The sequence below is a fragment of the Gastrolobium bilobum genome, unplaced genomic scaffold, assembly GCF_033153095.1.
Source record: "Gastrolobium bilobum isolate Gb01-03AN ecotype WA unplaced genomic scaffold, APGP_CSIRO_Gbil_v1 utg21167, whole genome shotgun sequence".
Taxonomy (NCBI): domain Eukaryota; kingdom Viridiplantae; phylum Streptophyta; class Magnoliopsida; order Fabales; family Fabaceae; genus Gastrolobium; species Gastrolobium bilobum.
This window is the reverse complement of record NW_026898371.1, coordinates 76,598-129,198: the sequence shown is the minus strand read 5'-3', so window position 1 is coordinate 129,198 and position 52,601 is coordinate 76,598. Positions and strand designations below refer to the sequence as shown.

The 52,601-nt window shown below is 34.7% G+C and overlaps 2 protein-coding genes and 1 long non-coding RNA gene across 6 annotated transcripts in view; all 3 read right to left on the bottom strand.

Moving 5' to 3' along the window:
- Positions 1 to 633: 633 nt before the first annotated feature.
- LOC133315429 (uncharacterized) lies at positions 634 to 20,401 on the bottom strand. Of its 4 annotated transcripts, XR_009752068.1 has the most exons (5): positions 20,371 to 20,401; positions 19,853 to 20,096; positions 19,733 to 19,773; positions 19,262 to 19,371; positions 4,279 to 4,616 (listed from the first exon to the last, which is right to left on the bottom strand). It is a non-coding gene; the product is annotated as an uncharacterized LOC133315429 (long non-coding RNA). The 4 variants fall into 4 exon arrangements; XR_009752069.1 differs by lacking the exons at positions 4,279 to 4,616; positions 20,371 to 20,401 and adding an exon at positions 634 to 837 and having other exon boundaries at positions 19,853 to 20,364; XR_009752067.1 differs by lacking the exon at positions 20,371 to 20,401 and having other exon boundaries at positions 19,853 to 20,364.
- Positions 20,402 to 28,891: 8,490 nt separating this feature from the next.
- LOC133315420 (cation/H(+) antiporter 4-like) lies at positions 28,892 to 32,203 on the bottom strand. The gene is made up of 3 exons (XM_061517049.1): positions 31,949 to 32,203; positions 30,240 to 31,244; positions 28,892 to 29,965 (listed from the first exon to the last, which is right to left on the bottom strand). Exons 1-3 carry the CDS (start codon positions 32,201 to 32,203, stop codon positions 28,892 to 28,894), a joined length of 2,334 nt encoding a protein of 777 aa, XP_061373033.1.
- A 4,502-nt stretch (positions 32,204 to 36,705) lies between these two features.
- Positions 36,706 to 52,601, bottom strand: part of LOC133315419 (protein NO VEIN) — a 21,798-nt gene continuing 5,902 nt past the window's right edge. The window contains exons 5-13 of the mRNA XM_061517048.1: positions 52,578 to 52,601; positions 50,672 to 52,425; positions 49,772 to 49,984; positions 45,993 to 48,251; positions 45,386 to 45,501; positions 41,650 to 42,043; positions 41,260 to 41,577; positions 38,874 to 39,131; positions 36,706 to 38,314 (exon numbers count right to left, since the gene is read on the bottom strand). The exon at positions 52,578 to 52,601 is cut by the window's right edge and continues 151 nt beyond it. Of these exons, the coding sequence (XP_061373032.1) occupies positions 37,187 to 38,314; positions 38,874 to 39,131; positions 41,260 to 41,577; positions 41,650 to 42,043; positions 45,386 to 45,501; positions 45,993 to 48,251; positions 49,772 to 49,984; positions 50,672 to 52,425; positions 52,578 to 52,601 (6,464 nt within the window). The 3' untranslated portion in view covers positions 36,706 to 37,186. The remainder of the gene's footprint in view (positions 38,315 to 38,873; positions 39,132 to 41,259; positions 41,578 to 41,649; positions 42,044 to 45,385; positions 45,502 to 45,992; positions 48,252 to 49,771; positions 49,985 to 50,671; positions 52,426 to 52,577) is intronic.

Genomic DNA, 52,601 nt, shown 5'->3' with positions numbered 1-52,601 from the left:
ATAATAATATGTCTCATTAAGTAATTGATAATTTCGTAAACAAATTAACATTTTAAAAAAAATTAAAAAATGAATGAATTGAGATAATCGAGGAGAAAAGAATGGTACTAAGGAAATTAATACTTACAACGTGAGGAGAAAAAAATAATGCTAGTTTGGTTAATAATAAATGGAGGAAAAAAATACTAAAAATAAAAAACAGAAAGTATTCAATATATTCCCGGTTGGGTCGGATTCAATAAACTATAATGAAATGATCCCGGTAGAAAATCTTATCATAACATGTAAAATAATATTATTTAATATAAATAGTAATTTATTGAAAACTTTGATTAACTTAAACTTTTAAAGACCATTATCTTTTTTATTTATTTATATATCCTAATCTAATGAAAAATTCTAAGGAACTATTTGGTGGACGATATAAGGTGAATATATATGATAGATTATTATATCATGAAGCCATCGAGATATGATGAGGTGTGGGCTTATATTATCCTATCAACATTCTCATAAATTATCCTAAAGGGTACTTGTACTATAATTGGACGAGGGATAATATTTTTTTGGGTTTTATTAATGTTATGTGACATAATTTAAGTGTTGTTTCCAACACACACAATAAAAGGGGGAGAGAAAGTGGAATGATGAAAGAGAAAGAAAAACATGTGGACCCCACCTCTTTAATGTGTGTAGAAAAATGATGTTATATTATGTTACATGATAAACATAGAACCTTATTTTTTTATTCCTAATTTTTTTGTAAAAGTGAGACCATGCCCTCGCCACAGACTACCGCCGCCGTTAGCAGCTACTAGCCACCAGTTGCCACCACAGCTACCATCACAAGACAAATGTGGTCACTATTACCACCAATTAATAAAAAAATTTAAATTTTATTTTTATTTTTGAAGATATAATTTTTTATTTTGAAAATTTTTGTAAGTTATTTATATTTTATATTTAAAATTAAGACTTTTGGAATATTTTTAGTAATTTTAAATATGAATAAATGTATAAATAAGTAAAAAAAATCAGTTTACAAGTCAATTAAAAAAATTATATAAATTATGTTCTAAAAGATGTTTTGGTCTATTTATATTGTATCACATTTCCTGATTAACCTCAAACACATTATATGTTAACTTTGTACTATTAAATTACTTATGTATGTTTATCAAACACGAAATTAAGTTATGAGTTTATCATTTTCACATTATTTCCTACAATTATCCCGTTTTCCTATTCTATTTGTTCTTATCTTGGCCCACCAAATGAATCTTAATTCCCAAACAACCAAACTAGCTATTAGTAATTACTTTCTTATAATAAGTAATCACCTAATCCATACAAAGATGATATGTATTAATAATCATAATATTCCTCATTTGTATGATTATTCCCTACGTAGCACCGATACTGACACGTGACACGATACAACAAGACACCCCGACACGTTAATTCTAAAAAATGTTAGATTTTGACACGCTAGGACACGTTTTGATATTAAATAATATTTTTAATTTATGTAGTGTATATTATATTTAATATTCAATAATTTAACAAAAAAATGAAACTAAACTTATAATATTCATCAATTTTGCAAAGAAACATAAGATATCTCAAATATTTATATTAAACTCAATAAAATGGTAATTGAAATTCAACGAATCTAATAGTTGAAACTAAAAACTCAACGCAACACAACCTTTGAACTTTTTTTTGAATTTCTATAACACGTGTTAAGAGTGTCGGGTAGTGTCGGAGAGTGTCGGGAAGTGTCAGACACGACACGTCAGGATTTTTGAAGTGTCGATGCATCATAGGTTATTCCTATTTCGTACTCCACCAACAATGAAGCAGAAAATTTTGAATCATCATCGATCGTATAATAATACACCCATGCATGCCACAATAATATCATCATTTTTTGTACAACTTACATCATAATATAATCTTCCCTAATTTATATTAGCGAATCATTAACTCGTTTCATATATATTTTTTTGCTCAATTATTACAAATTTGAATAATAAACACGTGATATGGGGTTCGACTACATTATTTATCAGTACTATAATTAAAGTTTGCAATAAAGGTTTCAATGTTTCAAGAGAAAAGATTGCAACACACCTAACGCTTCAACCCACTTATAAACATGATCCCTTCTGGCGCTTTACGTATCCATTTTATACAAGTTGTGTGGCATCCCTAAGGCTTCAATTATTGAAACCCTCATCGCAAGCTTTCTTTACAGAAATTATAGATAAAGTTTGGTTGATGAGTTCGTCAAAGTATTTGAAGGGTTGGTGGCATAGATTCTACCGCTTTCAAAGAAGTATTGGAGTAATTTTTGGGAAGGTTGGATTCAGAGATTCGCAATCGGGTTTATCTTGAGGACCAACTAATAATATTAAGGCTATGACACTTGCAGCAACATGGGGGATTACAACTCCCAATACCTATATAGTGGTGCAGCGTAAGGTCGTGTCTAGATCAACGAAAAAGGGTCGATTAATTCATGTATGCTCACTATTGTAGAAGGTATGCGATTATACAAGTCGAGAAGTGGTTCGTTCAATAATAGGCGTGTGGTAAGGGATTCAACATCACTATTTACTAGTACTATAAATAAAGCTTGCAATAAGGGTTTGAATGTTTGAAGAAAAAAGGTTGCAACACTACTATTGCCTCAACCCCACTGAAAAAAAAACATGATCCCTTCAGGTGCTTTACGTATTCATTTCATCCAAGTTATGTTGCATCCCTATTGCATCAATTTTCAAAATCTTCATTGCCATATTTCTTCACATAATCAGTAGATAGTGTTTGGTTGATGACTTCGTCAGAGTATTTGAAGAGTTGGTGGCAAAGATTCCACCGCTTTCAAACGAACAAGTATTGTAGTAATTTTTGGAAAGGTTAGGGTTAGGGATTCACAATCGGGTTTAACTCGTGGACCGACGAATAATATTTGAGCTATAACACTTGCAGTAACAGAGGGGGAATTACAAATTTCGAATACCAATATAGTAGTGCAGCGTGAGGCAGTGTCTCGATCGATGGAAAATGGGTCGATTAATTCATGTATGTTCACTATTGTAGGAGGTATGCGATTATACAAGTCGAGAAGTTGTTCGATGAATAATAGATGTGTGGTATGGGGTTTGACGACATTATTTACTAGTACTGTGAATAAAGCATGCAATAAGGGTTTCAATGTTTCATGAAAAGGGGTTGCAACACTCCTATTGCCTCAACCCACTGAAAAAACATGATCTCATCAGATGCTTTACATATTCATTGCATCTGAGTTGTGTTGCACCCCTATTGCTTCAATTCTTGAAACCCTATTTGTCAGCTTTCTTCACAGAATTAGTAAATAGTGTTTGGTTGATAAGTTCATCGAAGTGTTTGAAGGGTTGTTGGCAAAGATTCCACCGCTTTCAAATGAACAAGTATTGTAGTAATTTTTGGGAAAGCTGGGGTTAGAGATTCATAATTTAACTCATGGACCGACTAAAAATATTCGGGCTATGACACTTGCAGTAATGGAGTGGGGATTGCAAACTCCCAATACCTATATAGTGATGCAATGTAAGGAGGTTTCTCCATCGATAGGAAATGGGTCGATTAATTCATGTATGTTCACTATTGTAGGAGGTATGCGATTATACAAGTCGAGAAGTGGTTCGATGAATAATAGGAGCATGGAATGGGGTTTGACGACATTATTTACCAGTACTGTGAATAAAGCTTGCAATAAGGATTTCAATGTTTGAAGGAAAAAGGATGCAACACTCCAATTGCCTCAACGCACTAAAAAAACAATCTCTTCAGGTGCTTTACGTATTCATTGCATCAATTCTTGAAACCCTAATTGCCAGTTTTCTCACAGAATCAATAGATAATTTGTGGTTGATGAGTTTATCGGAGTATTTGAAGGGTTGGTGGCATAGATTCCACCGCTTTCAAATGTGTTGGGCAAGTGGCTTCTTTACTAGGATGCAGAAGAACACCTAGAGGGGGTGAATAGGTGTTCTCAAATTTTTCAAAAACTTTTTCTTAATAAATTTTTAAATCTGTAAAGTCTTGACACAGTTGAACTAACAAGTTCAATCACCACATCAACTCAACAAGATTGACAGTTATCAATTTATTTTGCAAGTTCAGTTCAGATAACAGTCACACGACTATAACAACTTTACTAATTTTACCTTAGGCCCCTATATGCCAAAAATAATTTCTATACGAAGTATATCAACAAAAAATGTCACTGACCTTTTATTTTATAGAACAAAAGCAACAATAAGCTTTCTTACAAAAACCAGAAAATGACTAACTTCCAAATATTAGAAAACAGTTTAAGTGCTACAGTAATTATATCAGTACCAGTAAGGTGCTATAGCATTCTAAAAATATAACAGAAAACTGCTACAGCAGAAACAATAATGAACCAGAAACAATGTTACTTTTAGTCTCAAAACAGAATATTCAAAAATTAAATCAGAGAGACAAAAGACACACGATATATTCTGGTTCACACCACTAAGCCTAAATTGGGTGCTACATCCAAACTGAAGTCGCCGCATATATTTTATTTATCACAAGTGTACCTGTTTTAGAAACACGCGTCACACAAGCAATCAAACAAAATACGAAAAATCTTCCTAGTAACTACACTACTCCAAGCTCTAAGAATACTCACAAGCTGAACTTACGGAGTTCACTAACTCCTCTCACACCAGACCTCCACTCTTCCTAGTGGATTCTTGAGGCTCTAGGCCTTAAGACACACTCTCAAGCCAAGCACAAGGTCATCAACTCACACGATTGCACTCACACACCTAAGACAGATTTTTCACACACGCATTTCACTTTAAACACAATACAGAATTTTTTCAGATTTGTAACAAGTGAAATTAATCAAAAAATACAGTGTCTTATCACATCAAATATATCACAGTAATATCAAACTAAGCTCCAAGAAATTTATGCAATATGACGAAAATCACAGCAAGGATATATCAATCAAAATCCCTAAAATTTCAGCAACTTTGAACTTGGATATATCAAGATTAAATTTCTAATTAATGGACACAAGGAAATATGATTTAAATAGAATTTATCACAATATAAACAGAAAAATCAGATTTGAAATTCTTTCGAAATATCTAAAATGATGAACAAATGAAGATACTTAATTTTCATATTACACCACTCAAAATCCCTAAAGCATATAAACAAATAGATATGAAAATTTCAGATTAAATGCTTCAAATCAGCTATTCACAAAGGAATTTAGTTGGACAGAAAATACCATAATGAAGCCCTAAATTCTTTGTGAAAGAACCTCGAATTTTTTTTCCAAGAAAATGATGCAGAGATTATGAAGGAGAGATTGCCTTTCTTTTGCTTTTCAACCGGTAAAAACAATGAGCACAATGATCGTAAGAAAAATGTGAGAAGATTTTCTTGAAAATGCTCGCCAATCACTACTATAGCTAGCTCACATGATTTTTTTCTTGAACTTTCTTAAAGAGAATGTTGCAAACGGTTATATGAAGAAGAAAGAAAAATGAGCACTACAAAAATGTGTATCTGGCGAAGAAAAGGATTGGTGAAAAGTGATGCTTTCTTCTTTTCTTTTATTGGTAAAGTAACCTTTTTAATATTTGTTTATTGTTTATTGTTTATTGTTTATTATTATTATTATATTTAATTTTTGCTACGTGATATTTTAGAATTCATATGCTGATGTTGAAACCAATTTGTAAATGACTTACTAATGTTTTAAAACATATAAAACGCTGTTTATTTTTGATTTTAACTAAACTAATTTTTTTAATTGACTTATTTATTTATTTAAACTTAACCCATAACAACATCAAATTAATTATTACTATTAATATGAAATGGATGGAGTTAAATGCATATAAGGCAATGATATGAATTGGAGCTTAAGGAGATATTATATGATATAATATAGTGTGTAACAAAATTCTAAAAATCTAACCACTTGTGTCTTCAAATTCTATCTTCAATTTGAGACTTCTTCTAAACCCTTTGTCATTATCAAAATATGTATTCCATAATGATTAGGAGGTCTTCAAAGTCAACAAGTATTTCAATAATTTTTTGGAAGGTTGGGGTTAGATATTAGCAATTTAACGCGTGTACCGACTAATAGTATTTGGGCTATGACACTTGTAGTAATATAGGAGGAAGTGCAAACTCCCAATACCTATATAGCGGTTCAGCGTAAGACAGTGTCTCGATTGATGGGAAATGAGTCGATTAATTCATGTATGTTCACTATTGTATGAGGTATGCGATTATACATGTCAAGAAATGGTTTGACCAATAATAGGTGCGTGGTATGGGGGTTTGACAACATTATTTACCAGTACTGTGAATAAAGCTTGCAATACGGGTTTTAAAGTTTGAAGAAAAACGATTGCAACACTCTTATTGCCTCAACCCACTGAAAAAACATGATCCCTTCTTCAGGTGCTTTACGTATTCATTACATCCAAGTTGTGTTGCACCCTTATTGTTTCAATTCTTGAAATCCTAAATGCCAACTTTCTTCACAGAATCAGTAGATAATGTTTGGTATATGAGTTCGTAGGAGTATTTGAAGGGTTGGTGGAACAGATTCCACCGCTGTCAAATGAACAAGCATTGGAGAAATTTTTCGGAAGATTGGGGTTAGGGATTCCTAATTTAACTCATGGACCGACTAATAATATTTGGGCAATGACACTTGCAGTAACAGAGGGAATTGCAAACTTCCAATACCTATATAGCGGTGCAGCGTAAAGCGAAGTCTTGATCGATGGGAAATGGGTTGATTAATTCATTTTTGTTCACTATTGTAGGAGGTATGTGATTATACAAGTTGAGAAGTGGTTCGATGAATAATAGGCACGTGGTACGGGATTTGACGACATTATTTACAAGTACTGTGGATAAAGCTTGCAATGAGGGTTTCAACGTTTGAAGAAAAGGGGTTGCAACACTCGTATTGCCACAACCCACTGAAAAAAATATCCCTTCAGGTGCTTTACGTATTCATTGCATCCAACTAGTGTTGCACCCCTATTACTTCAATTCTTAAAACCCTAATTGCCAGCTTTCATCAGAGAACCAGTGGATAATGTTTGGTAGAAGAGTTCGTGGGAGTATTTGAAGGGTTCGTGGCACGGATTCAATCGCTTTCAAATGAACAAGTATTGGAGAAATTTTTCGAAAGATTGTGGTCAGGGATTTTCAATTTAAGTCATGAACCGACTAATAATATTTAGGCTATGACACTTGCAGTAACAAAGGGGGAATTGCAAACTTCCAATACATATATAACAGTGCAGCATAAGGCAGTGTGTCGATAGAATGAAAATGGGACGAATAATTCATCTATGCTCACTATTGAAGGAGGTATTCGATTACACAAGTCCAGAAGTGGTTCGATGAATAATAACTGCGTGGTATATGGGGTTTGACGACATTATCTACCAGTACTGTGAATAAAGCTTGCAATAAAGGTTTCAATTTTTGAAGAAAAAAGAATGCAACACTCATATTGCCTCAACCCATTGAAAAAAAATGATCCCTTCAAGAGCTTTACGTATTCATTGCATCAAATTTTGTTGCACCCCTATCGCATCAATTCATGAAATCTTAATTGCCAACTATCTTCACAAAATCAGTAGATAATATTTGGTAGATGAGTTCGTAGGAGTATTAAAAAGTTTGGTGGCACATATTCGACCGCTTTCAAATTAACAAGGATTGGAGAAATTTTTCGGAAGGTTGGGGATAGGGATTCCAAATCTAACTCGTGGACTGACTAAAAATATTCGGGCTATGACACTTGCAGTAACAGAGGGGGAATTGCAAACTTCCAATACATATATAGCAGTGCGTGGCAATATGGGTTGAGCCCGGCGAGTCAACCCGCCAACCAGCCAAAACGGGGCGGGTTGGGTTGAGGTTTTCAACCCACAAACCCACTTCAACCCGCCCTGCCCGGAAGTGGGTCAAAACGGGTTCAACCCGCCGCGGGGCGGGTTGACCCGCCGGGTTATCATATTTTTTGTTTACCAGTACTATGAATAAAGCTTGCAATAAGGGTTTCAATGTTTGAAAAAAAGAGTTGCAACACACTTATTGCCTCAAACCACTGAAAAAACATGATCGCTTCATGTGCTTTAAGTATTCATTGCATCCAACTGGTGTTGCGCCCCTATTACTTCAATTCTTGAAACCCTAATTTCCAGATTTCTTCACAGAATCAGCAGATAATTTTTGGTAGATAAGTTCGTAGGAGTATTTGAAAGGGTTGGTGGCATAGATTCCACCGCTTTCAAATGAAAAAGTATTGGAGAATTTTTTTGGAAGATTAGGGTTAGGGATACCTAATTTAACTCGTGAACCGACTAATAATATTGGGCTATAACATTTTCACTAACTGAGAGGGAATTGCAAACTTCCAATACATATATAGAAATACAAGATAAGGCGGTGTGTCGATAGATGGGAAATGGGTCAAACAATTCATTTATGTTCACTGCTGAAGGAGGTATTCGATTATACAAGTCGAGAAATGGTTCGATGAATAAGAGACGCTTGGTATGGGGTTTGACGACATTATTTACCAGTACTATGAATAAAGCTTGCAATAAGGGTTTCAAAGTTTGAAGAAAAAGGGATGTAACACTTACATTGCCTCAACCCACTATAAAAATGATCCCTTCAGGTGCTTTACGTATTCATTGCAACCAAGTAGTGTTGCACCCCTATTGCTTCAATTCTTGAAATCTTCATTGCCAGCTTTCTTCATAGAATCAATAGATAATGTTTGTTCGATGAGTTCGTAGTAGTAATTAAAGGGTTGGTGACACAGATTCGACCGCTTTAAAATGAAAAAGTATTGGAGAAATTTTTCGAAAGGTTGGGGATAACGATTCCCAATTTAACTCGTGGACTGACTAATAATATTCGGCCTATAACACTTGCAGTAACAGAGGGAGAATTGCAAACTTCCAAGACATACATAGCAGTGCAAGATAAGGCAATGTGTCGATAGATGGGAAATGGGTCAAATAATTCATGTAAGTTCACTATTGAAGAAGGTATTCGATTATACAAGTCGAGAAGTGGTTCGATGAATAAAAGGCGCGTGCTGTAGGGTTTGACGACATTATTTACCAGTACTGTAAATAAAGCTTGCAATAAGGGTTTCAAAGTTTGAAGAAAAAAGGATGCAACACTTATATTGCCTCAACCCACTAAAAAACCATGATCCTTTCAGATGCTTTACGTATTCATTGCATCCAAGTAGTGTTGCACACCTATTGCTTCAATTCTTGAAATCTTAATTGCCAGCTTTCTTCATAGAACAAGTAGATAATGTTTGGTTGATGAGCTCGTCCTAGTATTTGAAAGGTTGGCGGCAGAGATTCGACCACTTTCAATTGAACAAGTATTGCAGTAATTTTTGGGAAGATTGGGGTTAGAGATTCGCAATTTAACTCATTGGCCGACTAATAATATTCTGGCTATGACAATTGTAGTAACGGAGGGGGGATTGCAAACTCTCAATACATATATAGCAGTGCAACATAAGGCGGTGTGTCAATAGATGGAAAATTGGTCGAATAATTCATGTATTTCACTATTGAATGAGGTATTCGATTATATATGTCCAGAAGTGGTTCAATGCATAATAGGCGCGTGGTATGGGGTTTGACGACATTATTTACCAGTACTGCGAATAAAGCTTGCAATAAGGGTTTGAAGGTTTAAAGAAAAAGGGATGCAACACTCATATTGCCTCAACCCACTGAAAAAACATGATCCCTTCAGGTGTTTTATGTATCCATTGAATCCATGTTGTGTTGCAACCATATTGCATCAATTCTTGAAACCTTAATTGCCAGCTTTCTTCACAGAATCAGTAGATAGTTTTTAGTTGATGAGTTCGTAAGAGTATATGAAGGGTTGATGGAACAGATTCCACCGCTTTCAAAAGAACAAGTATTGGAGTAATATTTCGAAAGGTTGGGGTTAGAGATTTTGAATTAAACTTGTGGACCGACTAATAATATTAGGGCTACGACACTTGCAGTAACAAAGGGGGATTGCAAACTCTCAATACCTATATAGTGGTGCAGTGTAAGGCAATGTCTCGACTGATGGGAAATGGGTCAACTATTTCATGTATGTTCACTATTGTATGAGGTATGCGATTATACAAGTCGAGAAGTGGTTCGATGAATAAAGCTTGCAATAAGGGTTTCAATGTTTGAAAAAAAATGAATGCAACACTTATATTGCCTCAACCCACTATAAAAATGATCCCTTCAGGTGCTTTACGTATTCATTGCATCCAAGTAGTGTTGCACCCCTATTGCTTCAATTCTTGAAATCTTAATTGCCAGCGTTCTTCATAGAATCAATAGATAATGTTTGTTAGATGAGTTCGTAGGAGTAACTAAAGGGTTGGTGCCACAGATTCGACCGCTTTAAAATGAAAAAGTATTATAGAAATTTTTCGGAAGGCTGGGGATAGCGATTCCCAATTTAACTCGTGGACTGACTAATAATATTCGGCCTATAACACTTGCAGTAACAGAGGGACAATTGCAAACTTCCAATACATACGTAGCAGTGTAGGATAATGCAATGTGTTGATAGATGGGAAAAGGGTCAAATAATTCATGTATGTTCACTATTGAAAAAGGTATTCGATTATACAAGTCGAGAAGTGGTTCGATGAATAACAGGCGTGTGGTATAGGGTTTGACGACATTATTTACCATTACTGTAAATAAAGCTTGCAATAAGGGTTTCAAAGTTTGAAGAAAAAAGGATGCAAAACTTATATTGCCTCAACCCACTAAAACACCATGATCCTTTCAGGTGCTTTACGTATTCATTGCATTCAAGTAGTGTTGCACCCCTATTGCTTCAATTCTTGAAATCCTAATTGCTAGCTTTCTTCATAGAATCAATAGATAATGTTTGGTTGATGAGCTCGTCCTAGTATATGAAAGGTTGTGGTGACAGAGATTTGACCACTTTCAATTGAAATAGTATTGCAATAATTTTTGGGAAGACTGGGGTTAGAGATTCGCAATTTACCTCATTGGCCGACTAATAATATTCGGGCTATGACAATTGTAGTAACGGAGGGGGGATTGCAAACTCTTAATACATATATAGCAATGCAACATAAGGCAGTGTGTCAATAGATGGAAAATGGGTCGAATAATTCATGTATGCTCACTATTGAATGAGGTATTCGATTATATATGTCAAGAAGTGGTTCAATGCATAATAGGCGCGTGGTATGGGGTTTGACGACATTATTTACCAGTACAGTGAATAAAGCTTGCAATATAGGTTTCAAGGTTTAAAGAAAAAGGGATGCAACACTCATATTGCCTCAACCCACTATAAAAATGATCCCTTCGGGTGCTTTATGTATTCATTGCATCCAAGTAGTGTTGCACCCCTATTGCTTCAATTCTTGAAATCTTCATTGCCAGCTTTCTTCATAGAATCAATAGATAATGTTTGTTAGATGAGTTCGTAACAGTAATTAAAGGGTTGGTGGCACAGATTCAACCACTTTAAAATGAAAAAGTATTGGAGAAATTTTTCGGAAGGTTGGGGATAGTGATTCCCAATTTAACTCGTGGACTGACTAATAATCTTCGGCCTATAACACTTGCAGTAACAGAGGGAGAATTGCAAACTTCCAAGACATACATAGCAGTGCAAGATAAGGCAATGTGTCGATAGATGGGAAATGGGTCAAATAATTCATGTATGTTCACTATTGAAGAAGGTATTCGATTATACAAGTCGAGAAGTGGTTCGATGAATAACAGGCGCGTTGTGTAGGGTTTGACGACATTATTTACCATTACTGTAAATAAAGCTTGCAATAAGGGTTTCAAAGTTTGAAGAAAAAAAGGATGCAACACTTATATTGCCTCAACCCACTAAAAAACCATGATCCTTTCAGGTGCTTTACGTTCTCATTGCATCCAAGTAGTGTTGCACCCCTATTGCTTTAATTCTTGAAATCCTAATTGCCAGCTTTGTGGAACCAATGCACTCCATGAAAAGAATATAAAGGTTCAACGATTTCGATGATAACAAACAAGCATGGAAAGAAAGCTTCAAGGAGCAACCATCAAAAAGAAGTCTAAACAAGATCAAGACTCAAGCTTCAAGAGACGTCACTAAGTCCAAACTCAGAGTAATATACTGTAGGACTTAGGATTATTTGTAAATTGATTCTTTACAAGAATGAAGCTCAAAGTTTTTTTTTCAAATACATGCATTAAATCATCGTTTGACATTCAAATACATTTTTAACATGAAAACATACTTTTCAATGTTCATAAAATGTTCAAACAATATTTGAAAATGATGTGAATCAAGAGAAAACCATTTTAGGGCGAAATCCAACCTTTCAACAGGTTGGTAATCGATTACCAAACTATGGTAATCGATTACCCTTCATGGTAATCGATTACCCACTCAATGGTAATCGATTACCTACTGTACAGAGACAAAAATAACGGCTATAAAACGGCTAGTTTGCGAAAATAAGTAGGAAAAAGGCCATGGGGGCCCTCTATAAATAGAGACTACTGTTCCCATTGATGGGACACAACAATTGATCATCATTACTCATTAATTCTCATCCTATTTGCCTTATTATTGTCTTCTTGATCATAAATCCTATTTGAGTCTTATTCTTGTAAGAGTGTCATATACCCTTGTTCTTCAACTTGTGTTATTTGTACTTTGAGAGTACTTAGCCATTATTAAACACCTTCGTTGATTACTTGAGTAGCTAGGGGAGTGAACCCTACACACTTGAAAGGTCACCAAATTCCTAAGAAAATTTGGAGTGAAAAAGTGTAAGGCATCAAGAGCCCGAAGTCTTGAAAAGTTGTAGTGGTTTGTCAAGCACCCTTAAGCTTGATAGTCAGTGAAAAGAATTGATCGAGCGGCTTCAGTCTGGACGTAGGTCACGGTGGTGGTGACCGAACCAGGATACATCTAGTTTGCAATCTCTCTAACCTTAATCTCTTTATTTGAGTATTAAAATTGCATCTTAGATTGTCTTTATATATTCACTTGCTTACTTTGTTGATCACTACACTTGCTTTTACTATTAGACATTTCTTTATTAAATCACTTTATTGAAGAAATAATCGGTAAAACATCAAAGGAGGTACTTTGCGAAAAGATTTTGTAAAACTCAATTCACCCCCCCTCTTGAGTATTGAAGCCACCTGTCTAACAAGCTTTCTTCACAGAACAAGTAGATAATGTTTGGTTCATGAGCTCGTCCTAGTATTTGAAAGGTTGGTGGCAGAGATTCGACCACTTTCAATTGAACAAGTATTGCAGTAATTTTTGGGAAGATTGGGGTTAGAGATTCGCAATTTAACTCATTGGCCGACTAATAATATTCGGGCTATGACAATTGTAGTAACGGAGGGGGGATTGTAAACTCTCAATACATATATAGTAACACAATATAAGGCGGTGTGTCGATAGATGAGAAATGGGTCAAATAATTCATTTATGTTCACTGCTGAAGGATGTATTCGATTATACAAGTCGAGAAGTGGTTCGATGAATAATAGGCGCTTGGTATGGGGTTGAACGACATTATTTACCAGTACTGTGAATAAAGCTTGCAATAAGGGTTTCAAAGTTTGAAGAAAAAGGGATGCAACACTTATATTCCCTCAACCCACTGAAAAAACAAGATCCCTTCAGTTGTTTTACGTATCCATTGCATCCATGTTGTGCTGCAACCATATTGCATCAATTATTGAAACCTTAATTGCCGCTTTCTTCACAGAATCAGTAGATAGTTTTTAGTTGATGAGTTCGTAAGAGTTATGACGGGTTGATGGAACAGATTACACCGCTTTCAAAAGAGCAAGTATTTGAGTAATATTTCGAAAGGTTGGGGTTAGAGATTTTGAATTAAACTCGTGGACCGACTAATAATATTCGGGCTATGACACTTGCAGTAACAAAGGGGGATTGCAGACTCTCAATACCTATATAACGGTGCAGTGTAAGGCAATGTCTCGATTGATGGGAAATAGGTCAATTATTTCATGTATGTTCACTATTGTATGAGGTATGCGATTATACAAGTCGAGAAGTGGTTCGATGAATAAAAGGTGCGTGCTGTAGAGTTTGACGACATTATTTACCAGTACTGTAAATAAAGCTTGCAATAAGGGTTTCAAAGTTTGAAGAAAAAAGGATGCAACACTTATATTGCCTCAACCCACTATAAAAATGATCCCTTCAGGTGCTTTACGTATTCATTGCATCCAAGTAGTGTTGCACCCCTATTACTTCAATTCTTGAAATCTTCATTGCCAGCTTTCTTCATAGAATCAATAGATAATGTTTGTTAGATGAGTTCGTAGGAGTAACTAAAGGGTTGGTGGCACAAATTCGACCGCTTTAAAATGAAAAAGTATTGGAGAAATTTTTCGAAAGGTTGGGGATAGCGATTCCCAATTTAACTCGTGGACTGACTAATAATATTCGGCCTATAACACTTGCAGTAACAGAGGGAGAATTGCAAACTTCCAAGACATACATAGCAGTGCAAGATAAGGCAATGTGTCGATAGATGGGAAATGGGTCAAATAATTCATGTAAGTTCACTATTGAAGAAGGTATTCGATTATACAAGTCGAGAAGTGGTTCGATGAATAAAAGGTGCGTGCTGTAGAGTTTGACGACATTATTTACCAGTACTGTAAATAAAGCTTGCAATAAGGGTTTCAAAGTTTGAAGAAAAAAGGATGCAACACTTATATTGTCTAAACCCACTAAAAAACCAAGATCCTTTTAGGTGCTTTACGTATTCATTGCATCCAAGTAGTGCTGCACCCCTATTGCTTCAATTCTTGAAATCCTAATTGCCAGCTTTCTTCACAGAACAAGTAGATAATCTTTGGTTGATGACCTCATCCTAGTATTTGAAAGGTTGGTGGCAGAGATTCGGCCACTTTCAATTGAACAAGTATTGCAATAATTTTTGGGAAGATTGGAGTTAGAGATTCGCAATTTAACTCATTGGCCGACTAATAATATTCGGGCTATGACAATTGTAGTAACGGAGTGGGTATTGCAAACTCTCAATACATATATAGCAGTGCAACATAAGGCGGTGTGTCAATAGATGGAAAATGGGTCGAATAATTCATGTATGTTCACTGTTGAAGGAGGTATTCGATTATACAAGTTGAGAAGTGGTTCGATGAATAATAGGCGCTTCGTATGGGGTCTGACGACATTATTTACCAGTACTGCGATTAAAGCTTGCAATAAGTGTTTCAAGGTTTAAAGAAAAAGGGATGCAACACTCATATTGCCTCAACCCACTGAAAAAACATGATCCCTTCAGGTGTTTTACGTATCCATTCCATCCATGTTGTGTTGCAACCATATTGCATCAGTTTTTGAAACCTTAATTGCCAACTTTCTTCACAGAATCAGTAGATAGTTTTTAGTTGATGAGTTCGTAAGAGTATATAAATGGTTGATGGAATAGATTCCACCGCTTTCAAAAGAACAAGTATTGGTGTAATATTTCGAAAGGTTGGGGTTAGAGATTTTGAATTAAACTCTTGGACCGACTAATAATATTAGGGCTATGACACTTGCAGTAACAAAGGGGGATTGCAAACTCTCAATACCTATATAGCGGTGCAGTGTAAGGCAATGTCTCGATTGATGGGAAATGGGTCAATTATTTCATGTATGTTCACTATTGTATGAGGTATGCGATTATACAAGTCGCGAAGTGGTTCGATGAATAATAGGCGCATGGTATGGGGTTTGACGACATTGTTTACCAGTACTGTGAATAAAGCTTGCAATAAGGGTTTCAATGTTTGAAAAAAGAGAGTTGCAACACACTTATTGCCTCAAACAACTGAAAAAAAAGATCGCTTCATGTGCTTTACGTATTCATTGCATCCAACTGGTGTTGCGCCCTTATTACTTCAATTCTTGAAACCCTAATTGCCAGCTTTCTTCACAGAATCAGCAGATTATTTTTGGTAGATAATTTCGTAGGAATATTTGAAAGGGTTGGTGGCATAGATTCCACCGCTTTCAAATGAACAAGTATTGGAGAATTTTTTTGAAAGGTTAGGGTTAAGGATACCCAATTTAACTTGTGAACCGACTAATAATATAGGGCTATAACATTTTCACTAACTGAGAGGGAATCGCAAACTTCCAATACATATTGGGCAATGCAAAATAAGGCGGTGTGTCGATAGATGGGAAATGGGTCAAATAATTCATTTATGTTCACTGCTGAAGGAGGTATTCGATTATACCAGTCGAGAAGTGGTTCGATGAATAATAGGCGCTTGGTATGGGGTTTGACGACATTATTTACCAGTATTATGAATAAAGCTTGCAATAAGGGTTTCAAAGTTTGAAGAAAAAAGGATGCAACACTTATATTGCCTCAACCCACTATAAAAATGATCCCTTCATGTGCTTTACGTATTCATTGCATCCAAGTAGTGTTGCACCCCTATTACTTCAATTCTTGAAATCTTCATTGCCAGCTTTCTTCATAGAATCAATAGATAATGTTTGTTAGATGAGTTCGTAGGAGTAACTAAAGGGTTGGTGGCACAGATTCGACCGCTTTAAAATGAAAAAGTATTGGAGAAATTTTTCGGAAGGTTGGGGATAGCGATTCCCAATTTAACTCGTGGACTGACTAATAATATTCGGCCTATAACACTTGCAGTAACATAGGGAGAATTGCAAACTTCCAATAGCATACGTAGCAGTGCAGGATATGGCAATGTGTCGATAGATGGGAAATGGGTCAAATAATTCATGTATGTTCACTATTGAAGAAGGTATTCGATTATACAAGTCGAGAAGTGGTTCGATGAATAACAGGCGCATGGGATAGGGTTTGACAACATTATTTACCAGTACTGTAAATAAAGCTTGCAATAAGGGTTTCAAAGTTTGAAGAAAAAAGGATGCAACACTTATATTGTCTCAACCCACTAAAAAACCAAGATCCTTTCAGGTGCTTTACGTATTCATTGCATCCAAGTAGTGTTGCACCCCTATTGCTTCAATTCTTGAAATCCTAATTGCCAGCTTTCTTCACAGAACAAGTAGATAATGTTTGGTTGATAAGCTCGTCCTAGTATTTGAAAGGTTGGTGGCAGAGATTCGACCACTTTCAATTCAACAAGTATTGCAGTAATTTTTGGGAAGATTGGGGTTAGAGATTCGCAATTTAACTCATTGGCCGACTAATAATATTCGGGCTATGACAATTGTAGTAATGGATGGGGGATTGCAAACTCTCAATACATATATAGCAGTGCAACATAAGGCGGTGTGTCAATAGATGGAAGGTCGAATAATTCATGTATGTTCACTATTGAATGAGGTATTCGATTATATATGTCAAGAAGTGGTTCAATGAATAATAGGCGCGTGGTATGGGGTTTGACGACATTATTTACCAGTACTATGAATAAAGCTTGCAATAAGGGTTTCAAGGTTTAAAGAAAAAGGGATGCAACACTCATATTGCCTCAACCCACTGAAAAAACATGATCCCTTCAGGTGCTTTACGTATTGATTGCATCCAACTAGGTTTGCGACCCTATTACTTCAATTCTTGAAACCCTAATTGCCAGGTTTCTTCACAGAATCAGCAGATAATTTTTGGTAGATAAGTTTGTAGGAGTATTTAAAAGGGTTGGTGGCATAGATTCGAACTCTGATACTGCAAGTGTCAAAGCCCGAATATTATTAGTCGGTCCATGAGTTAAATTGTGAATCTCTAACCCAATACATATATAGCAATGGAACATAAGGCGGTGTGTTGATAGATGGGAAGTGGGTCAAATAATTCATGTATGTTCACTATTCAAGGAGGTATTCGATTATACAAGTCGAGAAGTGGTTCGTTGAATAATAAGCGCATGGTGGGGTTTGACGACACTATTTACCAGTACTGTGAATAAAGCTTGCAATAATGGTTTCAATGTTTGAAGAAAAAGAAATGCAACACTCATATTGCCTCAACCCATTGAAAAAACATGATCCCTTCAGGTGCTTTACGTATTCATTGCATCGTTTTGTTGCACCCCTATTGCTTCAATTCTTGAAATCTTAATTGCCAGCTTTCTTCACAAAATCAGTAGATAAAATTTGGTAGATGAGTTCGTAGGAGTACATACTGCATCTTTTGAAGAAAGGATGATATAAGCAGGTGACGAGTTTCAAATTTCAAGGAATCGTGCAAGACAACAAACTACCTAGCTATTGCTGCCACATGTAGACAGACATGCCAAAAATAGTGCTCAAGACATGTTACACTTATCCCTTTATTCAAAAGCAACTTAAAAAAGAAAATATAATAATAGTTAAATTAAAATGGAGTTGTTTATAGTTTTCTGCAAGTTGAACTTGTATATAATAGGTTTGAGTCCTATCTCCTCCTTAAAAGAACATATTTTATAAAATTTGAGTATATATATATATATATATAAAGGTCCAGCTGCAAGTGATCTAAGATAATAATAATTAATCAGGTAAATCAAACACTCTTTCAACTAGTTGCCATAATTATATTTTAACACGAACAAACAAGTAAACATATCCTTCTGTTGACAAGCTAAATGGAAATCATATACTTTTAATTTACACTTATTTGTTAATCCGTGATAATGTTTGATTTGTTCGTATAATATTTAAAAAAAGTTTGAAATTTTTTATTCAGTTAATTTTTTTTTTTGATACTTTCTATTTTTTTAAAATAAGGAAATTAGTATTTTAAAGGTTTTTTATATTAATTAGTCACACGTAACATGAAATAAACATGAATTTATGGATCACATGTATGTCCACAAATGTATTTATAGACAATATTTATTTTAATCATTCAAATTAATTTATAAAATAAAAAAAATAACTCAATAGCGAACAAATTTAAACATTTAGTAAATAGTATATTATTTTAATTTCCAATAGCGATGTATAGATTGCATCAGGTATTCTCTCTTTAAGGACATTTCAGATAAGCAAGCAAGCACACAACATCCCCAAAAGCAACCCAGAAGAGAAAAGAAATATCAAAAACTCACAAGAACCAAAAGAAGCAAATATGGGAGATTCCTATTTCAGTGAGAATCACCTGTTTAAAAGAGACGACAATGTCTGCCTTTCTGCAATCTTACTCACAACTGATCTGGTGTATTGACGTATCCTCAATGTTGCTATTAGCTGATGTGTTCATGTCACCGTCTGAAATTTTATACAAATCAGTTCAATTAATGCAACTTTATAAATTATCCGTGTAGCAGGATAGACACCTTGATCTCGCAAGAAATACGAACAATCAAACTAAAATAGGAACTACTTATATGAAAATTTTCTATATTATGTGCATAATATTTTAACAAGCAAATGTCCTGGACCTGCACAGCGAAACAGATGACTAAAATATGGAGAATATAATCCAATTTCTTATCCAACAACAAATCGGTAAATATCAGTACACAACAACATATAGAAAATTGATTAACAATCTAAGTCTATATGAATACAAGCGACAACATAGAGAAAATAAACAAGAGAGAGAGGAAGAGACAGTATTGTTGATTACCTCTTGACAACAAAGAGAGATCCTTCAACATCCTTGCGACACTATAAAACAATTCAGAAAATGAGATATGAATGTGAAACGAAGTAAAAAGAAGAGTAGAATGAGAAAGAACGAACGAACCCATTGGTTGCTTTCGATGTTGAAGTCGTAGAAAGAGACAAGCGCGGCGGTGAAGAGAATCTCGTCGATGAATGGATCCATTCGCTGAAGCATTGTGAGATTGAGCACCTTCGTGGTCTGCTGATCCAGATTCGGCATCAATTTCGTAGTCTGAGACATTTCAAACAATTTTAGAGCCTCAAACCCTTGAAATCAAGATTTCGTTTTCATCGATTGAAATTTCTGCTCTTGGCTTCTCCATCTTCTGGTATCGATCCATCAACACGAACAAAAAAAAGAAAACACAATACCGAATAAATTCTAGAAAGAAAATTTCACCAATCGAAAACAAACAGAAAAACTAAAAGACCAAAAGACAGAGAGAAGAAAATGAAAAGAGAGGTTTAATGAATGGAACTAGGGAAAAATTAGATTTGAGAATGGGGATCAAGTGTGTGTGAGAAGGAGAAAATCAGATAGAAAAGAACAAAAAATTGAAATCAGAGAGATAAAGAGTGGTTAGGGTTTTAGTATCGCACACTGCGTTGTAAGTAAGCTAGCTGGCTGGTCTAATCAAGAGAGGAAGAAATGTGGAAAACTAGAAAATATTTATGAAGTTAAATATTTTTTTAATAAGGTATGAAGTTAATATAATTATTAAGAAAAGCACATGTTAAATTTTAAATTATAGATTCATGTCAAATATTAATTTTTGATGACAAAAAAGAATAAAGCTTATGAAATGTTGACCAATGACACTTAAAATTTTCAAATATATATATATATATATATATATATATATTGTAATAAAACTATTTATTAGAAAAATATAATTTGTTAAATAAATGATTTTTTTTATACTAGTAGAAATGAAACATATAATTTAATACAATCTACTCAAATTTTTCACCACTAAATCAATATTAGAGACTAAATATATATGAATATTTTGATTATATATATAAAATAGCACTGGTGTGGCCAAGCCTCTTTTTAAGTCCATTATGGGCTAAGTGTTTAGTACATGGTTATATTTAAAATGCCCGAAAGTGAATGTGGGAATTTTTTATCTACATATTTGGTACAAGGAAAATAGAAAATTTGGTTGGAAATATTTGTTACCTGTGTTTCATATTACACTACCAATTATCAATTCTAAATATCACGTTCTACATGGTAATTTAGAATTCCCACTTCTTGGCAAATCATTTACAAATTTCTCAGACTAAATTACACTCACGAGCTTACCTTATCATTTGTTGGAAAAGTTTTGTGTGGTTCACAAAATCAATGACCACTTCTTGGCCTGTTGTTTTTATTAATTTTTTTATCCAAATCGTGTTTAAAGTTATGTTTTATGAGGATAGTTTCTTCAAATTTCATCATATTTTCAGTAATATTTTGTCATCAACCATACAGTTCTTCAGAAAATTTAACCAATATTTTCAATAATATTTTTGCCTATCAAACACTATTTTCGTAACATTTTTGGATACTTTTTATACCTATTATATTCTCGATAATCGCGATTTTTGGTAACTTAAAAATCTCCAGTACCAAACGTTCCTTAGGGGGTGTTTGGTTGAGGAGAAAATTTTAGAATACTAGGGAAATGTAATTGTTAGGAAAATGATTGGAAAGTGAGTTTGATAGGAAAATGTAAAAAAAGTTGTTTGGTTGAAAAAAAGTTTACTAAGAAAATTAGGTAAATTTTATAAAATCTTTGTTTAGTTTGACGTAAAATATTGATTGGAAAATGAGCGAAGATTACCAAAATACTCCTTATATTTAAAAAAAAATGAATCACATGTGATACCCTTTACCTTTACCAGTAAGCAGATGAGTGATTGTGGGTTGGACATTTGGCAACGTACATATCAAAGAACGCTTGCTCTGTCTTTGGACACCGTCGGTGGCTAATCCGGTCGGCCACCATCACAAGGGCCACCGCGAGACCGTGTTGTGTAGGGTCATTGAATCAGAGCTTCTTTGTTAGATGGGTTGAGTCCCACAGTCATGAAGCATGTTCCACTTGTAAGAAATACTACCTACACTCGAGGAGGAGAAAGCAAAACCCAGATTATTCAGCACTCAAGGAGTGGATAATATCAAAGCGTACTACTTTTGAAATAAGAGGTATGCCTTCTTCCTCATTACTGCATAATGATATTTTTACTAATGTTTATTGTTTAGTCATAAAATATCATAATCTTTATCTAACTAAAAATATTTTCTCGAGTAGTCTAACCAATGTAATGTTCTATACTAATATTATGTTCTCATGATAGGTACTCGGCTTCCCGTGCTTTGAAACTCAAGATTCTGCATGTTTCCTTCAAAATGGGATCATTGTTTCTTTTTACTTCAGATTTGGCACCTTAATCCCAAAATTAAGAGAACATCTGGAATTGCCTTTATTTGACAAAGGCATATGAAAGTTACAGTTTGTGATGTACAATGTATGCAACAAGTTATAACAATTATGGGTTGAGTCAAAGCAACAATGTTACCTCAAAATGGTACTGTTTTAACAGCGTAAAAGAGAAAACTGCAATTTCCTACTAATGGCATGAAACTAAAATTGTTACGAAACAAGAATAGAACAATCAGATGGAATGCATAAACAATTATACCAAGTCCAAAACATGATTTTGGAATCCTCCGATACACATACAGTGTGTGTGTTTGTGCTCTGGTCCTCCATCTTCACAAGAGCTGCTCTGTTAGATGGGTTGAGTCCCACAGTTTTTGTAATGTATAGGCAAGCCATAGCCACTTTGGCATTGGCACCTATCTTTTTATCCTATTGTCGATAATAAGGAATGACCTCTCCTTTTCTTAAGCTTAATTTCACTACCTACAACAGCTATTGCAATGAGTAATCTGATACCATTTGAAACTGCAGTAATTGCATCAATTGTTGGGTACTTGCTCTTAACCCCACTAAGTAATTAAGTATGCAGTTTGCAAGTATGAAAAAAGAAGTTTTAAATCATGAATCACTTCAACCAAATGGCATGGAATATATACTTAACAGTCATGTGAATGTTAGTCTAGTGATCATTTAATCAAATCAGAGGTAAATTTGACTAATGTTCAAATAACATCAAGACAATATACGCAACCTGCAAAATTCTAACAAGGGACTATTGGTGAAGGTAACAACCAAATATTCAAATAATCATCTTGTAATCAACATAGGGTTGTAGACAAAAGTTCTGCCATAGCATTACAGGTTTTACATATGGATTTAAGTGTATAAAATATATTTGAAACGAAATGAGTAAATACAGGAGCACACATATACAAAAGAAATTGCATCAGAAAGAAAGTCATAAACATTGAAGTAACCTCTACTCTCATTCTGCATCAATAAGCTAATATACCCAAACATTTAACAATCAGAACTTACAGATGGACAGAACATAGAACTTACAATTCCATCATCAATATTATGACAACTTACATCGTTCACAGATAAGACATTCTGTTGTCTATTTCCAAAAAGATATATCATAAACAATGGAGGTACATACAAAAAATCAGTTGTGAATGTTAGATTCTATTTGACTCACCAACAGCCATGTGTGTACTATTCACAACATGGTATTTACAAGACTATTTTTTGAAACCAAACTACACCAAAAAAACAATATACACAGTCTACCAACATATCCCTTTTTCCAAAAAGCCACTTGAAGATAGTATCACAAAGACCTAGACAAGAACCCAGCCACTAGCAGTTAATGAATGAAAAGACTGAAAATATTTCCTTCCACTGTGTGACATCAATCGTGCACCCATAGCCTAGTTCCTTCACAATATCTCCAATGTTCATTTCCTTTTTGTATGTCTGCCAAAATAGCAAAAAAATCATGCTCTTCACACTAGTGGAACATCTCCATATTCCTGTAAATGACAGGGAAAACTAATAAGCAGAGATGTCATTATTACACCAATAGCACATATAGCAACCTAATACTTGAAGTAATAATATAAAAACATACATTATATTTAAAAGTAGTAATGATACCAGGTTTTATCTTAATTGTTGCCCAAATTTGAAATAATTATTTATTTCATGTTGATTGTTATTTCAGTGGATAAATCAAATATAAAGTGTTTAATGTTATTGAGTGACATTGTCTTCAACCTAATAAATGGCCATGCAGTTAGTTTACTGTGATTAACATGACTTTTAAGCACAATTGTCTTATACAATCAATCACCCATATGATAACCAGTAGATATATTAAATTACATACTTAAAAATTCAGCCTCGTGCATCTCAGCAGGTTGCAATGGAATCAAAATATAGGGTGGTTTGTCCTTGAACTCCACCAGTGACAGAAACTGCATGAAGGAATCCACATGCTTGGAAGGAGCTTCAGACATGCTTAAGGAACATAATAAAGATGTCAATTTGCTCATAGAATACATAAACAAGCATGAGTGGCACGCAATTCCTCATTCTGAGCTATGCATAAATTATTGCCTACAAAGAATTGATATGTTAGGTCAAATTAGTAATAAAAACAATACACACGGAATATTTTGACATAATTCATAATATGGGAATGGCCATTACACATGCCCATAGCGAATGATAAAAACTTATTTGACAAGCAGGTTCTACATAGGAAAACTATGAAGCAAGAACTGCCATCATGGGTATAAAAATTTCAAACTTACCACATAGCCTGGCATCAGGATTTTCAGAATCATTATAATGCAAGACTGACTGCAATTGTAGTTAGTAAAGACAACATACTATGCAGTACAAAAAATGGCCATGACCAAGTGGGAAACAACGAGGCCTACCACATAACTGCCATCCTCATCATCATTCATCATACCTTGCAAATATTCCTGCATTCAGTCACACTCTGACAGCCATTCAAAACCTTCGTTCATTACCATTACCTGACCTCCCATCTTTGCGCATGTGGCTGTCTTCGCTCTGTCTTCTTCGGTCGGATGTGGGTTTTGGGTTTCTTCAGCTTTCAGAACATATGCAAGAGGGGCGTTTGTTTGGAGAGTTTGATCAAGTTTGACGGGGAAGTGATTCTTGGATTCTCAGAAGTCGACGTTTGGTTCGCTGGATTAATGAAATTTTTCCACCCTTCGTTGTTCCCCAGCTTTCGACCTTTGCATGTGATTATTGTGAAAAATCACTGTTGCGGAATGCATATGAGAGGGTCGCATTGTGGCTGAAATCCGGAGAGGTGAAAAAGTGGTAAATTTGGGTGACGAATTTACCCCTCACACGTGACCAACTTTTGCCCAAACTGATACGATCACTCATCTTAGGGTAATTAAAGAAATGACAGATGGCAAAAATATCCATCTTTTGAGATTCTTGGTGAGTGTCGAATTCCTGGCAGAAATGAAGACTCAGTTGAAAATTTCCCTGGGCCAATTTGAGACGGGCCTAATAATCACGGGCAATTCTACTTCTTTTGATGTTGTCTCCCTCTCTTTTTCTACACCTTTTATTACACTCTGTAACGGTGACGCCAATTTTTGTCGAGAATGCTGTTCGGTAACTATCGAGCAAATGTTGGAGATTATTAGTTATTTGGGGGCGTTTGATACAGGGTAAAAAAAAATTTATTCGGGGAATAATTATTACTAAAATGTAGTTGAAAATATATTTTATTAAAATATTACGACTTTTTGATTCTATTCTTTCTTATTAATTAAAAATAACCATTTTATCCCTGTTATAAAATTATACCCAAATTTGTCCTTTTTAATCGATTACAAAAAAAATTTAATCGATTAAATGTCGAAATTTTTTTAATCGATCACTCAGGTTTTTTTTTAAAGGTTTAGCTTTTCTTATATTGTAGGATTGTAGGAGAAAAAAAAAGTAGAGAGAAGTTAAATGTGGGTCCCATATTTTATATTAAAAAAGAAAAGAAAAATTATTTGACATGAAAAACAAATTTGTGTAGGAAAATGAAAATATCACATGTGGCGTGAGAGTATTATTTCCTTTTTTTTTTTTTCTTTGTCGATTAACTTTGTTAATTGGAAGCTTAGGAAGGCTTCAAAGGAAGCAGAAGAATGACAAGCCTCTCTTCACCTCTTATCAGATCAAACCATCTTTTTTGAGCCTCTATATGTTGAGAATTTTTATTCTTTGTCCAAACCTTCAAAAGTCGGAAATTTTAGACCTTTTACTCAGATCTATAGGTACCCAAATTTTATGGTTATTTTGCTTGTGGAAAGTGGGTAGTTGTTGAAAGATCGAGATTTGTGAAGAATCTGATGTAGCTGCTTCGATTGGAAGATGCTCGAGCGGTGCACCAACTGAACACCACCGGAGAACCTGCTCCTCCATCTCCTCTACCGTTGTTGTTGCGACTTCGTGGTTTGGATGAATGAGATTAGATCATAGAGGCTAGAGTTTGAGATGAAGATGGTGAATGAGAAAGCACTGGTTGCGACAATTGCAAAACCTTCAACCCCATTATGACGATGATGATGATGTTTCAAGTCAGAATCAAAATTGGAGTTGTAAGAGAATGAGAAAAATGTATCTGATTTGAGATTTGGAATAAGAAGAATAAGGGTAACCCAAAAGATGAAAGTTTTGAAAGATTTGAAAAATAGGGATCGTGGGAAACCCCTTTTGCACAAAACTACGAAAAGTCTTCGCCTTTTCTTCCTTTTGCACAAAACCCAAATGTATGTTGTTTTTTAAAAATTTATCACCGTGGGTTCTTTATATTTTTACAAGTTTTTAGCATATGTATAAGCAAAAAATATGACTCATACGTGACCATTTGGTTAATTTGCTTTGAAACTCCTTTCCGACAACGTTTTTTGGGTTTTAAAAAAAACATAACCCATTTTTTTTTCGTGAGATCATTACTTCTGGGTGTTAACATATTAGCGTAATTTATTTAATAAACATTTGCATTTTGTATCGTAGGCATAAATATGATGGTAGAAGGGGATGTCTCTGGTAATGCATAAACATATGAAATCACATGTTTGGTATGTGTTGAACTCATCCTTCCAATGATTGCTGTAAAATGACACTGAATTAATAGCGTTTTTTTATTATAGGTACAAGCTAATCTTTTAATTCCATATTTGCTTGGTCTGTTTGTTATCTTGATTTTATTAGTGGCTGTTTGTTACCTTGATTTTATTAGTGGCTGTTATAGTTAGCAATAAGTTCTATGGATTTTTCTTTTTTTAGCCATCGTCATTTTAACCTAGTCTACTATGGCGTATTTATTTTTTACATAACTCATCGAGTAGATAATTATATTTAATTTGCATAATATTAATTACTCTGTATAGTAGATTTTTGTTTTGTTTATGGTTGACATTTGCAAAGTTCCGTGTCTAATTTTTTTCACCTGAAATATAAAACAAGATAAAAATAATTTCACTAGTTTGTATTGAAATCTAATATGCAAGATATCAGCAGGTAATAGAATTACAGAGGAAGCAACTTGCAGAATTGAATGGAAGGATAAAATAACAAAGAAAACAGCAAAATAACCTATAGGGGTGTCGATAAGCTCTATTCCTCTCCCAATTCTCTATTTATCCTCCTTTTTCTAACAAACTCCCACTAACCCTAACCCTAACAAACAATATTCCCTTTTTGTACAATAAAAGAAGCTCTGTCTTGAGGACTAAGAGTTACTTAGAGATCCAAGTGGTTATCATAAAGATGATATCCTGAATGAGATTCATCTAACATGTATTATTGATACAACAGAGGACAAGATAGCTAATGCTTTGAAGCAACTTTCTAGGTTTGGGGGCATGCTAGGCGTGCTACACTGCACGGTACAGATTCTTTTTTCTTTTTTCATGGTTTGAAAAATAAATATAATTATTTGATTCCATTAATATTAAGCTTAGAATCTGACCAAGATATCCTGTCTGTCTCACATGATTTTGTTAGAAATTATATAAAATTTGAAGGAGTTGCTGTTTTAGTTCCGGATAAAAGGTGTTGTTCAAAGTTAATGTAATTCATATGGTTTTTAATAAAATAAATTTTTCAATTTTTAAAATATTTTATTAATGAGGGTGGATTCACAACATGGGAGAAATAGAGTTCCTCTTTTAACTCAAAGTACTGGTTCAGTTGGTGAGTAATATGAAACCTCAGTCTTCATCTTACATTAATTTATAGCATTGAGACTTATTATAAGGTTAGGTAAAAGTTGTAGTGTAATGAAAGAAACTCTTTCTATAAAAACAAAAACAAAAAAACAAAAAAAACTCTGATGAACACAAGAGTCATATGTAGATGTACAATTGTCTCAAGAATTTTTTGTTTATGTATGTTAATTGAAATTAAAGCTTATAAGCAGTGAACTCGAGTACCTTAGCCACATTTTTCACAACTAAGTGGTAGCTCGCCAAAAGTTCTATCTTACACTCACCCTAATCTTGGACTTCAATTTAGAAAAGGGTTGGTTATCTTAGTTCCACACAACATAAACTTTCATTAGTTCGGTCTCTCTCTTTATCTCTCTCCCTTGTAAAAAGAAGGGAAACTTGGCGTTATAAATCTTTTCCTACATGCAGGTTCAATGGAAGAATTAGACTCATTGTATGGGTTCAAAGTAGGGAGTCTTATATTTTGATTACATGATTTGAACATGTGATTTTGAGATAGATATCACCAACTGTTGTAATAAGTTTTTATTTAAAGAAAATAAGGGGAAAAATTGCTTGCTTTAAAGCTTGATGTCCATGAAACTAACATTTTTTTAAAACAGTAGATTTAACATTTAAATCTTCTTATTTTTCTTAAAAGAATAGTTATCTAGAAAAAATTTCATGTGCAGGACATACTATTTTCCTAAGAATAAAAATATGTAGCTCTTAACTCTATAAAAAAAATAGCTAATTTGTACAAAAAAAGTAAATAAATGTAGCTAATAATATGACAAAGGAAAAACAGCGTCTATGATTTTTCATTTTATTTTCCTTTTTAGGTGAAAAAAGAGTAGATACCATTGTTTGTACATTTTCTGTTTGTTTTTTCCTTCTTCTTTTGGCTACAAGAATTTCTACCCACTAGTCTTTGCCTTGATGCTGAACTACTAAAACACATGCACGACTCTGAAAATCTGTTGAAGCAAGCACATCACCAATGACACCTAACTCTGGAAATTCACTCCAATCTGAAAGTCCTTTTATCTGCGTCAAGCCTGATTGATGTCTTCTCCCAACTATGAAAAAGTCATGTTCATTTGCTATATCACGTAGAGCAGCAGAAGTCTCTGGTCCATTATTTACCATCACTTTTATATAACTTACTCTTTCCAAGCCAGAAATCCCTTCTAGCGCATGTGTATCTTTTATGTAATCCAAGTCTATTAAGAAATCTTCAATAGCAAGGTGGTACACAACTAAGTTTATCCTTGTGTTCCTTATTGCTCGTTTGGCTAAGCACAAAGCCTCTCTGTCATCTTTTCCACCCAAGAATATCATGGCTAACCGAATATATGAGTCACTGTTAAAGGAAGAACGGCTCACAAGGATTCCAACTGAGCATGGAGCCATTTCTATGACCTTACAATTTAAGGACCTTATGTTCTTGTCATCAGATTCAATACCACCATCTTTAGACCATCTTTGATGGAATGGAAGAATTATAAGGGATGCAACTTTGTCCAATGCAAGCTGACAAACATCTTCAGACATCAAGGTTGGTGGAGATATGGCTGTGTAAGTGTGTGCAGTTACTGCACCTATATTGTCATGTTCGTAGAGGTTAAAAGCAAGAATGAGATCATCTGAGTAAGACCTTTGGGAATCTGAAATATTTTTTTGATTACGATGGGAAATGAAAATGGGAGAAGTCCTTCCAATTAGCTCTATCAGATGCAATGCATCCACAATTATAGGGTATTCTGTTGTTGGACAACAAATGTCAAGAGCATCTCTTATAGCATTTATATGAAAGTTTTTATGAACACAAGCAAGTATTCTCAGCTCTGAGTCCGGTTTTAAACTCGTGATATTCCTTTTTCGGTAGCCAGCATATTTTCTTGATGGATCGTACAAACATTTCACAGACCATTTCACTATGATGCCTATGATCATTATGATGATTATCATCATTCCATAAGTTTGGCCATTAATAACCTGCAAGCATATATATATATATGTATAAATGGAATTTTATTTTGCATATATATCATAAGGGTTTAATGTTTTTCATGTTGTAGAAGATAAAATTATTTTCTATACACACATAAAAGTATGTGGAGCTCATTGGGGTCATGTGAAGAGAAGAGAGATAAAAAGAAAATATGAGTATCACAAACTTTTATGTGTTTTATCTCCTACAACATGAGAGACATTAAACCTATATTATAATGATTATAAGAACTATTGAAAATGAAAGTATATATAGTACCTTTTCGTCATACATGCTACTGAAGATGCCAACTTCCACCACGCCTTTGCTGCTCATAATGAAGCCAAGAGCCAAGGCATCTTTCAAGGGCATCTTGCTGTATAGGGCAGGTAAAACACATGCTATTATTTTGATGAGGTAGGTAAGAGCAATGAAGAAACCAATAATCATTATTGATTTTGATGAATACACCAAGGAAAAATCTGCCTTCAACACACCGCAAGTCACAAATATTGGCAGAAACAAACTTGTACCAAAGAATTGAAGCTTCTTAACCAATGCAGATCCTAATGGAGGTCCTTCTGGCACAGCCAACCCCAAGAGAAAAGCTGCTAATTCGAAACCTTGATTTATTTGAACTGCAACCCAACCTAAAGCAAAGACCATTATGATGATAACATATATGTAACCATCAGCCACAGGTCTTCCTTCTGGAGTATTTTTTATGATCCAAAACATTGCTGGCCTACAAACTAATGGAACAATGATACAGAATGCAATCACTGGCATCACCTGTACTAATATTTCTATTGGTCCAGCTTTCTTCACTATGAGAGTGCTAATAATTCCCATAATTATGCTCAATATGTCAGTCACCAATGCAGAGGATAATGCCAATCTCCCAATTCCAGAGTTTAAGATTTTAAGTTCGTTGAGGAGAGAAGCAATGACTGCAAACTTAACTCCAGTATGTGCTACCACAACAACAGGAACATCCACGGCTTGTTCTCCAATTTGATCCCTTAAGTATGGAATCATTTTTTCTGCAATTGGAAAACAAACAATTAACGGTGCCAAAAATCCAATGATTGCAACGCTCCATGCCCTGCGTCCTGTCTTGGTTATCATGGACATATCCATTTGTACAGCGTTTGTAAAATGGAAAAGTGCATAACCAATTGATGTTATTGTTGCAAGTGTGTCTTGACTTCCAAACGGAAACAACATCTTCTTGTATTTGTCCAGTGTCTCGTGCTGAATAGAAGGCCCCAGAATTAGCCCAGCCTGCAAATGCATACCATTTTCCCATAACTTTAAGAGGGCATGGCACTAGTACTTTATTATAATAATAACATCATAATATGAGTTTTATAAGAGTTATGTGGTAGCAAAAAGTGATTGTGTAATGTTATAGAGATTCGTACTTTTTTGTGTCATGTGACATGATAGATGCAAACCCCTTATAATATATCATGTTACTTTTGTCATATGATGATAAGAATCTTGATATGCACCGCCCCAAAAGTTAGCTTAAAGAGTGAGAGTGTTCAAGGTTTTATAAACCTCACATTAATTGCCTATATAACTAATGTGGGACTCCAAGTCCCATACGTTACAAATAGGTCCTAATATTCCCCCTTGCTCTGCAGTCCTGGGCTTTCGTATCATTTGATAAGAACCTTGAGATGCATTACTCTAAAAATTAGCTCAAAAGATGAGAGTACCCAAGTTCTTATAAACTTCACATTAATTGTTTATACATTATCAATGTTAGACTCCAAGTCCCATACCTTGTAAATGGTCCTAACAAATGATAAGGACGAAAAACCCTTTTACATGTTTACCATGATCCTTCTTTAAATTTAAATTTGACTTTAGTTTGTTCTCTACTTTTGTGGAAAACATTTAGTAACAATACGAACAAGAAATTTATAATTTATATAGGCTTTGGTTCAAACAGGATATAATATAAAAAGGAAAGTACTTACCATCATTTGTGAAATAAATAGAGGGAAGTTCAAATACTTTAGGAAGAATTGGCAGATTTGGGTGACAGCAAAAATTACAAGCATTTGCAATTCAAATAAGGGGAACGAAGACTTCATTGGGACCCTGCCATTAATTTGGCCACCCCATAAGCCATCTGAAACAATATTGGGTGGAGCAGCAGAACAAACTGTGTATAGGGTTTCATTGATTTGTGTAACTGACCCGAATATAGACTCATTTGCTATTAAATTCATTTTTGCCCACAATGCCAAGTTCCCAGATAGAGGAACGGAAGAGAGATATGAGAATAAAAATTGAATGGAGAGAAAGTGATAGGAAGAAAGATGACTCAATAGCTATATAGGTATCATAAGTTCCCCAAGTTTTGACCATGATGAAGTATTTGGTCAAATGCTTCCATGTTGAACTGTAACAGACAAAGATAGACTAAATTTTAAACATCAGCATACAGTCACATTAATAATTAAAATAGGTTGTAACTTATTTCAGTATGTACTTGAGACAGAACATCCTTTTTAAAAGTAGAGACCATAACAGTATATATTTTTACAAATACAGAGTTGTAATCTATTTTCAACCTTATACTATAATTAGACATCTTTTAATTACAGCTACTTTTTTTTTCCCACCCTTTTTAAATCATGTTACAGCTACTGTTTTATGTCTTGAGAAAAAGAGAGATTATAAATCTTTTTTTTTTCACTGTGTACTAAAATTAGACAACTTACGAATCTTTTTTTATGCCTTGTACTTTTCCATTCATAGAAAACAACCTACCAATCACATCATTTTTTTTCAAAATAAAAAATTCTCAGACTATGTCATCTTCTTACTTCTAAGCAAATTTTCAATCTTTGTCAAATTTGTTTATCTGGCTTCTTCTTCCCCTCTTCATTTTTGATAAACACTACAAACTGTTTTTCATTTAATTTAAATTGGGTTTTTTTATATAATTTTATTAACTTACTAGAATTTTTTTTTTTACTTATATTATCTGTTTTCATATTTTTTTTTATTTAATAAATTTCAAATTAAACAATTTTAATTATAGTTTAAAGAAGAGTAAGAAGTAATACATAGGCTTATAGAACTAGTACGTATCGATTGTTTTGTTTTTGGATAAATTACAGGTATCTTCTGTGAGAGTTAATTCTGTTTGAGCCGAAAACATTCATATCATGAAAGAGTTAACTCTTTTATAAATGTGATTTTTTTACGTTCACAAGAATTTGAGCTTTGATTTGGGGGGCCATAGTGATAAGGAAAATAAAATATGTTGATCTCTTAATTCGGTATTATTTAGTAAATATAAAAAACTTTTTTTTATTTCATTGAGGAAATATTAAATTATTTTATTACCCTTTATCTAATAAAATTGATTAACATGAAAAGCTTATAAAGTGAGAAAAAAGTGAAGCGCACATAAACATTTTCCTTTCCTTGCAATCTTTCCAAGTCGGGATGCAAAAAATGTAAAGCCAAGAAAAACTAATTCTATAGCTCTTTTCCTCGAACGAGTGCAATCTTTTGCCTTTTTTTTTTTTCAAAAATAATATATCAAACTAGATTATGCCAGGTTTCTTATGTAGCTTGTTTATATTAGGATTAATCCCTATAAGCAGTAATATTATCATTACACAAAGGCTATCATTTTCAAAATAGGTTATAGAGAGAAAAATTCTAAAGATCAAATTAAAAAAATCCGTTCACTAAATAAGATGATTCGATCAAATACGTAAATTGATCTTTAAAAATAAGTAATAGGTGGTGTTTTATCTATTATATATATTACACTGGTGTAAAATGATCCTAACCATATATATATATATATATATATATATATATATATTTATATATATATATATATATATTTCAATGTTTGTGATATTTTTATTCTAAGAAATTCTTACACTCAAGACTCTCAATCACACATTAAGGAAAATAGAGAACATGACCAAAATAATAATAATATTGTCATCCTTTAAAACTACAAGCACCATTAAGTTTGTCTTCCAATAATAAAAATCTCAATATCGTCCTTCTATGTCAGATTTTAACATCAATTCAATCAAAATGACATTGAAGGACTAATTTGATGTCAAAATTTGACATTAAATGTTCATTTCCATATATTTATCACTTAAAAATTAAATCAATTAAAATTATAGTGCAAAATGAATGATTGTTCAATTTAAGAGCGTTAACGAGTTTAAATAGACGTGTGAACTTGAACAATCCAACCAAGCCCGAGATAAAAAAAATTGAGTTGGTTTCAGTAGTTTGGTCAAATTAGAAAAGAAGGGAACGTAATTACTTCAATTCAAATGTCATCTTAGCAAAATGAAACGTGCAAAAAACGATCCTTGATATCTCTCTAATTGTATATTTGTATGTGTTTTGTTGTGATTTCTCATTCAAACTTCATACCAAACTTATAGGTATAAACTAATCAAGACGAGCAAAAGACTTGAAATTCAGGCTTGGCCCATTAATTTAAGGGGTTTGAATATTCGAGCAACAACAAATTTTGCTCCACAGACACAAAAATATGGTGGGCCTACCATGTTTTTTTTTAAAAAAAAAAAACTAAAATGAAAACTGAGTCTGTGGCTGTATAAAATTCCTTCTGCAGTGATATAAGAAGTATTTTGCCAAATGCCTATCATGATGTTGGAGAAACATCTTTTCTCCTTCACACCCTTAGAAATTTGTGTTTTATTTATTTTTTAATTGCAGTGGGGCTCATAATAACTTTGTGTCTGTAACAGTTCTGTCTCTACCCTAATTTAAATTAATCAAATTTTAAACTTGGGCTTGATTTGTTTAAAAAATATGATGCTTAAGCTCAGCTTGTGTAACTCGTTCATTACCTCATTATATTATTTTTCCTTCATCAACTCTCTTCTTGAAGTATTATTAAGTTTATTAATTTAGTATTTTGTAGATGGAATAAGTTATTCTATCTATTTTTTTTCCTGTCTATCACTCTAAAAGATCATTAGATCTGAATCTTAATTAACATTTTTTTCTCTCCTCTTTAGATTCTAATCTAACAGTGTTGGAGAATGGTAGGCAAAAGTAGGTAGAATAACCTATCGCTTTGTAGATATTTTCATGCAAGAAGGTGAAGTTAAAATAGGAAGAGAAAGAGAGTAAAAGAATCTTTGAACGTCGAAGTTAGGTAATTGTATTTTTCTAAATATAATTAAAATTTATTAAGGGTATGCATGACAACATTTCCGGAATCTTTTTTTTTTTAATTTTTATTTCCGGGAACATAAATGGATAGAAAATTCGTTTGGTAAAATCATTTTATTTTTTTTGTTCCCGAGATGAACTGGTTTAATTTTTGTGCTAAGGAACAAAACAAGTATAAAAAAATTTCTATTTTTTTTGTTTCCGGACATAAAATGAGAAACAATTGTCTCTCTCAATCACTTTCCATCATTATCATTATCACCACAACCACCACCATCCTATCACGACCATCGCCACCATCGTCGCTGTCGTCATCGTATCACCAGTGTCATCGTCACCATCACCACCACCACTACTATCACCGTCACCGTCACCGCCACCACCACCACCATCGTCACCAATCACCACCATCACCATCGCAGATACTGCCGTCACCACCACCACCGTCACCATCATCACCACGTCACCAACCACCACTACCATCACCATCGTCACTGCCATCACCATCATCACCACTACCACCATCATCATTGTCGAAGCCACTGCTATCACCATCATTGTCATTAACCACCATCATCTTCGATGCAGCCACTGTTGTTACCACCACCACCATGTCATTACCACCTCGCCACCACCATCACCACCACTACCACCACCACCATGCTGCTATCATTGTCGTCACCACCACCACCACCACACCATATGAAAAGGAAAGTGATGATCCAAAAAAAAATTTATGCTTAATAAGAATAATTTTTTGTTATATTATTTGTTGTTATCAAACACAATTCTCATTCTCAGAAAAAAAAAAATAGAACATGTTATCAAACATTTTTTCCTCAGAAATTGTTCCGATTTTTTTTTTTTGAAACAGTGTCAGAAAACAGAATGATTGTCATGCACACCCTAAAATTGTTATCTATTCCTCTTTTTTAATCCAAAATTAATATTTTTTAATATAACTTTTTGTCATGTGTGTTATATATATTTGCCTTTTATTGTTATGTTTTTTTTTTTTTTTTTGCTATTTTTTATAAAATAATGGCAAGACAAAATATGCTGTTCACACTACTCACAAAAAACCCACATCGAAGATTACGTAAAAATCTTTTGGTTTCTTTCAAATTCACGAACTTTTTAAGCAAATGACTATTTCCTGATTTTTTTTTCCCCCCACTTTCGGTGGCTGTTGTGTGTTTGCGCCATCCTTGTTTCTTCAAACAAGTTATTTCTTACTAGACTTCGTAGGCATATAAATATACTTTCCAAACATAAATTTTGTGTGTAAGGGCAGAGCCCGCGCCTGATACATAATACGAAACTGGAAACATCATGTAACACCTAGCATATGCCTTCTAAGTTCTTCCAACAAATTTAAGATAAATGCCAAAATAAGACACTTATGCATGTAATTCATTATGGAAAGCATGCACTTGTGGATCTCTCCAAGTGTTTGCTAAATCGTCGACAATCAAATTGGGATCCTATTTTGTTACTCAATTTGAGAAGTTTGTATTTACACGTTGAGCGGCATGGCCTTGAGCTTCGCCCTATAAATTAAAATAAGTCTTCCAGTAGTGGTAGCCATAAACACTTGAGACATACACGTAACAAATAGCTGAAACTGACAGGAACATCTTCCAGAATATTAAAGATCTATTATTCCACAAGGCTCGCCCACCCTCACCAAAATCTAGGAATAAGAGAAAGCAAATAAAGTGATGCAAGAATATTCCCACTATATTTGCCCAGGTATCTTTCTCCTTGGGGTGACTTAGACATGTGGTATATGCAAAAATATATCCACACAAAAGCAAAATCTTGGGTACAACCACTCACGTGATCAACATATCTTGCATTTTGCAATAAGTGATATCCCATCCATATCATTGATCTTCTCAGCCGAAATTACCAACACATATGCCTCTAGCAAGCCTGGATGCAAAGGTAGCTTCAAAAGGGATAAATACAGGCTTCACCAAATCCATCCACACAATATAATAAAACAAGAATCGAAGCTACGAGACAACAGAGAACTGCTTTTGTTGTCTTGGCATCATAACAGCCAATTGCAGCTCACCTAGCTGGCATAACTTCACTGGATTTTTGAATATTGTAATCTTCGCAACATTATTTCCCATTATTGCGACAAATGCAATGCTAAAAGATTCACCTTTTTCAATTGCAAGCTGCCACTCTCTCATTGTTATTATGAACCAGTCTTTTCTTGGAGATCTGGTTGCTTTAACTTCTATGAACTCTTGATTGGTCTCCTCCCCAATGACTATATCATATGGAAGTCCCGTTTCATTAAATTCATTAACCCACCTTACAGAAGTCTTGCCAATTTTATCAACAAAGTATTTGCATGCAAGAAATTCGCCTAATCTGCCAGTTAACTTTGTTTGTGCTGTATCTAATGTACCAGTTTGAAGTCGGACTCTGTTGCTAAAAGCTGGTGAGCTCAACCGAGCTTCATCCAACGATTCATCCAAAGCTTCACCTAAACTAACAGGATCAGATTCAGCATGGAGACTAAACGCAGTTGGCTCAAAATCATGGTAGGATTGATCTTCTAAGTTTTCATTTTCATTTTCATGCAATGGCATTAATGAACTTGCTGGTAGATCATCTTTAATAGTCCAGTCAACAGCAACTGATCCTTGTTCAGCACAAACCGGTGGAGCAATAATGCTTTCAGAATTATCATCCTTCTTCACTTCAGAAAAACTGCTAACCTGGGCAGGGTTGGTCTTGAAACCATTGGCACGGGCAAAACTGAAATCTGGTGCGGTTTTCCAATCAGCTGGTGGCCAGTTTGAGTATACTCCAGTCTTCCTTCTTGGAAAGATCTGTTGATTTGTTGATGGAACATGAGCTGAAGGGTGCGACCCATCAGCCTCTACCAGAGAAGACACAGAAGATACTACCCAAACCGGTTCTTCATCTGGAAGTGTTGGCACCTTTTGGCTATTCAATATGAAATATTCTATTTGCTCCTTAGAGGAACCGGATTCTGCCATGGTTGTTATCATAAGAAGGAAATTCGCCAAGTGTAATTCAGAAGTCCCATCAAGTAACAGACCCGAAAGCTCCATAAACAAGGAATGATAATCTGATTTTTCAGCAGTGTACAAAATGTTTCCCTATAAGAAACAAACAAGCATATAGACACGTAATATAGATACAGGTACTGAAGAGAAAAACTTTATTGCAAAGAAAAATTATGACGTGGAATAGGTAAATAAACTGTGATGAACACTTGTGTTTCAGGCACAGTGATTGCTTGATCCAGGCAAAGAATGAAATCATCAATGCTCTAAAATATTTTAGATGAAATCTTACTGATGATGAATTGAGACTCACATTGTGTATAGGAAGTGAAGTGTCACTGAACAAAAATCCAACATAGGATGGAACTTGTTAAGAAATCACAACCAAAGTTAGTTAAAGTTTGAGGAAAATCTGTTTTGCATTTAAGTTTTCATTTAACCAGATGATCGATTCAAGCTTGCAATTGAAATCTCTGGAAAAGGTGAACAAACAAATGGTTTTTCAAACTAAAAGTAGCCTGTAGTTTTCAATACTCTATATCAGAATCCAAGAGGACACTTCCATCAGGTTTAGTTTTCAGTTTCTATCATGAACATCCATCCAAATAATGAATGCAGGTTTTAGATGAAAAATTTATGAATTCTAACATACCTGCAGAAGACAACTACATTCAACTCGCTTATTTGATACACTGCCACCACTCTTTATAACATTCCTGTAGAACAGCTTCTGAACAACAATGACTTTAAGATTATTCAAAATATTGAAACCAGACTCCTTGAGTTGAACATATTTATCACTATGAAGTTTATAAATGTAGCGCTGAGCATATGGAAGCATCCAGTTTATCAATGACTCTTTCAAGCTACAATCAGCAAGACCATAATATATTGCTTCCCGGGTTACAACCTGTACATAGTCAGTCATAATGCATTAATGTACTATCCAAAATTATATGAATATCCATTTTCTCTTTGTCAAGTAAACAAATTTATACAGAAAAAGACACCAATTAAATTTGAAACAAAAGGTACAACAATTGAAACTGAATTCCATTGTAATAGTTCTACCTGTAAACTCAGAATAATCCTTTTAACACCCACCCAGGACACATAGGATAAGCTGATAAACTCTAGTAGCATCCACTGTTTTGTGCGTCAGTGTAAAAACAATTTAGCATAAATAAATTTTTCAGCAAAAAATACCCTTGCTGCTCAATTAAAACCCAAGGCTGTGGGGATGGTGATAGCTAAAGGGTGGTGGTTGGTGGTAATGGGATTCTGGGGACAAAGTGGTAACAATATTTTACTTCTCATCCCATCCATCTTAACCCACCCTCCAAGCCAGATAAAGTTAGAACTTAAAAGAGAAATAAACAACTCCCCATTAAACCCCGACTAGCGAGAGTGGAGTGAGGACAATCCTTCTACGCACCCTTACCCTTACATAATTGCAAAGAGACTTTCCCAAATTCAAACATATGACCTTCCAGTCACAAAGGAACAACTTTACCACTGCTCCAGAGTCGCTTCTTAAAACTTGGGAGAGAAATACGAGATAAAAATTACTATTGGGATAAACTTCATACTATCCAGCGTGTGCATCAAACATTGTATAATGTTGACTATGCTGAGTTATCCTATCCAGTCCAATTATAAATGGACCCTTAGTCCTAATTCTTATCAAGTCTAAGGACAAACATAAATTATAATAATACTAGCTTGCTGACAAAGGAAATGAAAGATCTAAAAAAACAATTCTATGTCTTCAACTAACAGCTTGAACTTATCTAAAAAACCTGTCCTGAGCAACTAGCAGATGTTTAAGCCTCTTATTCCTTCATGCTCCAGACCGGATAACTCGTCCTGGACATGAGGGGAGATGTTTAGAGATCATCTATGAAGCACCGACACTTCAAAAACCCTGATGTGTCATGTCTGACACTCAAGACACTTCCCGACACTCCAATACTCGTTGCAAAGACTCAAAAAGGGTTCAAAGGTTACGTTGCGTTGCATTTTGAATTCCAACTATTAGATTCGTTGAATTTAGATTACCATTTTATTAAGTTTAATATAAACATTTGGGATATCTTATGTTTCTTTACAAAATTGATGGATATTATAAGTTTACCTTTATTTTTTGATTAAATTATTGAATATTAAATATAATATACACTACATAAATTAAAAAATTATATAGTATCAAAACGTGTCCTAACGTGTCGAAATTTAATATTTTTTAGAATTAACATGTCGGAGTGTCGTATCCTGTGTCGGTGTCGGTGTAACATAGGAGATCATGCTCCGTATAACTTTTCTTTGGCATGAGATGGGGTATTAAAAGATCCCACATCTGCTAAATATATGGGCAAAGTGCACTTTATAATGATTGAGTAATCCTCCCCCCGTTGGGCGAGCTTTTGGAGTTGACTTAGGCCCAATCGTTATAACATTGTCCAATACAATAGTTAAGTTCAAAACGGAATTTTCAGGTTATAAACAAAAGTGAACTTGTGTGGCACCATCATGTTAAATATTCTTCCTCATGCTAGCAAAAATATCATGTCCCATACTCAATTGGTGTATTGAATTTGATCATGCTACATGTAACATTATTGTGGACTAATTTGTCCCCATGTTTTGACCACAATGTATTTTATTATCAATGAATTACTGGAGTCCATGGCTACTTGATCAAAGAGTTTATTATTTTTATTTCATAAATCCACACTAAAATATTAAGCAATTCAGAAGAGGCCTACAAATGGTTGTGACTAACCACCGTTGTCCCTATTGGAAACTTAACGTACACCTATGCCACTCCAAGTTAATTCTGAGTACTTAAGGAACATGTAAATCATCATACAATCAAGCACAAAAATATCCTACAGAATTTCAGACTGAAACAGAAAATATGCAAATGTGCATACATGCAAGTGGTAGTGTTACACCATAATTTGAGAAGTCTCTAGAGTCTAGACCACAATGAATAATAGGACAGAAAAAGAAGAGTACAAGAGAAAGAGTGATCATACCTCTGAGATTGCTGGAATACCTAACTTTTTCATGAGAACGGAAATTTTTTCTTGCACAATCTCTTTATCATCATCAGTTAGCTCACCAAAATAGAGAAAGTCAAGGTTATCGGAATGCTTAAATTCTTTTTTCAACTTCTTATCATCGCACCAGCAGACAAGACCAAAGGAAGGATGTAATGAAACCCACTTATCTTGCACAGTAGGAAGCACTGGAAATTCTAATTTTGAAAGACACTCTTTTAGATATATGACATCCTCAACACTCAGCAAACCAGATTTTAGTCCATCTGCCCACTTGAGGAAAACATGGAAAATCTGGAGACAAACAGAGAGGATAAGAAGTTTAAGGCAAAAGAAATCAGTTACTATTTATTATTCAGAACTTACTTTATCTGCTGCTTGTGAAGGCAAACTAACAGTTGATAACTGCAGCAAAATTTGAATATAGCTGCGCAGAGGAGGTTCTTCTTGCACTCCACATTCGTCAACAAAGAAACCATGAAGACCAGGGTAAATATTGTACAGCGACTTGTTTATAGGTAAATGAGATGAGCTGCATTGAGGATGGAACTCCTTCATTTGCTGAACAGACCCAGTTGAATCATGCCAATACACTTCATTGGGATAAGAAAAGGTCCCACATACAACATCATCATGACTATTGAAAGATGAGTACGGGATAAATATAAAAGGTCCAGACATCAAATTTTCCATGGTTTTCTGCTTCGAAGCTGCCATTTCATTCCAAACGAATGCATATAATTTGGACATTTGTTTTATGCTGGCAAAATTAATACATATATTAGTGAGTGAATTTGTGTAATTTAAAATGAAGAAAAGAAAAAGAAGCACGGATAGTCAATACACATCCAATTGAAAGATATGTTTGCTTCTTAGCAACTCTCCTTTTTTTCTTCCCTACTCCCTGCCTTCTTTCATGAAGGTCATGGGTTCAAATCCAGAAAACAGCTTCTTTGCAATTATGCAAGGGTAAGGCTGCGTACAAGGATTACCTCCACCCCACACTCGTTAGTCGGGTTTAACGGGGAGTGATTTTTTTACTCACTGCCTTCTATTGGTACAAAAATTACAATAAAATCATTAAAAGTCAAAACATCATTATAGCTGACCCCCCTTTCTCCTGAATAAAAATTTGAGACATTCAAAAGAAGACTAAAGTCCTAACAAGAGTACAACAAATTGAGGTCAATATCTAGAACATCCCATCCCAATATTGTGCAAATTATTTTTACTGGCTCAGCACTGTTCAGGGATTATCCCTATCTTATAAAGTTCATTAATGAATTAGTATAGTCCTATATTATGATCTCTTGCTGCCTCAAAAAGTAACCATACGAGGACTCAAACCCCTGGAGTTTAGATTGTTTGACATCACCGACAAGACTTATAATATCCATGTTTTATTTCAGCTCACATAATGAGATTTTAATCCAACTCTCTATTAGTCCGGTTTGTTGAAGAGTCTTAGGATGGGTTGAAGGTTAAAATAACACAAATAAAATATGCAAGAGATATTAAATTGGAAGTTAAGTTGCATTAGTATTCCAGCTTTGTTATTGAGGAGAAGACGACAAAGACTCTCCTAAGGTGATTTAATCAAGTAAGGAATGCCAACAGTGGTTCCAATAAAAATAGTGACTTGAATGGACGATAGTATGATTAAAACAGGAAGATCAAACAAAACCTTTGTAGAAACCATTAAACAAGATCTCAATCTGAATTGAATTTCTGAAAATTTGGTTTTCCATGGAGCACAACGGCATTGTTGGATTGGATCCATACAGTCAACCCCACCTTATGGAATAAGGCCTGGTTGTTGGTGTTATTTTTGTTGTTATATAAATAATATTCTTATGTTATATCACATTAGAGAATAATTAGCACAACTTTAGCTCAAGTGCCCCTAAGTCCCTTTATAACCAAACAAAACAAACATTAGAGAATAATTCATAATTTTTAGGGTTATATTACTCTCATGCAATAGGAGATATGTTATTTCATGTTGTAGATACAATCACGTGGTGGACCCCACTATTTATTAAAAAAGAAAAAAAGAAAAAGAGAGGCACATGAATCAATGGGTCTGTAGGAAGTTATATTACTCTCATGCAACATGAGAGTAATACAACCCTAATTTTTATACAATTATTATAAGAATAAGAATGGACTCTTTGAGTATATGTTCTTTAAAATTTAATATGCATCTTGTAATAGCACATGTATCTTTGAATTTTTTTATGTCAAGTTGTAGTCTCCATAGTTTTCTAAAGATTTATATTGGAATATTTTTTATGTGATATGTTTTGACCATTGGCTTCCCCAGCATTGGTATTTGGTCCACGCAGCAAAATAATGCACAGAAAAATGCTATAGTTCAGTCATTTTCATGTTATTCTTGCATGAAGAATTTTGTTAGCGTAAAACTAATCATGAACCTCTAACTGGCAGCTTAAGCTTTTAGGAGAATTAATGCTCAATATTATATCAAAACCTCAATGACCAAGTGGTTAGGAGTATAATTATTGCCTCGATATTCTTTTAATAAAAAGGTGGATTTCAGCCATGTAGCACCGACACGACACATGACACGACACGATACTCCGACACGTCAATCCTAAAAAAAGTATGGATTTCGACACGTTAGGACACGTTTTAATATTAAATAATATTTTTAATTTATATAGTGTATATTCTATTTAATATTCAATAATTTAACAAAAAAATGAAACTAAATTAATAATACTCATCAACACGTTATAAAGGTGGAAGCTTTAATTAAAAAAAAAAAACAGGAACTGGGATGAAAGAGAGGGATCATATCACAGAGAGAGATCAGAGAAAAGGAGACACAACAAATGCGCAATAGGAATGACAACGATGGTGCTGAGATGATCTATTATCTACTTAAGGGGAAAAAAGGCCAAAAAAAAATTGATATAATCAGGTGGAAGCTTTATTAATATACTTTAATTTTAAAAAAATATAACTTTTTTACGAAAATGCCATTTGACCATGTCGGACACAGTCAAATTCGTGTGTCGAAATGGTCAACGTGTCGGGAATGTTGACCGCATGTCGGACATCGTGTCGGAGCGTGTCGGACACGACACTCCCTGTTTTTTGGAGTGTCCATGCTTCCTAGGATCTCAGCACAAGGTAGAGCAAGCATATGCATTGTCTATACTTCAAGCTCAAAACATCTCTTCCGTTAGGGAACATGATACAAATTGTAAAGAACCTTGGGATACACCACCCCAAAAGCTAGCTCAAAGGGTGGGAGTGCCTAAGGTCTTATAAAGGCCACATTAGTTGCACGTACAACCGATGTGGGACTATATATCTCAACACGCCCCCTCACACGAGAGCCCATTGGGCTTGAAGAGTGGACAATGCAACAGGCTCAGCCTACCTGTGCTAAGAAACGCCACAAGAGAAAGTGGGGGGCGGCGAGGCTCTGATACCATGTAAAGAACCTTGGGTACACCACCTCAAAAACTAGCTCAAAGGATGGGAGTGCCTAAGGTCTTATAAAGGCCACATTAGTTGCACGTACAACCGATGTGGGACTATATATCTCAACACAAATATAAAACCACTCATGAGTTTCCACCTAAAAGCTTAAGCTTTAAGAAAAGTTAATCTTTGACATGTTTTTAGCGAAGGGGAGTGATAAGCATTATTGGTAGATGAAATGAAAATGAGGAAACATTGACAATTTAAAATGGTGGCTGTATCAATGTCGGACACATATCCATGACAAACACTCCTTGGACACCATCAAATACTCCTCCATGCATTCTCCAAAACTGTATTTTTATTTTTTGAATTTTTATACCAACATAGAAGAGATACCACAATGTTGTGTCTAAAACGACTAATGTTGACTTCTGGAACATTGATTGTCTGTTTTAATTTAAGATTTTTGGTGAGTTAATCTTATACTAATTGTATATGTTGTACCCAAACCCTTTTGTGTCCAGTTCAAATTTTGTCATATAGTATTCATCTTCCATGTCATATTTGTGCTTCCTAGATGAAAAGTGTGGTTACTCAAACAATCGAAGTCATTCTGTTTGGGTGTAAAAGCTGAAAAGGAGCATACCTGGCCTTGAATGGAGTCTCAGGTGATTCTCTCCAGGCTTTAAGAATATCAAAAATGTCACCAAGAGTAACTCTAGTCTTAAACCCAACATCTTTTACCAACCTTTCATTTTTCACCTGATTGAATAATACAGAAAACAAAATGATATCAAGTCCCACTGTCACTGTTCTTTTTAGCCAAAATGTCACATCTTCAAAATCCAAATACCGTTACACACACTAACGCTAATGTAAAACAAAAATAAGAACTGGAGGAAAATATCAATAAATACTAAAATTTATCAAATACTCAAAATTTCAAATTCAATATTAAGCTGAAATCCTTAAGACAAACAATATACCTTATATAGAGCATAGACAACCCTAAATCCAGCAGGACAAGCAACCCAAACATATTGCACACAATAAAAATTCAAAACAGGAAATAAAGATGTTATCCAACACACAGAAAACATATCTCAAGACCCAAGCAACCATATTGATAAGTAATCTCTAAATCCACAATTACAAAGCCTATTTCCCAATTTACAATTACAACATAAACTAAAAAAAAAATCATAAAGATCATCATCCACTTATACTTGAAACAATTGAACAAAAAAACTAACCTTTGGAACAGCATATGGCGCAAAAGCTCCTAGGATCATCCGGACTGCTTCACAATCATAAAATAAATCTTTAGGATAGTGTAGCTCACCATCAATGGTTGACACAACCCACTGGATATTGCACAAGCTGCATATAAAAGTAGACTTAAAGGAATGGCCATCTACAGATTTAGAGTCAAAATAACCTGTAGTTTTATCACTGTAACAAGCATCCCATAATGTATCAAGAACCTCCAAGAGATATTTACAACTTTCTTGATTGCCAATTTTAGACAATAAGGATACTAATTGCACTATTTCTGGGGATTCCCAATCTTTGACTATTGATTCTGTAGATATTTGACCCCTATCCCACATCACCTGCTTAAAAGTGGCATCCAATACATCAACAACACTCTTATCCACCGGGACTATTTGAGCAAAATCTGTGATGCCAATTTGCTCAAAAAATTCCCTCCACTTCATCAGTGCAGATGAAACCAACTCATTTACGGGGTGCTTTAGATAGCTTATGTCAACCTCATGCCATCTCATATTCACAACATCAGCTAACATTTTTGGAGTAACAGGATTACCAAATCCTGTACTAAAATGAATTGGTACTTCAGCCGGACATTTAAAACCATAATTTGTCAATAACAAAGATTTACATCGTAACTCAGAGATTATATGCTCCCTTTCGATGAAACAATCAGAACAGGTAGACTTCAAGTGTAACATTACAAAACACATATATTCTACCATCAACATTTTGTTCTTGTTTGCCATTGTTTTATCAGACAAGGCAGGTAAAATATGCAGCTTCACAACATCATGTACAGACAACTGTTGAACGCCAATACTCTGAAGTAACCGGGTAGCATTGTCCAAAAAAGTCATATTCAAGCTTAGAGTACCAGAAGATGCAGAAAATAGGGAAGGACTTACAGTTCGTAGTTTAGCACATATATTAGGGAAAGCTTCAATTTTAAGCTCACCATCAAACCCCGTGTTTAAAGTATTGGACTGCAACCATATAGTGCCTTCATCCACTGAGCTGTATGTACCATCAGAAAGTGGAATAAATGGTATTTTTTTAAGATTTTTTAGAATATCTTCTCTCATTTCAAAATTGATTGACGCTATGACAGATGAATTGAACATTGTTTCGTAGAGTATAGTTAGACAAGAAGCTAACCAACTCATCCCCATTGATATCAGCCCACTCTTTGTGTGACATAAAGATGACAAAACTCGAACAAGAATGTTAGGCCCAAACTCTTCAATGCCTAGTGCTCTTGCTAGTGTATCAGACAACACTATATTTTTATCCAAGTATCTGAGCCCGAGGTGCTCAAGAAGTATGTTATCAGGAAGAAGACAGCGCACCTGCTCCGTCCAACCTCTCAATACCTTGCAGGGACGGACCCATCCATTGTTGTCACCCTCCACAAGTAAGCAATTCATCATTTGTAGTTTAAGAATAATCAAACGAGGAAGACTGGAGAAAAAACCATGCACTTCCCCAACTAAAGGAACAAAGCTCATGAATGCAGACAATCCCTTTCCAGGTTCACTCCTAAAACAGGGAAGTTCACAAAACTCTCTCTCTGCTCTGACAAACAAATTAGGATACTCTGACAATAACCATTGGTTCCAAGGACTATCTCCATCAACTTCCTCTCTAGATGAGGGAAGAACAAAATCACCTTGAAGAATAAATTTCAGGCCATATGTTCTTAAAGGAAGAAATGCAAAAACTGGCTGCTGATCTAAACATGGACTGTAACCACCATCTGATTCTTGGAGAGTAAACGCCATAGAGATTTCAGTTGTTCGCACATCAAAGCGAATGGAATTGGTATGCAACTTCTCAGATACTACAAACCATGCCATTTTCTCTTTCCCATGAGAAACCTTAATGATACCATCTCCTAAAGTTTCTTTTCTCATAACAATATGCGTATCATCAACCAAGTTTCTCAACTTGATACACTTAAGGCGGTGAAGGAATAGTAACAATGAAGGATGAAGATCTGCAAACATAGTCATCATACTCTTCATGTCGGTTCCTTCTGATAGATGAGATCTGAATGGAAGCACAATGCATGTGTTCCAGGAATTATCATCATATGAATCAGCACCAGTAGATGCCATCCTACTGAGCGAGCCAATATCACAAGGAGGTACTTCTGTGGGCAAGACAAAACCAATCTGGCCTTCACTAATATCAAATTTAACATGAAAACCATTGGAATGAATCTCTGGAGCATCTGTGACCTGCAAGTGAAACCAACCGATGTTAATAGAACTCATTACTATATAAGAAATAATGGGGAAAAGAATTGAAATGATAATTCTACATAGCTTTTATGTACAATCACAAAAGTATTTCCAATCCAATCATAATTTCAACCTTGATGAATCTCTGTGACAGGTTACACAGGATGCAGGAGAAATACAATAAACACTTGCACAGAGGAAGAAAAAAACAATACAAAATGAAAAGAACAGAATGGACTTCTCAATACAAAAACCACTCCTCTTTAAACCTCGACTAGCGAAAGTGAGGTGAGGGCAATCCTTGTACACAGTCTTATCCTTATACATTGCAAAGAGACTGTTGCTCATATTCGAATCAGTAACCTTTTAGTTACAAGAACAACTTTATCACTGCTTCAAGCTCACCCACTTACTTCTAAATACAAAAACTATATTATATTTTAAAAATTCAAGCACAGAATTGCATAAAGCCATCCATACAGGCAGATACAAGGAAACTGTAAATTCTTGGAATTTGGAAACATAATACTTAATAAGAGGCTGAATCTCTAAAATTTAATAGAACTAGTGTGTAACCAGGGGTCCAGTTCAAAAAGAGGATCAACTAAATTAATTTACAAAATACTATATTTGATGTATATTATTCACTAAATTTTTTAAGTAATAAAAAAAAAAAAAAAAAAAATTGATTTTGATTAGTAGCGAGTGTGGGGTGGAGGAAATCCTTGTACGCAGCCTTACCCTTGCATAATTGCAAAGAGGCTGTTTCCTGGATTCGAACCCATGACCTTTCAGTCATGAAAGAACAGTTTTACCACTGCTCCAGTTCGCCCCTTTTTTTTAAGTAATATGAAGATAAAATTATAATTCATAAACGCATATTATAATTCTAACTTAGATTGGATAAAAATAATGATGTGTGTGAGTGTGTATGTGTTCTTTAAATTTTATATATTAAGAGGAAAAAATTCAATTACAAGCCATTCAGGAAAAGAAGAGAATTTTTAAAATGATAACAAATAAATGGAAGCAATCATATACACCTTGCAGAGCCCAACAAAGGAAGAATATAAACAAAATCAAAGAGTACCATCAGAAAGAACGAAAGCATAATAAAGCATAGGGAAAAGTAGAACCACTCTACATTAAACCCCGACTAACAAGGGTGGGGTGAAGACAATCCTTATACACATCTTTACCCTTGCATATATGCAAAGAGGCTGTTTTCGGGATCCAAACCTGTGACCTTTTAGTCACAACGGAGTAGCTTTACCACTACTGCTCGCCCTCATTAGGAAAAAGTAGAAATAACAGAAAATCAGACAACAAATGAAAGATTACAAAGAAACACATAAGACAAGAAAATAAAAGTGGATGATCTGGAAACTACTTGACATAACTCAGGAGCAATATTAGACATGACGAAGCAACTAAACTCCTTTTGAACTATACGGATTTCTCTCTGAAAGAAAGTTGCTATTTTAAAGCGAAACTAGAAAAAAGTTTCTTTAACATACTCGGAACACAGACTTGAAGCCAATGCCTTTCTTCCCTATGTATCCAGCATTAGATCCTTTCTTTGTTGAACTTCCAACATCACAAAGTGCTCTCATATTTTGAGCAGAGAAACCTCGCTCATTATTCAATACAACAATACGAAAATTTTGAAGAATAAATGTAAGAGTCGGTTCCACATTCTCTGGATAATTATTATCATCTGCATTTTGAACCTGAACCAAGAGGAAAAATTATTAGATAAATGCGCAGAATATTAATTCTCAAAGCTACCAGAAGCCTTACCAAGTAGTAAATAACAGCAAAATCAACCAAATTTCCAAGGTTGAGAGTCGATATTAAATGTAAATAGTTTATTAAAATCTTCCCATTACAAAAGGTGCAACATGAAACTGAAGATTTAAGCTGAATTCCTATAGATAACCGTGTTTAGTTGTTCACACTTCTACCCAGAATGAACAATAATCTAAAAATGGAGTGGATATGATGTTGTCAATATTCCAAAAACTAATATTCAATCAGACAAGATAAAATTTTCAGTCATTCACACTCCTACCCAGAATGAACAAGAATCTAAACATGCAATGGATATGATGTTGTCAATATTCCAAAAACTAATATTCAATCAGACAACATAAACATTTTCAGCACATTACCACTACCTTACATCTACATTATATTTAACACTGCCCACGAAAATTCAACTTCTTAGGCAGTGATAGAAGTAAAAGTGAAACTAAACTATCAGATTATAGAATTTGAAGCTTAACATCATCTTCGGTTTTCAGAACATTGGATTTATAAACAATGATAAGAAAGAGGCATGACAGGTAACCACAAAATATCCCCTATTCCTCCTTAATTCATAAGCACAGGATAAAAAGTTAAAGGAATATCCTCACCAATTCAAGAATGAAATGTGAATCTTGGGAATATAGCTCTTGTGAAAGGCAATGCAGTGCTCTCCCTAACCGAGCATGTTGCTTCTTCAACATGCAACTTTCACTATCAGAAAGGCTTGGATCTAGGCCAAATTCATCTCGCCTAATAGATTTGATGATCAGAGCAGCATCCATATGTTCATCAGTTTGAAATGAATTTTCCAGGCAGCCAGTTATAGATTCATCATTAGATTTTTCACTATCAATTGTTCGACTGATTTCTGTGCACCCTTCATTGAGTCCACATGCAACCATTTTTGCTTCAGGCACAGGAGACTTATCCAAGATCTCTTGGTCATGCTTCAGGCTTGTGCTTATTTCAGTTTTGGCATCTTTTAAGCATGTAACACGAGCACAACAAAGGACAGAAGTGTCTTTTGAAATAAATGCATGGTAATCATTAATCCACTCGGAAATACCCAGAGACAATCCTACTTCATGAAGCATGAGACGTTGCTCCATGTTGCTGCATTCACATAAAATAGCTGAAGCAGCATCCTTGCAAACAGATTGCATCCCGGAAAGCAACACATCAGAAGCAAAACTATGAAATTCAGCAGGTAGATAACCAAGACATTCAAGGACAAACCTTGACAGAATGGGCACTACCTTACTCAGTTTATGTATGTCTTTCCTAAACTCACTTCTCATTTTAGTAGTTGAAATTTCAGTTAAAAATTTTGTTTTACATAAAGCTTCCTCAGACTGGAGAGCATTCCCATCATCACCAACTTCAATATCTTTTAGAGTTTTTCTGAACATGACTTCAAATGCACGACAGGCATCGTATTTTAGAAGGGACAACCGAACACGTTTCTCTCCCCCATCTAGTGAGATAAGAGATAGCAAATTCACTGCAGTTTGGAAAGAAGATCCTTGAACTGCAGCCTCCAGGAAAGAGTCTGGGGTAGCAGAACAATCTATCCGTATCACCTTTCCATCTCTGGTAACCAAACAGAACAATTCCTTGGAATTTACATCATTCAACAACCATGAAATAAACGACCCTAGGAAGGGTGCAAACATAAGATCCCAATGAGACCACTTGCTCAAATCAGACAACATTGGTGCCTTAAGTAAGACTTCAATTGCATTTTTTGTTGTAACAGATCCAGAGCTTATTGTGTACTGGCTCAACTTAGACCTATCAGTGGTGATTTCATTGTTATCTCTATCACCTAATGAGTCTTCAAGATAGTACTTTTCTATCATTGTTGCAGAAAATAAAACACATTCTGAAGTCACACTAGATTTATGCACTCGAGCAGTATCCAGCAGATCCTCAAGAGAGACATTTTCCAAAACCTCAAAACCAATTGAAGGAAACTGTCTCATAAGCAGCACAGAAATCATCTGCTTTGTTACCGTTTCATTTTTCCACAAACTACTACAAGCCTGAGATACTAGAGCAGCCAACTGATTTGAGGACATGTAGGCCACAGAAGAGGAATTTTCACATGTGCCTCCATCCAACAATTTGAGTAGCTCATGAGGCAACTGGTTAACATACTTCTCAAGGAATAATAAGAAATCCCCATAACCAAGAGAAGTGAAGTTCTTCACACCAAACTGCTCAGCCACCCAACTTTCACAGTTGCAAAACTTCCTCAACAACATAATTCTACATTGCATCAGTGAGTTACTATTTCTATTTACTTCATTATTAAGGTCAAAATAGGTTCCAATTTTTCTGATGATATCTTCAGCAGAAATACCTGTTACATCCAACAACAAACTCTGCAATGTCGGTAAGAGTAGAAAAGAGAGCGCAAATAATAGGGAAAAACGAGGAAAAAAGATGGCCAACGTTACAAGATAACTAGATAGTAAGTCAGCCAAAGCTTGACTTAAAGGAAAATAAACTCACACTTTGTATTCTCTGTGCTATCCT

Excerpts from the sequence above, each read along its gene's own strand:
- LOC133315420 (XM_061517049.1), bottom strand. The coding sequence starts at position 32,203 with ATGAATTTAATAGCAAATGAGTCTATATTCGGGTCAGTTACACAAATC. Across the intron at positions 31,245-31,948 it reads TATTTATTTCACAAATGATG|GCTGGGCTAATTCTGGGGCC; the intron begins GTAAGTACTTTC and ends ATGCATTTGCAG. Across the intron at positions 29,966-30,239 it reads GTAGCATGTATGACGAAAAG|GTTATTAATGGCCAAACTTA; the intron begins GTACTATATATA and ends ATATGCTTGCAG.